The 72,089-nt window shown below is 39.4% G+C and overlaps 3 protein-coding genes across 3 annotated transcripts; 2 read left to right on the top strand and 1 right to left on the bottom strand.

The window, feature by feature from the left end:
- Positions 1-12,825: 12,825 nt before the first annotated feature.
- LOC140016176 (uncharacterized) lies at positions 12,826-13,395 on the top strand. The gene has a single exon (XM_072069612.1). The coding sequence runs from the start codon at positions 12,826-12,828 to the stop codon at positions 13,393-13,395; it is 570 nt and encodes a 189-aa protein (XP_071925713.1).
- Positions 13,396-44,907: 31,512 nt separating this feature from the next.
- LOC140016175 (putative wall-associated receptor kinase-like 16) lies at positions 44,908-45,302 on the top strand. The gene is made up of 2 exons (XM_072069611.1): positions 44,908-45,027; positions 45,093-45,302. Exons 1-2 carry the CDS (start codon positions 44,908-44,910, stop codon positions 45,300-45,302), a joined length of 330 nt encoding a protein of 109 aa, XP_071925712.1.
- Positions 45,303-61,355: 16,053 nt separating this feature from the next.
- LOC140016014 (wall-associated receptor kinase 5-like) lies at positions 61,356-64,466 on the bottom strand. Its single transcript, XM_072068868.1, has 3 exons — positions 63,432-64,466; positions 63,189-63,320; positions 61,356-62,879 (listed from the first exon to the last, which is right to left on the bottom strand). Exons 1-3 carry the CDS (start codon positions 64,321-64,323, stop codon positions 61,612-61,614), a joined length of 2,292 nt encoding a protein of 763 aa, XP_071924969.1. The 5' UTR covers positions 64,324-64,466; the 3' UTR covers positions 61,356-61,611.
- Positions 64,467-72,089: the final 7,623 nt, after the last annotated feature.

Below are 72,089 nucleotides of genomic sequence, written 5' to 3'. Positions count from 1 at the left end.
TATTGTCCCTGTTTCTTTCTTTTTTTGTCAAATGTCAACTGTATATATATGTAATAAGTTACGGTTATATCTGCACAACAGATTTACAAAAGACTAACAACTGCCAGGAAGTCATTATGGGCCTCTCTATTAAGCCACACAAGGAAGGATTGCTTCCACCTAGTTTCTTGAATCAAGTTAATAGCTAACTTAGCTAAACCATGGCTACACATGTTCATTTCTCTCCTAATGTGAAAGAAAGTGCATTTCTAACAGGACTGACTTAGCTGTCTGATGTCTTTAATTAGCATGTCCATTGAGGTTAGGCCTTGACATCCTGTATTGAGTCTATTCACAACAGCTTTGCAGTCAGAAAGAATCAATAAGGATGCCATGTTTTCCTCTATAGCCTTGCCCAAGGCTGTTCGAATGGCTATAGCCTCCATTTCTGCAGTATCTTTAGCTCCAGGGATGTGGGATGGACAATGTTACAAGAATCCTGCCATTGTTAGCTTTAGTAATAATCCCAACTCCTGCTTTAGCTTTGCCTTGGTTCATTCCAGCATCCGTGTACATTATATTGCTATGTTGTTCCATCAGTCCAACTAGCCCCCCCCATCCCCTTCGATGTTTGTTTTCTGGCTGAGAATTCTCTTCATTGGCCATCTTAACATCTCTTATAGCCTCATCATATTCCATCCATTCCTCCACAGCTTTTTTGGATACTTGGTGCCCCTCCTTCAATTCCTGGTTAAAACACCACTCATTCCTTGCCTTCCAGATTTGCCAGAGGGAAGTTAGTTGTGATTTCAATGTGTTTAATCCCATCATTCCTTGATCTAGCTTCCTGCATCTGTTCCCACCATTTCCAAAAGTTCCAATTATGATCTCTGATGTCGTCCCATGAAATAGGAAAAGCTGTCCATGCCCGCTCTCTAGCCTTGCACTTAAGCAAGGCTTGTTTAATTGTTTCTTGTTCTTCCCCACAGCACTTGCATAGTAGATCCCCCTTGCCAGTCCTTCTAAAAATTTCCTCGTTAGTTGGGAGGATGCAATGGAGACATTTCCACAAGAAGTGTTTGATTTTATGTTTGATGTTCAGTCCCCACAATTGATTCCATACCTTGGACCTTTCTTTGTTTATGCTGGAGTTTACTTGTGGTCTATTCATCTCTGTCAACTCCTTGATTTTGTCTTTAGCCCTCGCATACCCAGATTTAGTGGAGTAGAACCCATTTGCAGTTTATCTCCATTTGTATCTGTCTTTTTTTTTTTTTAAATAAGTTTTGAGGGAATAACATAATTGCCTCTGCTTCCTCCTTTGAGAACAAAGCTGTGATGAGGTCCTTGTTCCATTGATTCCCCTTGATCAAATTGCAGACCTTGGTCATATGACCTCCAACTGGTTTTGGAAAAGTGACTTTTTCCAATCTTTAAGCATTCTACCCATCTATTGTCCTAGATATCCACTGTTGCACCATCCCCCACTTGCTTCCAAACCCCACTTTCTAGCAACTCTAATGAGCTATGCAAGCTTTGCCATATCCAAGAAGCTCCCGCCTTTACTTTGGACTCAAAAATGTTAGATTTAGGAAAATATTTGCTTTTCATTACTTTGCTCACCAACAAGTTGGGACAAATGAGAAGCCTCCATGCTTGTTTGGCTAACAATGCTTCATTAAAGCAGAGTAAATCCCTAAACCCAAGTCCCCCATTCTTTTTCCTTTCCGCTATATCAGTCCATTTCTTCCAGTGCATTCTTTTTTCCCCCTGGTCATTTCCCTATCCAGAATCTAGCCATCATCCCCCTTAACTCTTGCAGAGGCTCTTTGATAGTCTAAATATTGACATAGCATAAGAGGGGAGTGCAAGAGCAACCGATTTGAGTAGCACATCTTTCCTTGTATTACTCAGTAGTTTACCTTTCCAGTTCTGAATCCTTGACATCATATTTTCTTTAATGAACCTAAACACACTATTTTTGGACCTTCCAACAACTAATGGTATGCCCAAGTATTTCCCTTGCGAAACCTGTTGGATTTCTCCTAGTTTCTGCAGCACCTCAGTCTTGCTTGTTTCGTTTCTCTCATACCCGTGTTGATTATGGTTACACATGTATTTCTTTTGAATTCATTTTAACTCTTGTTTGACTATTTATTTTCTATTTTCTACCCTTCTACGATACCGCATAGGAACTTGATTTTGATTATTATTGTGCCGAGATTGAGAGTTTTGGAATTAGGTATGGAGATTTTGAGAAAAAGGATTTGAACAAGAATTCTCGCTCTATTTGTGGTTAATAATGAATAAAGGTAGTTCGATTATTAGCATATTAGCGTAGCCTTTACGTGGTAAGATTTTCTCTCTAGTTAAGCTTGTGGTAGTACTATGAGTAAGAGAAAATCACTTGAGAGTTTGATGAAAATTCTATAGCATCAAGTTTTGTGCGAGCAAATGTTAGAATTTCGAGGACGAAATTCTTTTAAGGGGGAGAGAGTGTGAGACCCCAAAAATTTACTTGTCTTTATAATCCTTATGTAAACTCACTTACCTGCCATTCAAGGTTGCTTTAATGGTTGAATTTGAGCCAAGAGAGTGAATTTTGTTAAGAAAAGTTTCATATTCTCAAGTTGTTAGAAAATATAAAAAAATTTTCGCGGGAGGCTCTACGTAGCTTTGGGAAATTGGCTATAACTTCGTATAAGAAAGTCGGAATTGAGTTCCATTTGTTGCGTTTGAAACTAAACTCATAGAGCTTCCTACGGTGTAAAATTTAGAGTTTGATTCAATCTCTATAAATTCTAAAAATTGGCAAATTTGACTGAAAATTCTGCCCTGCACAAGTAAACATAGGAAAGTTTTAATAGCTTATGGCTCAATTTGGACCAACTTATGAGTTGAATCTCTTTAAGGTGTCTTCTAAAGATAATTAGTATTTGAAGTATAGATTTTAACAGGCTAAGTTGTATGAATTTTTGATAGTTATAACTCAAGTTATGATTTTTCTAAATGAAGGGTAGTAGTTAGGGTTTTTGTGCATATTAGGGTTTTTGGTGTGTCTTTGGTGCATTTTTGTGGTGTGATCACTTGGTGAAGTATGTGTACTAAATTTGTTGAGTAAGAGTGAGTTTTAGATAAGAAATATGTGTGATTAGAAGATAAATGGTTGAAAAATAGGTAAACACAAGGGACATGCCGCCCAAATTTTCACTAGAGATATAAACTAGCATTTGGAGTTCGAGTTCTGTAATCTGTAAATTTGGCCTAGATCCACTAAAAATTGGGTTGAATTGTACTCATGAAAGTTGTAATTCTTTGTCTTAGTTTCGAGACGCTACCTAGTACACCTTGATCGGATAACCAGATCTCTGGTTATGGTCAAAACCGTGTAACTCATTTTTATACCGTTTTCATTTCCGTGCACGCGCGCATACATTTCTTTGCCGTTTTTGCCGTCTTGGCCATTTTAGTCCTTACTTCGATTTGTGATAGTCGGTTGACTAATAGTTGAGTATAATCTTCTATCACATGTAGTGACGAACCGGACGGAGTCGGTGGACCCGTATAAAGTACCTTAATTTGCGCGCTAACTATTTTGAGTGAGTAATTAGATTGGTTTATATGATAAATTGTCGATAGGACTGTCAATGGGGTTGGGCCAGTCCAAGCTCAGCTCGTTCGGCCCGACAGAAAATCCGATGAGCCCGATCATTTAGTGAGCCGGTCTGAGTTTGAACCTAAAAATTAGGCCCGAATTAAATGTGAGCCGAGCTTGGGCCTTATTAGGCTCAAATCCGATATAGGCCCGACCCTTTAATTACATATATATATAATATTTATATTTTGATATTATGTATAATTATATATCCAAATATATTTTTACTAAATACTAAATATATATATAAATTAAAAAACACAAAAATACATCTAAAGACTTTTTCATGAGCTTTCTTGAGAGCCAATATTAGTAATGCATAACTAAATCTCTAATTTTTCTTATTGGTTGAGTAAATTTTTGTATTAGCATATTATTGGTTGATTTTTTTTTGGTCTACAAACACAAAAATCATCAAGCATATTTGGATTTAAATCACAAGATTATAAAAAAAAAGTTTCAACTTTTAAAGATGTATTGGCTTATGATCGCATGTTTTATTACTATTTTTCATGCATTTTAAATGGATTAAATATAAATATTGTTGAAAAAATTTTTGATTTATATACTTTTTAAGAACTATTATTTGTTCATGTTTAGTTTTAATATTATAGTCTTGTAAATGTTAAATTAGTTTTACAACTTAATAGTTATAGTAATTATATTAAGAAAATTAAGGAGTAATAAGTGAGATTGAGCTAAGTCCGATTAAGGCTCACAACCCAAATATTATGTGAGTTGAGTATGAGTTTCACATTTACGAACCCGAAACTCATAACCCGAAACTCGAAAATGTTTCAAATTAAATGAGCTGAACTTGAACTCATCAAATCTCGACTCATTAGGCCCGATTGACAGGCCTAATTGTCGAAGTGCCTTGTATATGTTAAATGGGTATTTAGGCGAGAGTGTACTTTATCTCACTGATCTAAACTCATCCTTTGTTCTTGATTTAATATGTGAGAATACATGCCTTGTGTTGAGTGTCACCCTTTTGCTGTGTGCTGTTGGGGTGATTACATGACTTGAGTTGAACCCCTTGTGCTGTGTACTGTTGGGGTGAGTACTTTGTTGAGGGATATCATCTATTGAGAGATTGGATATCTCAAGATTTGGTTCCAACCCGGTTCCAAGGATAGACGAACTATTCGAGTCAGTCGGGGTTTGGTCGAAATTAGTTCCACGCTAATCTTGGGATTTCGTTCTTTGTTAAAATTTTGATTAAAACTAAGTTATTTTGTTTCGTTCGAGCTGCTATGTGCTGTTGACTGGCCAGCGGGGGGTGGATAAGGTGAACGGGAAAATTTAAGTGGAGTCTATGGTCTATGGGTATTTTGGTTGACGGAGTGTCAACAGATGATCAAGTTCGGGGAATTGAACTGGTTTTGAAACCACCCGTATCCTACTATTATGGTATTACATTTCTATCTATTGATGTGAAATATCTTGGTTACATGTTTATTTGGATGTGATTTTACGGTTTTATCCCCGATTATTCACTAAGCATATAACTTACTCCATTCCATTTGTTTTCCTTAGTAGGGGCCAACGCGGGGAAAGTTCGGAAAGGTGTATAGACTTTTGGTTTATAGAATAAGTGATTTTGCCCTAGTACTTGTTATAAGTTAACTAGTAAGATATATATATTTGTTGTGATGGTTATAGTTAGTAACTTTTTTAGGGTTTACTTTTTGGTACTAGCAGTATGTGTATCTTGATGTTATAGTTTACTTAACTTTTGAAGATGTAATGGTGTATATAGAACTTTCTTTTAGCTTGAAATTTATTTTATCATTTTTGGAATCAAATCCTGACGCGAGTTAGGCAGGCGATCCGCTAAACCCTTTGATATGCCTCTGAGTACGGTGGGGTTGTCACAGTAATTGGGTGATTTGATGGGTGTAAGAAGGATTGACATAAAGGTGTTCTTAGTGCCCAAAAGTCAACAACTAATTAGTGAGCAATTAGTACTCCTAATTGAGCTTAACTCACTCACATCCAATTCCTTAATTAACTTTTTTTAGTCTACCATTAATTATTCTTAGTTCTCCAAGATTAATGTGTTCTCGGATCGAATTTGCCTCGAAAAAAGTGCATTCACTATTTCTCGCTAAACGAGCTGTAAAAAAATTAAATTCGCTAACGAAACGTTTTAAAAATATAAATGAGACATTGTTCCATGTAAATGGATTTAAAATGGATGAAATAAATTATTCGGAGTAAACGGGTGAATAAATAATTAAATAAGCCAATAAAATGAAATAAAAGTAAGTAAAATTAAAATTCGGGTCCTTACTTTACCTCGCCCAAGGGGAGATCGATCAAGATAACCTGGCTACACCGAGCAAGGAGGGGCCAGTCCTTCTACTTCTGCAGGTCCCTTTACTTCTGCCGGGCCATCTACTTTTACCCCACCGCTGCCGCCACCTCTTCCACCTCCACAGCTCTCCAACTGGCAGTGCCTCTTCAATATTCTAGACTGCCATCAGACCCAAGTCATTGAGCGACATGATAGCATCAATGCTCGCCTAGATTCTTAAAATGTTAGGATGCGACGAATAGAGGATCATTTAAGCACCGTTCCTCCGCCCCGTTCTCCTCCTGGAGACAATGGTGATGGTCACAGCTCCGCTAGTGAGGGAAGCGTTGGGCCAACACCTTGAGTTGCTGATGGGGTGCGTTTTAGTGGGTTATTTCACTAATATTCCATAGTTGTTTGGACTAAATATTGCACTATTTGGTAGATTCTACTTAGATTTTGTGCTTAGTGTTAATTGCAGAAATTGGTGAAGAAAAGGTGCTGAAAATCAATTCCACAAAACTTTCTGACAGTTAGGCGCTGGCACACCTAATTCCAGCTTTCAAGTCTGGATTCTCGGGATTTATTGCACGTGCGAGGCTTCCAAAAATATATCAAGTAGTTGGCTTCAAATTAGGAAGCTAGTGGTCCACTCCCAAGAAAAAGGAAAGTTGAGAAAGTTGACTTGTAATGGGGTTTTATTCTAAGAAGTTGATTGATATTAGAATACCAATCAATTAGGAGTCAAAATAGGAAAGAAATCGTCAGACAATCTGCTTCCATTTTTTGGGTGGCTAGAAATGTGAGGGATGGTACTTGGTCTTTATTTTTTCTCTCCTTTGGCCGACTTTTGGGGAGGACACGAGAGGACAATTGCTTTAGTCTTTATTTTTGTCTTTTACTTTTCTTTCTTGGACCGAATTTGTAAGACAACAATTGTAAGCTTCTGAAGACACTTTTTCGCATGGCCAATTCTCCAATTATGGAGAATTAATTCATAATTCTAGTCAATGGGAAATTATTTTAATTGTTTCCCTTATTTATTGGTATTTGTATGTTTTTTGTTTTTAATGGTTGTGGCTATTGTGTATGATTGAATAGATGTGCAATATTTAATTATTCACATAGTCTATTTGATAATTGGGGGTAGTTGAATCCGGAATTGTTCGATTACCTTTGTCCCAGTAGCAACTGACATAATTGGATTTATGTCAGGGAAACATACAATCTAGTTTAAGTAAACTCTCGTAGCATGTTTATTGATTAAACTAGAGTTTCTCTAGTTTCTAATGCAATTGAGGAATTATATCCTATGGTCGTACTTAGGGTTATTCCTAAATTAGGAAAATAGTCAATTGTCATTCCTTGACTATCGAAACAATAAGGAGAGATTGACTGTCAGATCGTATCGGTAGTTAAAAATCTACTTTAATGAATGTTAGGATTATATTGAATCAATGATCAGTTGCAAGAACCATTTCTAAAGTGTACCATTGGCTAGAGTTTTTCCAATTATTTCTCTCAATTAATTATTTTTCACAGTTAATTTATTTAGTTAGCAATTCGTTAGCATTTAATCCTCAAACCCCCCCGTTGGTCTTGACTTAAAAAAAGATGAACTTTTTTCCAGTCCTTGAGGAGACGACCCTACTTGCCACTGTCTACTAGTTAGTAATTTGTCAGTTCATCAATTCTGGTATATCGGATTAAGCAAATACTTCAGAGTCATGATGAATCAAGTAACCCATTGCATATCCAGAATCCCCGTTCCAGTACCTGGAATTGATTATTGACTGTTTTTTGTGGTAGTTAGGTTTTTTTATTATTATTGCACAGACTCGACACTTGTCAATCTTTGGCGCCGTTGTCGAGGACTGGTGCTTGAATTATTTGTCTCTTTTTGAGTTCATTTTATTTATGATATTTTTGCTAGTTTATGTCTCGTTCTTTTCGCACAGGTGAATTGATATACGACCTTGAGGTTGAGAAGACAGCATGTGGGCGAAAACAAGAGACCAAGAGACGCAAAGAGGGACAGTCATTTACTGTATACGATTCTGAAGAAGACGAAATTAGCATGGCCAACAACCAAACACTAAGGGAGCTGGTTGCCTCGGAGTTGACCCACCAGCCTTTGTGCATTACATTCCCAACTCTGGCTGAGAATACTTCCTTTGAGTTAAAATCAGGATTAATTCACCTCTTACCCTCGTTCCATGGTCTCTCTAGTGACGAACCCCATAAACACATCCAAGAGTTCGAAATGGTATATTCTAGCATGAACTCTCTTGGGATTATTGAAGAGCAAATTAAACTTAAAGCATTCCCTTTCTCTTTGAAGGATGCAGCGAAAGATTGGCTATATTACCTACCCGTAGATAGTATCACAACATGGGCATAGTTGAAAGAGAAATTTTCAGAAAAATTCTTCTCTGTATCTCGGGCAGCAAGTCTGAGGAAAGAGATATGCAGCATCAAACAGTACCCCGGGGAGTCTTTATATGACTATTGGGAAAGATTCAATAAGTTGTGCACTAGATGTTCTCAACATTAAATTAGTGAATAACTATTGATCCTGTACTTCTATGAGGGGATGCAATCATCTGACAGAAGTATTATTAATACTGCGAGTGGAGAAGCACTAGTGAATAAAACACCAAGAGAAGCATGGGAACTTATTGAAGTAATGGCAGAGAATTCTTAGCAATTTGGCTTCTGTGAAAGTAACCGTACCCGCAGGGTCAACAAGGTAGAGACGTCATCTATTCAGCAGCAACTGTCAGAGTTGATGTCTTTTGTCAGGCAACTAGCTGTGGGGAATGCGCAGCGAGCGAAAGCCTGTGGAATTTGTACAAACGTGGGCCACTCCACAGATGCATGTCCCATTTTGCAAGAAGATGGAGCTGAATAAGTAAATATGGCTAGAGGCATGCCCGCGCCTCGTAGGCAATATGACCTGTATTCAAACATGTACAATCTTGATTGAAGAGCCCATCCCAACTTCAGTTACGGGAACAAGCCGCAGAATTCATTTGTGAATCATCCTCCAGAATTTCAGCAACCATGACAAGCAAAGTCTCAACTTTCATTTGCAGATTCAGGAGACTCTTTGGAAGACATTGTCAAGAATCTGGCCACAAGTACTGCTCAATTTCAAATGAAAACTAAAGCGGGCATGTTGAAAACTAGATCGGGCATGAAAAATTTGGAGATTCAAATAAGTCACAGGGCAACTGCAATTAATCGCCTGGAATCTCATATTTTTTAAAAATTGCCATCGCAACCCGAGGCAAATCCCAAGAATATAAGTGCCATGACATTGAGAAATGGCAAGGAAGTGGAGAGGCTTAAGTTAACGAATCCAAAAAGCAAAAACGAGGAGGAGATAGAAAAGGAGATTAAAGAAGAAGGGCGCATTCGTAAAGGCCCTAAGTTAACATTTACTCCTCTAATTCCTATTAAACCTAATCTAGCTCATTTTCCTTGCAAGTTGGAAAAAACAAAGAAGGCAGAGAAGGAAAAAGAAATCCTGGACGTGTTCCGTAAAGTGCAAGTAAACATCCCTCTATTGGACGCGATTAAACAGGTGTCCAAGTATGCAAAGTTCTTGAAGGACTTGTGTGTTAACAAAAGGAAGCTGAGGGCAGATAAATGAGTTGTGGTAGGGGAGAACATGTCGGCCGTACTGCAAAGGTAGCTACTGCCAAAATGTGGGGATCTAGGTATGTTTACTATCCCCTATAAGATTGGATATTCTAAGATTAAAAATGCCATGCTAGATTTAGGGGTTTCTATTAATGTGATGTCTAAATCAATTTATGATTTTCTAAATTTAGGACATTTGAAAGAAACAGGGATAATGAAACTGGAAATTGGTGGGCATCTTTATTTATGCTAGTACTAGCGATAAAATCAGGAAAAATTAGTGGGATATTTTATGTAGTAGGAACAAAATCTGGGGTAATAATAAAGTTGTAATTGGGAACTTTAATGACATTACTTCTAACAAAGTGAAATGGGGATGTAGAACTCCGCCCAACTGGACTTTCACTGATTTCAAAAATTTCATCAACAAAAATAAGCTGCTGGATATTGGTTTTGAAGGCCTCCCGTGGACTTGGAGTAACCTATGTGAAGAGGAGGGCGAGATAAAACAGAGATTGGACAGAGTTTCTGCAAGTGTAGAATGGTGTGAAAAGTTCAAAGACGCTAGGGTGATACATATTGAGAATGAAGCGTCTGATCACAATGTCATCCCAAAGGCATGGGGTAAATATCAAGTGGGGTCTAGAGGCTTTAGAATCAGTAGGAAGATTAATCAATGTAGAATGGCCCTTTCGGCTTGGGGCAAAACGTTGAATCTGAACAGCTAGAATGAAATTAAAAGGATCAAAGAGGAGATGCAAGCAGCAAGGACTAGGGATGGGGCTAATAGGAAAGAATCCCTCAATTAACTCAGGAAGCAACTGTTTGATGCCTATAAGCAAGAGGAACTTTTTTAGAGCCAAAGAGCAAGAAACAAATGGCTTCAAAGTGGTGGCAAGAATAGGGCATATTTCCATGCTTGTGTGGGTAACAGAAGGAAAAGGAACAGAATATCCAGACTTGAGAAGGATCAGGGAGGGTGTTGTACAACCAATGATGAAATAGGGGTGAAAATTACTCAATTCTACGACCAACTCTTCACATTTTCACAGCCTTCAAATTTTGAGGAGATTCTAAATGGTATTCCTAGGACTATCACCGAGCAGATGAATTTACAGCTTACCAGACCTGTAACCGAGAAGGAAGTCAAAATTATAGTTTTCTCCATGCATCCAAACAAATCTCCCAACCTAGACGGTATGTCCCCTATTTTCTTCCAAAGGTTCTAGAATATCATTAAAATAGATGTAATGGACACTATTCAAAGCTTCTTTTATACTGGATTTCTTTCAAAAGCTATTAATGAGACCCTGGTTACCCTCATTCCTAAAATAGACAACCCCCTGAACCTTGCTCATTTTAGGCCCATCAGGTTATGTAATATTTTATACAAAATCATTTCCAAGATTCTTGTGAATAGGCTCAAACCCCTCCTTAGCTCCTGCATTAGTTATTCCCAAACAGCTTTTGTTCATAATAGGCAAATTCTAGACAATGTTATGGTTGCTCATGAGTACATGCATTGGCTGAAATCAAAAAGAGAGGGGAGGGATGGGTACATGGCTATAAAACTTGATTTGTCTAAAGTCTATGATAGAGTCGAATGAAAATTTCTTTATGCTATCCTCTGTAAAATGGGATTTGCCCCCTCTATGGATTAGATGGATTCATGGCTATCTTTCCTCTGTGTCTTATTCCTTCAATGTTAATGGTGTTAAACGTGGATATGTAAGACCATCTAGAAGGATTAGACAAGAGGATCCCCTTTCCCCTTACCTTCTGTTCTGTGCTGAAGGCCTTTCTAACCTCCTAAATAATGCTATCAGAAACAATCAAATTACAGGAGTTAAAATTTCATGGCAGGGCCCCTATGTTTCTCATTTATTCTTTGTTGATGGTTCTCTAATCTTCTGTAAAGCTAATAGTAATGAAGCAGGACACAAAGAAAACAAGTTATGGAAAAGCTTCTGGACAACAAGTTAACATCAACAAATCAGCTGTCTTCTTCAGCAAAAATTCAAGTGAGAGAGAAAAGACTGAGGTGCTGCAGAAACTAGGAGAAATCCAACAGGTTTCGCAAGGGAAATACTTGGGCATACCATTAGTTGTTGGAAGGTCCAAAAATAGTGTGTTTAGGTTCATTAAAGAAAATATGATGTCAAGGATTCAGAACTGGAAAGGTAAACTACTGAGTAATACAAGGAAAGATGTGCTACTCAAATCGGTTGCTCTTGCACTCCCCTCTTATGCTATGTCAATATTTAGACTATCAAAGAGCCTCTGCAAAGAGTTAAGGGGATGATGGCTAGATTCTGGTAGGGAAATGACCAGGGGGAAAAAAGAATGCACTGGAAGAAATGGACTGATATAGCGGAAAGGAAAAAGAATGGGGGACTTGGGTTTAGGGATTTACTCTGCTTTAATGAAGCATTGTTAGCCAAACAAGCATGGAGGCTTCTCATTTGTCCCAACTTGTTGGTGAGCAAAGTAATGAAAAGCAAATATTTTCCTAAATCTAACATTTTTGAGTCCAAAGTAAAGGCGGGAGCTTCTTGGATATGGCAAAGCTTGCATAGCTCATTAGAGTTGCTAGAAAGTGGGGTTTGGAAGCAAGTGGGGGATGGTGCAACAGTGGATATCTAGGACAATAGATGGGTAGAATGCTTAAAGATTGGAAAAGTCACTTTTCCAAAACCAGTTGGAGGTCATATGACCAAGGTCTGCAATTTGATCAAGGGGAATCAATGGAACAAGGACCTCATCACAGCTTTGTTCTCAAAGGAGGAAGCAGAGGCAATTATGTTATTCCCTCAAAACTTATTTAAAAAAAAAAAAAGACAGATACAAATGGAGATAAACTGCAAATGGGTTCTACTCCACTAAATCTGGGTATGCGAGGGCTAAAGACAAAATCAAGGAGTTGACAGAGATGAATAGACCACAAGTAAACTCCAGCATAAACAAAGAAAGGTCCAAGGTATGGAATCAATTGTGGGGACTGAACATCAAACATAAAATCAAACACTTCTTGTGGAAATGTCTCCATTGCATCCTCCCAACTAACGAGGAAATTTTTAGAAGGACTGGCAAGGGGGATCTACTATGCAAGTGCTGTGGGGAAGAACAAGAAACAATTAAACAAGCCTTGCTTAAGTGCAAGGCTAGAGAGCGGGCATGGACAGCTTTTCCTATTTCATGGGACGACATCAGAGATCATAATTGGAACTTTTGGAAATGGTGGGAACAGATGCAGGAAGCTAGATCAAGGAATGATGGGATTAAACACATTGAAATCACAACTAACTTCCTCTGGCAAATCTGGAAGGCAAGGAATGAGTGGTGTTTTAACCAGGAATTGAAGGAGGGGCACCAAGTATCCAAAAAAGCTGTGGAGGAATGGATGGAATATGATGAGGCTATAAGAGATGTTAAGATGGCCAATGAAGAGAATTCTCAGCCAGAAAACAAACATCGAATGCTAGTTGGACTGATGGAACAACATAGCAATATAATGTACACGGATGCTGGAATGAACCAAGGCAAAGCTAAAGCAGGAGTTGGGATTATTACTAAAGCTAACAATGGCAGGATTCTTGTAACATTGTCCATCCCACATCCTGGAGCTAAAGATACTGCAGAAATGGAGGCTATAGCCATTCGAACAGCCTTGGGCAAGGCTATAGAGGAAAACATGGCATCCTTATTGATTCTTTCTGACTGCAAAGCTGTTGTGAATAGACTCAATACAGGATGTCAAGGCCTAACCTCAATGGACATGCTAATTAAAGACATCAGACAGCTAAGTCAGTCCTGTTAGAAATGCACTTTCTTTCACATTAGGAGAGAAATGAACATGTGTAGCCATGGTTTAGCTAAGTTAGCTATTAACTTGATTCAAGAAACTAGGTGGAAGCAATCCTTCCTTGTGTGGCTTAATAGAGAGGCCCATAATGACTTCCTGGCAGTTGTTAGTCTTTTGTAAATCTGTTGTGCAGATATAACCGTAACTTATTACATATATATACAGTTGACATTTGACAAAAAAAGAAAGAAACAGGGACAATAATTCAATTGGCTGATCGTACATTTGGTTATCCAAATGGAGTAGTTGAGGATGTTTAGTGTAAGCAAATGGATTAATTTTTCCTGTTGATTTTTATGTGCTTTGCATGGATGATAGAAGTGCTCCAAATCCATCACCCATTATATTAGGAAGGCCATTCTTGAGTACTGCCCAAACTAAGATTGATGTTAGTAAGGGTGCTCTCACAATGGAATTGACGGAGAAATAGTCCATTTTAATATTTTTGATACAATGAAACATTCTGTTAACTCTCATTTTGTGTTTGCTATTCATGCTACTAATTTCTCTATGCAAGAATTTTCTGAGTTTGATTGTAGGAGCAAATTCAAAATTGTTGCGAACAAGTATCATGGAATGAAAACAACTTATGAGATGAAAATGAGTAGAAAATTAAGAAAGATGGTTGCACTCAATGGCTATCTAGACCCCGGAGGAATACCACCAATTGCAAGAAAATTTGAATTATATCCAGATTAAGGAGTGGTATTTAACGTCTAGCCAAAGACATTAAAGAAAGGCACTGTTTGGAAGGCAATCCAAGACTCTTTGTTTTAGTTTTCTTATATTTCTGGAGTTTTTGTTAAGTGTTAGTTGCATTTAGTGGTTTGTTATTGTTGTGGTAGGGAGCTGACAGTTAGACGTGCCCACACCAAGTGGTTACGCCTAAGAAAGAAAGTTTTAATTTGACGGACAAAAGACTACCCAGTAGTTAGGCGTGCCCACACTAAGTGGTCACATTTAAGGAAGGGCAATTCACGTCTGCGGGCAAAAACTCTACATTAGTTAGGCGTATCCACGCCGGGTGGTTACGCTTAAGGAACTCAATTTTTAAATATTGGTCAGAAGACTCTCTAGTAGTTAGGTGTGCCCACGCCAGGTGGTCGCACTTAAGGATCTTAATTTCGAACGGTTGGTCAGAAAATTCGAAAGCAGTTAGGCGTGCTCATGCCTAACACGGGGGTTCAAAAAAAAAGAAAAAGGGTGAAAGGACAAAATTGCCCTCTCTTATTTTAAAAAAAAAGTTGCCATACTTTTTCTTCTTCCTTCTTTTTTCTTTCTTCTTCTTTCTTTTCTCCCTTTTCCCTGCTGCTGCCTTCACCTGCGTCGTACGCCGTCAGCCTTCACACGCATGCCGATCGAGCCCCTCATCGCAATCCCGAGTGCGCCGTTGTCGCACGTCGACCACCGCTCACGTCCATCCTGCTGCACCGCCCAACATTGCCACACATCCACACGCCGACGCCACCTTTGCCGCTGCCGCTGCTATTTCTTCGCCACTCTTTCCTCCCGAGCTTTAGTCCATTTTTACCTTCTTCCGTGTTCAGGGAAGTGTCGTTGCCCCATTACTTCTATTCTTATTCTTTATTGCTTACATTGGAGACAATGTAAGGTTTCGATGTAGGGAAGGGTTAGCTATGTTTTTAGTTGTTCATTTTACATTTTCTTTTCTTTAGTAGTTCTTTGTCTTAAACAATGATGAATGCAATTGAGATACGAGTATGATTAGTAAGTTCATGCCATGGGGTTTTCTACTTTTCTTGATGATGAATTAATTGATGAATATGCTGAACTTGATATAATTTTGACCACTTGTGAGATTTGTGGGCTTATTTTTTTCGTTTGTTTAGTAGTTATTGCACATGGTTTGTCATTCTAGAACTTGTTTGGTTATGCATGTCAAGACCACATTTTAATGAATTTGATGCATTAAAATGATGAGGACACCTAGGATTGAAGCATTTTTTGACTTGCTTAAAAACCTACCTTTATTTTATCTACCTTTAGTGAGTCAAGGTGAGCCTTTAACCCTCTTTCTTCGTTTGATACCCTAATTGTTAGCCGAAAAACCTTCTTTTTAGACTTTCTCTTTGTACCTTGAGTTAAAAAAATGTTTCGATTTCATTGCATGGGAGTTTGGGATATTATTTGACAGTGTTGAAGATATGTAATTATAGAAAGATTTGATATTGTAAATATTAGGAAAGATTAGATTTGATTTGTTTTATTATAGTATCAAATATTAATTAGATAATAGATTGATTTAGACTAGCATGATTTTAGGATCTAAATTAAGTTACACTTGTGTATATATATATTTGTACATTGTGTAGTCCAAAAATATGAATAAGAGTATTTTCTCTCACTTTTTTTAGTTTTCATGGTATCAGAGCTTTAGACTATGTTAATCAGTTTGTCTTTTGACGTGACCCTATTAAGTCACTTTTAGTTCTTTCTTGTGTAAATTATAATGGTAGATATGAAAGGTAGTAGTAAAGAGATGAAAACAGTAATTTTTGATGTTATTCCTACAACATCAAAAATTACTGAACATAAACTGAGTGGAAAATTTTTTTTGTTAAAATGAAATAAATTGTTTCTAATCATTGTAACATTACCTAAACAAGTTGTAACTCCTTATTAATTACTTGTCCAAATTCACAATATAAGTGTGATAAATTTAGTAGCTATATCTACTGATACAAATAGTTGACATTATCTTACAATCAGTTCAGACAATGTTACATTCATTCCTTGTCCACTTTCTACAATTTGCAAATTCAATCAATATGAATATGAATAATATTTAATAATTTGTAACAATTTTATAATTCTCTCTAAATTCTATACAGTTGATTTACCGATGCCTCAAACAACAACTTTGGCCAACATGTACATAGTGGCCGAACTCCATTCTCATCAGATTGTTATTGATGAGTCAATTTCTAGTTCATCATGCTGACTCATGGTTGTATATTATGCATATTTTCTACTACTGTAAATATGGTTAGACTCAGCATTTCTTAAATTTTGTTGGAAGATGAGGACTGGTAGCCATCTTTGATGGGGATCTTGGACACCAACAGTTGTCAGTAACAACCATTCTAAACGATATAATATTTTTTGAACAAGGTATAACTTAATGTAAACTACTTGTAAAACTTAACAACAGAGACACAATTATTACATATGAGACTCATATGAATAGTAACAAAATATCACATCTCTGTTATAAAGATGTACAAGTAGTTAAGGAGGAGTTACAATTTGTGCAGAGAGAGTTATGCCGTTCAGGGACGGTTGATTTGACAACTATCCCTACCCCAAATCTCTTTAGAGGGTGTTCTAGTTTTGTAATAGGTATTAACTCAATTTCAACTGCTTGTATGTTTAAGTGACATAGATGTTATATACAATTATTACTTGTACATCTCAATTATTATTGACTCATAGTCTCATGGCACTTTCTTATCCTTACATATCTTATGAAAATCATTACTGGCAAAGGTTGTATGCCATTGAGTACAATCATTCCTCAAAGGTGTAATGGCTTACCAATAAGTTATAAGACATAGGTAACTATTTGTAATTTCTCATAATAGTGATGCAATTACTATGTTTGTGACCCATATCAACACTGGATAGAACATCACATAGTTATTGTTTAGTTGTACATGTCATGCACTGTGTCTAACAACTTATTGAAATAGCATTATACTATCCATGACACGATTCACTAATTTAATCAAAATTCGAAAAGTAAACAGTGGGCAAGAAAGTGAATAATAGCAATATTGCCCAACATTCACATAGTTTACTCTGTAATTTGTATGGTTACAGCAAACATGCTGAATAATAATTGACCTCTGCCAATTGGGAACTATCCAATTTTTTTTATATATTATAATAATTTGTGAAATTTTTGAATACAGATATAAAAGTTGCTAAAATCAACTAAATTCTAAGAATGCAGGAAATGGTCTCAATTTTGGAATCAAATAGTACATTTGTCCGAAGAATTACAAATGCCTAGAGCATTGCCTTTAAAATTTTGAACTTAACGCCCGAACTCCATACAACTTGTTTTGTTCTCTTTCTCCCAAGATGGTACCGGCAATTGAGAGTCATCTTAGCAAAACATAGTTACGCTCCAACTTTAGCTCCAATATGTGGTAACTACATCCTTGTCTTTGTTTAAGTAGCCCTATGGAACACTAAATTTCGTGGTAAATCCATATTTATTGTAGAAATTATACGCTTTGTCTTCTATATGAAACTCCATTCCAATTTGCCAAGGCTCGTCTTCTGTCCATTTCAAGCATTCCACTACATGAATTTCATTTGTTTAGAGTGTATAAATTCATCAACATTATGTAAACATTCCATAACAGAGTGTATAATTGCATGCATATCTTGTACATGCTATCTTAGACCATGTAGAATCAAAACTCTAAAATAAGTTATAGTACATTGCAGTTAAGGACTCATGACAACTGAATCAAAACTATCAATTAAGAAATTGGACATCCAAAGAATCTAAATCCGACCAGAATCAAAAGAGATAAGCCCAAATAAACCAAAATAGGATGCAGAAGAAATGAGGACTATAATTCATTCCTCAAAAATTGCTTTACTCTAGAGCTACTAGTGTATGCTACCTCTTTCAGCCATCAAGAAGAATAAGCAAAAAAATACTATTGCTCTCTGATCAGATCTACTCTTCTCATGCCTAATTAATATGCCAAATCATGCAGGGGAAAATTCTAACAATTAGAGTTTAATTTTGTACCCACAATATTAAATATATATAATTGGAAGAATCTTACCAAAGGACAAGCAAACTTGCATAGAGGCAACTAAAAATGATTGTTATGCATTACAAAATAAACTAGCTGGCAAAGAATATCCAAACATGTGGCATATATAGGAACAACGAGATAATAGAATCACAAAAGAACTGTTGTATAATAAAATAAAAATTTTTCATAGAAAACACAAGTAAGAGAAGAGGCAACTATAATGTACAAATTATGGTGTCTCTCAATCCGATTATACAACAGAATACCCTAGTATGTACAACATAACCATTATTATAATAATTCTAACCATGTGTGTTACTCTTAAAATTATCATATAGCAACATGATGACTAAATAGTGCTCTAACAAGACATACTTGTACATATACCAAAACTCAATGTAATACTCATGAAACACATTGTGAATATTTTCTAACGTTGCGTATAGACACCACATGTATATATTTGCTATTTGTTATCTTACATCTACATATCCAGGATTTAATCCCATTAACAACACTTATATATTAACTATTATGATAGCAATGATTTTTTCACTTGTACATACAAATGAGCGCACTGTTCTTCCTGGGTAACAATGTGTACAATCAGACAGACACGCTGAAAAAACAGAGCATAACTTCTTTTTCATTTAAATATTAGTTTCTGCTAACATTGCTACCACTACAATTTCTATCCAATTCATATGATAATCAGCATCATTACCTTCATCAATCTCCGCCGCATTGTTGTAACTATTTGCTCACCCTGTTATAATGTCTATTGTCTTGGCCATTATTGTATGCTACAACTGTAATACCCTTTTCTAGTTTAAATCACTTCTTGGAAGCGATGTCAATGCAAATACTATGATTGCTTCGGTGTTTATATTTGCTTGTACCCTTGCCGTCCCAGATATGGGTGGAGGTCCAAATTATCAACATTTAAAACCCACCACAACAAGACTTTCTAACCCTAATTTGGTACACAAATCTGCATTTGCTATTTTTGCTCTCTCTTCTCTGGAGATAGATTGTTATTTCTCACCATTCTTCTCTTTCCACTATACCTTCAAAGAACTAAAATGAAAGCCTTCTTTTTTGTCAAGGTTTTCGCGGGTTCGTCTTCAAAATTAGTTTTGAATTCAAATTTTTAATTCAAATTTCATATTTTAACAATCCTGTTCCAATATAACGCCGTTTATATTGGTGTTTTTGAAATTAATATTTTTTTTGAAACTTACTAATTAGATGGTGTCGTTTTGATGCCTTCTTTCTACCTGTCGACGTGGATGCATAATAACCACTTCTTAAGTTTTGTGAGGGGACCGTTCAGGGACGGTCTTTCTGATGACTGTCCTTGCCCCAAATCCCAACGAACCACTCGAAGACGTCCGAGGCTACTGTGACAACTTCTACAGTAAACACCATAAGCAAATCAAACTCGAAATCATAGACCAACAAACAGTTTTTCATTTGTTGTGTTAGCAAAAAGAATCAAGCTTCATTAGAGGATACAGTAGAATCAAGCTTTATCATGAGCTTTTAGATTTTCTTCTAATCATGTTGTCCTATTTTTTTATTTTTAATTCACAGTCTAGTTGTGTTTGAATTTACAGTTACAATTTTTTGCAGGCCCTAATAATGTTTTCGAGATAAAGTCTTATTCTCTTGTGCATTGAGAAATGGCCTTATATGATTTTTTCCTTTTTTGCTTAACTTGTTCAAGTAGAGTTTTTCTAAAGGGTGCTCAATTGACACTCATCAACATGCTTACATTTCACCTAATTTACCATGTATAGACACGCTCTAACAATTACCACCTTTTCTTGCATATATACACTTTCTCTAATTAATCTTAATTTTTTGAAAATCTAACACATGAAATATATTTTAATGAATGCCCATTGAGCACTCGTTAAATAGAACCTTTCAAGTAAGAGGCTACTCTATATTTGTGGAAGTTAATCATCCATTGAAGGGAAGATATTTGATAAGATATACAGTAAAATGTATATTTACTGTATATAGACTTTTGAAAGTGTTCCATGGGCTAAAATCTCTAATGTATTCTATTTTCTCATTTGTGCTGGCTCTTTTTATAGGTTCAATGGTTTAAGTTTTTGGTGACTCTATGTTTTTGTGGGTGAAGTACTCATAGAAGATGTAGACAAGTATTCTTCACCCTCTTTGCTTGCTATTGGCCAGAGTCACACACAAAAACTCTCCAGCAGCTGTGGTTGACAGGCACATACAATTCTATGTTGTATCTTCACTGTAATTGTTCCAGAAAATTATCATGTACATAGCATGTAACAGTTCTTAATGGAGTTAACAGCTGTAGATGGAATTTTGTGCTGACATTTTCAATTATTGCATGAAAAATTCATATTTTTTGACTTTTATCACTACTAATAAAAGTTAATTTTCCTGATATAAATCCTATTGATTTATTGAACAAACAATAAAATCATATCATAATATTTATGTACTAGAAGAGAATTAAGAAGCTATCATCTCAAAGCCTTTGGCTGATTTCCATTATTGCTAATCCCACTCTTTTACTATCGATACTAGATGCAACAAAATGATGAAGTTGTCGTTCAAAAAAATTAAACTACTATTGGGAAATTTGCTGCTTGAAATTCTAAATAGAATAATGAACGTAGAGACAATGTCATATGCGTTTTGTTTTGGTGAATATTTTGAACACTTCTGATCTTTAGTCAACCTATCAAATTGTGCACTTGTCTTCCTTCATTTTTTCTTTGCCATAGAAGTGCTCAGGATCTAGGGTTTGGTTATGACTGAAAAGATGAATACTGTGGAATCGAAAAAAAGTGGTGATTAGGATTTCATGAAATGATTGAGTTCCAATGAAGTATATCATTAATTTTGTATTTTTTTTTCTTTCTAAAGATAGTTTGGTAATTCAAGAAGGTTTTTGTCATATACCTAAAAAGCTTGGTAACAAAATGGCAAATGCCATTAGTCCTTAGCATCCTTTTTAAAGTAGAAGCTCCAAAACATCCTCCATCTGGATAAATCATTGCAGTCCAATAGATTTGTGCATATTTTCTAACAATCATCTGATAAAAATGCTTAAAACTCAAAGAGAAATTTAGCTTTCATAGGAGATGGGAGAAATTCCAAAACTAGTACTCCCTCTGTCCCAATGAATCTGTCGTGCTTTGGGAATCCCACATTTTTTCAACAGTGCTCCGATTTCAAAAGGTAATGGGTTATGTTCCAAGAATGCCCCGGTTGAATTAGCTATGCAGCCTGACGTGTTGCTCCATTGATGGTAGGATAGAGTAGTGATATGATTGTGGGACCCATACATATGATATATTTTCAAGCCCTTTTGGAGAAAGTGCAATGCACGAATCCTGCTGGTTCTAACGTGACACTCACACACCATCACATGAAAATTCTCTATTTCACAGGTGAACTTTGGGGCCCACTAAAAATAAGAATCTTGTCGTAAGATTTAAGGGTATCAGTGGAAATCGGTGAAAGTTTTTATTACCATTATTGGTAAGTGACACTAATTTTGGGACGGACTAAAAAGGAAAGCATGACACTTCTAATGGGACGGAGGGAGTAAATAATATGAAATCTCAATCTATCTATTGAGCAAATAGATATTAATGAATATGAAAAACATTAAATCTCCAAAACATCTTCCCTGCATCCAGGTGAATCACTATAACTCAAAAGATTTGTGCATGTTTTTAAAAATAACATTTGTTAAAAAATGATTGAAGCCCAAGGAGAAATTCAGCTAACATGGTAGATGTTAAAATTTTCAAATCTAGCAAACCATATGAAATCTCAAATCTCATAGAAAAAAGAGAAAAAAAGGAAAAAATTTCTTACAAGGGAAATCCTAGGATAGAATAAAATTTTCACTAGAAAAAACTAGGAGAGAAGAAATACTTACCAAGAAATGCTAGCAAAGAAAATTCCTCGCTAGAGGGAATTTATTTTAAAAAAGCAAATAAAAGGTATAAAAAACGGTTCCCTCCTATGGAGAAAGATTAGATCTGAAGGCCATTTTCGTTAGAGGAGCCTTAAAGAGAAGAAAGAGAGAATGAATTTTAGAGAGAAATACACTAACACACAATTACTAAAATATTGGATTCCACAGATTAAATATTCGAAGATGTGCATTACAAACATATATCTTAATGACTTTCAAGACATACGTTGTATCCAAAAACACATTTGTGAATTTTTACACATATCAAGTGAAAATTATGTATGAAGTATGATTAATCATTTTTTAAAAAAAAATGAATAAATGGGAAGACTAGGGCGGACTTGGAAGTCTTTCCCTAACAGCTTCATTATGTCATAGACTCGTACCGTGAGCTGTGACAGCCCCACCTTCCCCTAAGGCGAACCAAAGGGGTTAGCGGACTGCCTGCCCAGCTCTCGCCAGGACTAACGGTACTGTTTACGTCGGTCTATTACGTTCCGGAACATAACAATGCGCGCAAACAAGTCAAAATCTCAAAATAAAAAAAAACGAAAATTCGAAACCAAAATGAACATTAAAATACACGTCAGAATCCGGCCGGAATCTGGCCGGATTTCCGGCCGGATTCTCGGCCGGATACAAGGCCGAGAGCAAACTCCAAAATTTCATTTTTTCCCCAAGCAATCCGCCCTGCAATCCGGCCAGTTTCTGGCCGGATTCCTGGCCGGATTCGGCACTGTTCATCTTCGCCAATTTTTTTCCTTTTCTGTTTGAAAGCCGTGGTGATCCGAAATCCGTCCAAACACCAACCAAACATATATATACATTGAAAACCAACATTTACAAGCCAAACGGCCTACCAAAGTATCCATTTAGTTCATACATATACAAGTAGCCATTTACACACCAAACATTGGTGGAAACAAAGCACTTAGGGTTTTCACCCTCAAGGAGCTTATACAAAATACATATACATGAGCTCAACTTGCATCCAACTATCATAACCTTTCCAAAAGTGTTCATTTTCCTGTAAGGAAAACAAATAAAACGGAATGAGCTAAAGCCCAGTGGTATACCACTACATAAGCAACCAAAGTCACATAAACATGGCCAATCACTTAAAGTTCATGATAAGCAATGAAGTACAACGGTAAAAGGATACAGTCGGCTCTCAAGAGCCCATTTCCACGCTTGCAATCTTGATCCAACCTCATTGACCCTCCGTCAATATTAAAAGAACCAAACCGTAGACCACCCTTTACTTCCACTTCCTTCCACCCAACATACCCCAACCGGGCCCGCACTCCATTTCAGTAGTTTTGGTAATACTCGAGTTTACCGAAACCAAGGGTCTCATTACCACAAGGTTCCCCAGTACAGTCCCCGTGGCAATTCAATCTTCACGACCAAGCCCTCGCCGGCTCGATCCAATTGACTACCAAACGGGGTTGAGCTCAATAATGCAGTAAGGCCGTTGAACATCGTCCAAATGACATCAATTCAGTTTCCATGAAATGGAATTCACCAACCAATATATCAAGTTCAGTAATGCAATAAAACGGTAGCCATTCAGTGACAATATCAAAAGAGGTGAGGGCGGTCAAGTACACCCTCACCTTAATCAATTTCAATATCCAAGTAAGCCATCAAGGCATCACATAACATTTAACAAAGCCACATAGTAACAATTTAGTGAGTGGTATACTCACCAAGTGAGAAAGTGGTGTTTCATACACCGTGGTCACCAAGACGTCGTGAGCTACCGTCACTCCCTAGAATCACACAACAAATGCAATGAGACTCGATAACGAGTCATATAGCAATGCTAAACACAACCCCAATAGGGTTTCATATGCATAAATGTGCATAATAGCAAACCAGAAATTAGAAAATGGCCTTAGTCTTGGCCCCCAAATAGAAAACTGTTTTACACTTATTATGCGGTAATGGCGTCAAATTCTCTACGGTTATCGGATGGGGGTGTAAGACCCACCGTTTCGAAGCTATGAAACAGGGCTACAACAATGTAGAAGGTCACTCAATCCAGTTCCTAGCTTAACTAGGTCGAAAATGCCAAATACCCTACCAGAATTACCAAAACAGGTTTGCAAATCACACAAAACTATAATTACTATAACTTAGTCTATACAAGTCCAAATACCGAAATTCCAAAGGCATAAGTTAGCTAAGTCATCCAGCTACATTTCATCAGAAGACACCAACTCCAAAATCCAAACCAATTCCAGTCAAAATAGCCAATTACTATCGCAGTTTTCGCATTCTGTCCAAAGCAGAACAGCTACAGTAATTTCATCATAACTCATTCTACATTAATGCAAATGACCTGAAATTTTACAGGCACCTCAAACACATCAATACCTAAAACTTTCATGTTTTGAGAAAAGTCTAATTCGGCCTCTAACCCAGTGATCTAAAACCGGACAGAATTGGGATTTTAAGAACCCTAACTTTTCAAATTTCCAACCAAATCCAAAATTGATTGCATTTATCCACATTTCACATCCACTAGAGCCATTATAGTCCATTGCCAATCATCACAAACAACCACACCATCATAATCCAATTAAACCAGAAAAATCATCATAAAATGGAAAACTTCACCAAATCAATTCAAACCAAGATAAAAATCAGAAATTTCAGCACTCTCATCACTAATAAGCACAACATAAGCATCATTAGGTGTAGTAGGATGTTTCAAGCTTCACTTACCAAAAACCAAGAGAGAGGAAGATGTTGTGCACCTTAGTCCTTCAAACAAAGTTCACCAAACAACTTACTAGCACTAGAAGGAAGAATTTTATGGAGTGAAAACTAAGTTAAGCAAGTGGTTTAGTTGATTTGAGCTAGAAGTTTGCTAGAATGTTGAAGAGTTTTGTCTTTCTTCTTGCTTAGAGAGGGCCGGCCATAAGGAGGAGAAAAATGGTGAATTTTGTGCAATTTTTGGATATTTAACCTTTGGTCAAAAAAGTCAAAATTGTGAATAGTAATTCTTAAAAGGCATCCAATAAGAAGGTGACACTTGTCACCTTCATAAATGCATTCTTATCTTTCTTTCCTCTCTCACATCAATCATTTCACACACACTATTTATCTCTTAACACCCGATAAATTTTACACAGTATCCGAAACTTAACCTTATTGGCCGAATTTTTCCGAACTTTTCGCACTAGTGGGTCCCACATCCAATATATATTCTTAATTTTCTAAAAATTCACCAATGCTAGAAAAATCATTTTAAAACTATAATTGCTCATAAAATCCACTAAGAAAATATTTCTAAGCCAGAAAATGCAGAAAACATGCAATTAAGGGGAAATAAACCCTAGGAAAATAATTAGGGTTTTACGGGTTCTCACACTCTCCTCCCCTTAAAAGAATTTCGTTCTCGAAATTTCTCACCTTAATTCCCGAAAAGGTTTGGGTATTTCTTTCGCATTTCCTCTTCCATCTCCCAGGTAGCTTCCTCCACTCCGTGGTTTCTCCATAGCACTTTCACTAGCGGAATTTTCTTGTTTCTGAGCTCTTTGACTTTTCGATCGAGTACTTGAACCGGTTTCTCTTCATAGGCCAGTGATTCATCTACTTCGATATCCTCCGGTTGTAAAACATGAGATGGGTCAGAATGGTACTTCTTTAGCATCGAGACGTGAAATACGTCGTAGATTCGAGAAAGACTGGACGGTAGCTCCAATCGATACGCGACCACTCCAACCCTCTGAAGGATCTTGTAGGGTCCGACGTACCGCGGTTGAAGCTTCTTTCCTTTACCAGTTGTAAGACTTCGTAAGGGTGTGATCTTAAGAAATACGTAGTCTCCAACTTCAAACTCCAAGTCTTTTCTTCGGTTATCCGCGTAGCTCTTTTGGCGACTTTGGGCAGTTTGGATTCGTTGCCGTATCAACTTGACCTTCTCGTGTGCCTCTTCCATCCATGGAATAGTTGTCGGGTCCAGTGCTTTCTTTTCGCCAACCTCATCCCAATAAATCGGTGAGCGGCACTTGCGTCCGTAGAGAGCTTCATACGGAGCCATTTGAATTGACGAATGGAAGCTATTGTTGTACGCAAATTCTACCAAGGTCATGTGCTGACCCCAATTGCCTCCAAAGTCCAGAATACAGGTTCGTAGCATGTCCTCAAGAGTCTGAATCGTCCGTTCTGACTGGCCATCCGTCCGAGGGTGATAGGTAGTGCTTAAATTGAGTTTCGTCCCTAAGGTTTCTTGGAACTTCTGCCAAAACCGAGATACGAACCGTGGATCCCGATCAGAGACAATGCTCACCGGCACGCCGTGTAACCTTACAATTTCATCCATGTACAGTCGGGTCAATTTGTCCATTGAATATTTCATGTTCACTGGCAAGAAATGGGCCGACTTGGTTAATCGATCAACGATCACCCAAACGGCATCGTGTCCTCTTTGCGTCCTTGGTAAACCTGAAACGAAGTCCATGGTGATGTTTTCCCACTTCCACTCGGGTATCTCCAAGGGTTGTAACAAACCCGATGGCTTTTGATGCTCCGCCTTCACTTGCTGGCAAATGAGACATTTCTGCACGTACTGCGCGATTTCCCTCTTCATATTGTCCCACCAATAGGTTCCTTTCAGGTCTTGATACATCTTGCTGCTACCCGGATGGATTGTATACTTGGACCTATGAGCTTCCTCCAAAATTTCTGCTTTCAACGATTCCTCCTTTGGTACCACTATTCGATCTCGATATTTCAACATACCCTCAGGACTCAAATTGAAGTCCGTTGTTTCTCCCTTTTCCACTTTCTCTCTCCACTTCCGTACCATCAAATCCTCGCCTTGCGCCTCTTTTATACGTTCCAGTAGAGTGGAGGTCACCCTTACATTGCTAAATATTACCTTATGACTCCCAAGACAGGGTTTCCACTCGCACACGGATTCTAGTAAATCCCACTCCTTAATCATTAGCCCTGCCACTTGCACTTTACGACTCAAGGCATCTGCTACCACATTTGCCTTTCCCGGATGGTAATTGATCGTACAGTCGTAATCTTCCAAGAATTCCATCCATCGCCGTTGTCTCATATTCAGTTCCTTCTGGGAGAAGAGGTACCTAAGACTCTTGTGATCCGAAAACACTTCGAAGGTCACCCCATATAGGTAATGCCTCCACTTTTTCAGTGCAAACACAACTGCAGCTAATTCTAGATCGTGAGTCGGGTAGTTCTGCTCGTGAAGCTTCAATTTCCTAGAGGCAAAAGCAATCACATTCCGGTTCTGCATCAAAACGCATCCCAATCCTTCTCGCGACGCGTCTGCATATACTGCAAACCCGTCCACTCCATTTGGCAAGACCAGTACCGGAGCCATGGTCAATCTTTTCTTTAATTCCTGAAAATTCGTTTCGCATCGGCTGTTCCAGATAAACTGGCCATGCTTATTTGTCAAGTCAGTTAGAGGTCCTGCCAGTTTGGAAAAATCCTTAATGAACCTTCGTTAGTACCCAACTAGCCCTAGAAAGCTACGAATTTCCGTGGTGGTTTCTGGTCTCTTCCAATTTATCACGGCCTCAACCTTCGCCGGGTCCACCGAAATACCTTCGTGGGAGATCAAGTGCCCTAGAAACGCTATTTTCTCCAACCAGAACTCGCATTTGCTAAACTTGGCGTACAGTTGATGTTCCCTCAATGTCTGCAACACCACTCTCAAATGCTCCTCATGCTCCTCGCGTGTCTTAGAGTAGACCAAAATGTCGTCAATGAACACAACGACAAATCGGTCTAGGTAGGGTTTGAAAACCCTATGCATTAGGTCCATGAAGGCGGCGGGAGCATTGGTCAGTCCAAAGGGCATAACGGCGAACTCGTAATGCCCGTATCTTGAATTGAAAGTAGTTTTCGGAATGTCCTCCTTTCTAATCAACAACTGGTAGTATCCCTGTCGGAGATCCAACTTCGAGAAGACCACTGCTCCTTGCAGTTGGTCAAACAACTCGTCAATGTGGGGCAGTGGATACTTATTCTTGATCGTAACGTTGTTCAGCCCCCTATAATCAATACACATCCTCAACGTTCCGTCCTTTTTCTTCACAAATAGGACCGGAGCTCCCCAAGGAGACTCACTCTCGTGAATGAATCCCCGCTCCAAAAGGTCTTGCAATTGCAACTTAAGCTCTTTAAGTTCTGCAGGCGCCATTCGGTAAGGGTTTTTCGAGATAGGTGCGGTTCCAGGTAAAAGATCTATTCGAAATTCTATCTCCCTTTCCGGAGGTAAGGCCACTAATTCATCAGGAAATACATCCGGAAATTCCCTCACTATGGCCACGTCTTCTACTTTTAACTTATCCGTAGGGGTGTTAGTTAAGAAGGCCAAAAATCCTTGCGCCCCTTTACTTATCAGTTTCCTAGCTCGAATGCCCGAAATGAGAGCAGATGAGGCTAACCTACCCCTTATATCTAACCTTAAGGTTGCCTCGCCAGGAATGCGAAATTCAACTATTTTCGTTTTACAGTCCAGTTGGGCGTTATATTTGGCTAACCAGTCCATGCCCAGAATCACGTCGTACCCCTTAATGGACAAGCTAATCAGGTCTCCTAGAAATCTCCTTTCACCTACCCATACATCGCAATCTCTATAAACCATACTAGTCACCAAACGTTGATTCCCCGTAGGTGTACTAATCTCTAAGTCATATGGTAAGCTAGCAGGTTTTATATCGATGCCACACATGAAATCAGGGTTAACAAACGAATGAGTGGCACCAGGATCAATTAAAACTTTGGCAAAGCGGTGGAAAATAGGGATCGTACCTTCCACCACCTCGGAAGACTCTGGGATCTGGTGGGGCTCTAAGGAATATACCCTAGCCGGAACTTTTGGTTTGGATCCGTCTCCCTTGGCCGATCCAGTATTGGTCCTCGACGGTAGTTGGCTCCCCTTTCCGTCTTGTTTCAGGACCGGACATGTAGCCAGCTGATGGTCCGCACTTCCACACCGCAGGCATTTCCCCTGTTTCCTCCAGCAGTTGTCTTCGGTGTGGTTCAGCTTTCCACAGTGCCCACAGGGTCCGCGAGGTGCCGAAGCCGAGCCACTTTGAGCGTTTCCCCTTTGTCCTCGCCCAGCTTGGCCACCCCTGAACGGAGTCCCTCTGCCTGACCCAGAATGACGACCACCTCCAGTTCCTCGTCCAAACTTGGAGGGAGTGCTCTTCTCACCCTGTCCAGAAGTACTCCCAGGAAAGCCATGCTTCTTGGCCTGGAAGTTTCGGACCTGTAACCGTGCACTTTCCACTCCTTGGGCTTTTTCCATTGCCTCGCTAAAAGTAGTGATTTGAGCCGCCGCGAGGTCTTTCTGAATCTCTACGTTCAAACCCTGAATAAAGCGCCTCACGCGTCATTGCTCGGTCATGATTAGTTCAGGCGCGAATTTGGACAGGCGGGTAAACTGACTCTCGTACTCCGCCACAGTCTGAGCCCCTTGCCGGAGTCGGATAAACTCGTCCTCCTTCCTCTCCTGGACTAGAGGAGGGAAAAACTTAGCATTAAATTCTCGGATGAAGTTCCCGCAAGTTCTCGGTGTCTGTTCCCGTTCCCATTTCTGCCTAATCACGTTCCACCAGGAACGGGCAGCTCCCTCGAGTTGAAACACGGCAAATGTCACATGCCGTTCCTCTGGGTAGTGTAAAGCTGCAAATATGTCTACCATCTTCTCCAGCCATTTCTCAGCAACGTCAGGGTCGGGTCCCCCAATAAACTTTGGCGGAGAAAACTTTTGGAAACGTTCTAGCGCCCTATCTTCGCTCTCGATATGATGGCCAGGGTTTCCGGGGTTAGGATTTGGGTTTTGGCCCTGTTGTTGCACTACTTGTGCGAGTAGGTTGGTCATTTGCTGCATAGCAGCAGCTATTTGAACGTTGGGGTCTATCTGGGGTTCAGGATTTGGTCCAGTAGAGGCTTCCCCCGTTTCCCTAACCGATGTGGGTTGCCTACCGCGACCTCGTCCCCGACCACTTCGTGTTCCTTCCATAAGTTCACTCGGTCTAGGCAAAAGTACCAAACCAAAGCAGTAATAAAGCAGGTAAGTAACACATAAACTTTCACATAACACCTATTGATACATTTCACACAGGGTCACAAGCACACATATATACAAGCCAAACATATATATACAAGCAGTCAGTCAAGTACGGCCAAGGCACGTACGTACACAAAAGATCCACCTGAGGATAGGCCTATCAAAAGAAATTTACACGTAGCTAACTCTACATCCAAAACGGTTAGCTAAGGCTCTATCCCTATCCCTATGTACATTCACAACCACCACTATCCAAAAGATAACCTAATAATCATGGCCTAGTCAGTCGCTGAAGTCTGGGACCCAGGCGACGGGGTAGACTCCTCTCCAGCCTCGGCCCCAGCATACGAGGCCTCATCACTAGACTCCTCGAGTCCGTCGTCGCATAGGTTAAGGATCGCCTCAGCACGACCCCTGACCTTGCGAGCTCGCTTAACCTCACGCTCGCGGGCATCTCTCAGTTGGTCGCAGAGATCATCAACTCTGCCCTCGACCTCGAGTACGTCATATTCTAGCTCTTTAATACGCGAGGCTTGCTTCTCATTGGTCGCCCTAACCTGGGCCACCTCGGCCTCCAACTTGGCAACCCCAGCTTCCAGCTTAGTATTCTCCTTAGCGAACTCCTCACGTTCCTTTGCCACCGACAAAACTAGTGCATTTGGGTAGGCATAGTTGCTACGGCACTCGCACTGTCGAACGCGGCTGGCCGGGCTCCAACGCACCACGGCCCCTTTCTGCCTAAGTTGATACTTAATTGGCGGCAGAGCGCTACGAGAACGATCTCCTGCCAGGCGGTCACTCGGGTCACCACTCGCATCCATCCTATAGCAAAGGAAGAAATAACATGAATAACCTTAATAGGTATAAACAAAAGCATCCTCAAGTCAAGCACTTCTATTACACCCAGGCTAATTCAAACCTAGGCTCTGATACCACCTGTGACAGCCCCACCTTCCCCTAAGGCGAACCAAAGGGGTTAGCGGACTGCCTGCCCAGCTCTCGCCAGGACTAACGGTACTGTTTACGTCGGTCTATTACGTTCCGGAACATAATAATGCGCGCAAACAAGTCAAAATCTCAAAATAAAAAAAAACGAAAATTCGAAACCAAAATGAACAGTAAAATACACGTCAGAATCCGGCCGGATTCTCGGCCGGATACAAGGCCGAGAGCAAACTCCAAAATTTCATTTTTTCCCCAGGCAATCCGGCCTGCAATCCGGCCAGTTTCTGGCCAGATTCCTGGCCGGATTCGGCACTGTTCATCTTCGCCAATTTTTTTCCTTTTCTGTTTGAAAGCCGTGGTGATCCGAAATCCGTCCAAACACCAACCAAACATATATATACATTGAAAACCAACATTTACAAGCCAAACGGCCTACCAAAGTATCCATTTAGTTCATACATATACAAGTAGCCATTTACACACCAAACATTGGTGGAAACAAAGCACTTAGGGTTTTCACCCTCAAGGAGCTTATACAAAATACATATACATGAGCTCAACTTGAATCCAACTATCATAACCTTTCCAAAAGTGTTCATTTTCCTGTAAGGAAAACAAATAACACGGAATGAGCTAAAGCCCAGTGGTATACCACTACATAAGCAACCAAAGTCACATAAACATGGCCAATCACTTAAAGTTCATGATAAGCAATGAAGTGCAACGGTAAAAGGATACAGTCGGCACTCAAGAGCCCATTTCCACGCTTGCAATCTTGATCCAACCTCATTGACCCTCCATCAATGTTAAAAGAACCAAACCGTAGACCACCCTTTACTTCCACTTCCTTCCACCCAACATACCCCAACCGGGCCCGCACTCCATTTCAGTAGTTTTGGTAATACTCGAGTTTACCGGAACCAAGGGTCTCATTACCACAAGGTTCCCCAGTACAGTCCCCGTGGCAATTCAATCTTCACGACCAAGCCCTCGCCGGCTCGATCCAATTGACTACCAAACGGGGTTGAGCTCAGTAATGCAGTAAGGCCGTTGAACATCGTCCAAACGACATCAATTCAGTTTCCATGAAATGGAATTTACCAACCAATATATCAAGTTCAGTAATGCAATAAAACGGTAGCCATTCAGTGACAATATCAAAAGAGGTGAGGGCGGTCAAGTACACCCTCACCTTAATCAATTTCAATATCCAAGTAAGCCATCAAGGCATCACATAACATTTAACAAAGCCACATAGTAACAATTTAGTGAGTGGTATACTCACCAAGTGAGAAAGTGGTGTTTCATACACCGTGGTCACCAAGACGTCGTGAGCTACCGTCACGCCCTAGAATCACGCAACAAATGCAATGAGACTCGATAACGAGTCATATAGCAATGCTAAACACAACCCCAATAGGGTTTCATATGCATAAATGTGCATAATAGCAAACCAGAAATTAGAAAATGGCCTTAGTCTTGGCCCCCAAATAGAAAACTGTTTTACACTTATTATGCGGTAATGGCGTCAAATTCTCTACGGTTATCGGATGGGGGTGTAAGACCCACCGTTTCGAAGCTATGAAACAGGGTTACAACAATGTAGAAGGTCACTCAATCCAGTTCCTAGCTTAACTAGGTCGAAAATGCCAAATACCCTACCAGAATTACCAAAACAGGTTTGCAAATCACACAAAACTGTAATTACTATAACTTAGTCTATACAAGTCCAAATACCGATATTCCAAAGGCATAAGTTAGCTAAGTCATCCAGCTACATTTCATCAGAAGACACCAACTCCAAAATCCAAACCAATTCCAGTCAAAATAGCCAATTACTATCGCAGTTTTCGCATTCTGTCCAAAGCAGAACAGCTACAGTAATTTCATCATAACTCATTCTACATTAATGCAAATGACCTGAAATTTTACAGGCACCTCAAACACATCAATACCTACAACTTTCATGTTTTGAGCAAAGTCTAATTCGGCCTCTAACCCAGTGATCTAAAACCGGACAGAATTGGGATTTTAAGAACCCTAGCTTTTCAAATTTCCAACCAAATCCAAAATTGATTGCATTTATCCACATTTCACATCCACTAGAGCCATTATAGTCCATTGCCAATCATCACAAACAACCACACCATCATAATCCAATTAAACCAGAAAAATCATCATAAAATGGAAAACTTCACCAAATCAATTCAAACCAAGATAAAAATCAGAAATTTCAGCACTCTTATCACTAATAAGCACAACATAAGCATCATTAGGTGTAGTAGGATGTTTCAAGCTTCACTTACCAAAAACCAAGAGAGAGGAAGATGTTGTGCACCTTAGTCCTTCAAACAAAGTTCACCAAACAACTTACTAGCACTAGAAGGAAGAATTTTATGGAGTGAAAACTAAGTTAAGCAAGTGGTTTAGTTGATTTGAGCTAGAAGTTTGCTAGAATGTTGAAGAGTTTTGTCTTTCTTCTTGCTTAGAGAGGGCCGGCCATAAGGAGGAGAAAAATGGTGAATTTTGTGCAATTTTTGGATATTTAACCTTTGGTCAAAAAAGTCAAAATTGTGAATAGTAATTCTTAAAAGGCATCCAATAAGAAGGTGACACTTGTCACCTTCATAAATGCATTCTTATCTTTCTTTCCTCTCTCACATCAATCATTTCACACACACTACTTATCTCTTAACACCCGATAAATTTTACACAGTATCCGAAACTTAACCTTATTGGCCGAATTTTTTCGAACTTTTCGCACTAGTGGGTCCCACATCCAATATATATTCTTAATTTTCTAAAAATTCACCAATGCTAGAAAAATCATCTTAAAACTATAATTGCTCATAAAATCCACTAAGAAAATATTTCTAAGCCAGAAAATGCAGAAAACATGCAATTAAGGGGAAATAAACCCTAGGAAAATAATTAGGGTTTTACGGGTTCTCACATGAGCAACCCCTTGAAGACGTCCGAGGCTACTGTGACAACTTCTACAGTAAACACCATACGCAAATCATGCTCGAAATCATAGACCAACAAACAGTTCTTCATTTCTTGTGTTAGCAAAAAGAATCAATTTTCATCAGAGGATACAGTAGCAATCATGTATTAGCCAATAGTTCAATTTCAGTTGTATCAATTGGTTAGGTTTCTTGTTATAGCAGTTAGTTAGATCCTACTAATGGAAGAGAGTATACTAGCCTATAAATAGCCATTGTATGAGGAAGTTGTAATCAGCAACGGAGTGAATGAATGCCCCAATCCTTTTGCATTGAATATTCTTCCATCTCTGTTTCTTTCTTTCATCTTCTTCTTCCTTTCTTCATTCCCTATTATTCTTGCTTCTTGCTTCTTGCTTCTATCTCTTCCTTTCATTCTTTCTACAGTCTATCTAATTATTCTCAATAATGCCCATAGAGATAACTAAAATCCAATTGAAATCTTGACAACTGTGTTCAATTGCATGTCAACCATCCTAAGTATTTAGAGTGCTTCACATGCCCTCAGCTAATGCATGTGCAGGCAACATTTATGCACAAGGTTAGCAGTCTTTATGAGACTAGAATGTCCAAGAACACTAGTTTATTCACGATTGCATCAACTAATTAAGATGTGGTGAACCAACTTAGGGTTATTTCATACTGATAGGAAAAGCCCGATGGCTTTTGATGCTCCGCCTTCACTTGCTGGCAAATGAGACATTTCTGCACGTACTGCGCGATTTCCCTCTTCATATTGTCCCACCAATAGGTTCCTTTCAGGTCTTGATACATCTTGCTGCTACCCGGATGGATTGTATACTTGGACCTATGAGCTTCCTCCAAAATTTCTGCTTTCAACGATTCCTCCTTTGGTACCACTATTCGATCTCGATATTTCAACATACCCTCAGGACTCAAATTGAAGTCCGTTGTTTCTCCCTTTTCCACTTTCTCTCTCCACTTCCGTACCATCAAATCCTCGCCTTGCGCCTCTTTTATACGTTCCAGTAGAGTGGAGGTCACCCTTACATTGCTAAATATTACCTTATGACTCCCAAGACAGGGTTTCCACTCGCACACGGATTCTAGTAAATCCCACTCCTTAATCATTAGCCCTGCCACTTGCACTTTACGACTCAAGGCATCTGCTACCACATTTGCCTTTCCCGGATGGTAATTGATCGTACAGTCGTAATCTTCCAAGAATTCCATCCATCGCCGTTGTCTCATATTCAGTTCCTTCTGGGAGAAGAGGTACCTAAGACTCTTGTGATCCGAAAACACTTCGAAGGTCACCCCATATAGGTAATGCCTCCACTTTTTCAGTGCAAACACAACTGCAGCTAATTCTAGATCGTGAGTCGGGTAGTTCTGCTCGTGAAGCTTCAATTTCCTAGAGGCAAAAGCAATCACATTCCGGTTCTGCATCAAAACGCATCCCAATCCTTCTCGCGACGCGTCTGCATATACTGCAAACCCGTCCACTCCATTTGGCAAGACCAGTACCGGAGCCATGGTCAATCTTTTCTTTAATTCCTGAAAATTCGTTTCGCATCGGCTGTTCCAGATAAACTGGCCATGCTTATTTGTCAAGTCAGTTAGAGGTCCTGCCAGTTTGGAAAAATCCTTAATGAACCTTCGTTAGTACCCAACTAGCCCTAGAAAGCTACGAATTTCCGTGGTGGTTTCTGGTCTCTTCCAATTTATCACGGCCTCAACCTTCGCCGGGTCCACCGAAATACCTTCGTGGGAGATCAAGTGCCCTAGAAACGCTATTTTCTCCAACCAGAACTCGCATTTGCTAAACTTGGCGTACAGTTGATGTTCCCTCAATGTCTGCAACACCACTCTCAAATGCTCCTCATGCTCCTCGCGTGTCTTAGAGTAGACCAAAATGTCGTCAATGAACACAACGACAAATCGGTCTAGGTAGGGTTTGAAAACCCTATGCATTAGGTCCATGAAGGCGGCGGGAGCATTGGTCAGTCCAAAGGGCATAACGGCGAACTCGTAATGCCCGTATCTTGAATTGAAAGTAGTTTTCGGAATGTCCTCCTTTCTAATCAACAACTGGTAGTATCCCTGTCGGAGATCCAACTTCGAGAAGACCACTGCTCCTTGCAGTTGGTCAAACAACTCGTCAATGTGGGGCAGTGGATACTTATTCTTGATCGTAACGTTGTTCAGCCCCCTATAATCAATACACATCCTCAACGTTCCGTCCTTTTTCTTCACAAATAGGACCGGAGCTCCCCAAGGAGACTCACTCTCGTGAATGAATCCCCGCTCCAAAAGGTCTTGCAATTGCAACTTAAGCTCTTTAAGTTCTGCAGGCGCCATTCGGTAAGGGTTTTTCGAGATAGGTGCGGTTCCAGGTAAAAGATCTATTCGAAATTCTATCTCCCTTTCCGGAGGTAAGGCCACTAATTCATCAGGAAATACATCCGGAAATTCCCTCACTATGGCCACGTCTTCTACTTTTAACTTATCCGTAGGGGTGTTAGTTAAGAAGGCCAAAAATCCTTGCGCCCCTTTACTTATCAGTTTCCTAGCTCGAATGCCCGAAATGAGAGCAGATGAGGCTAACCTACCCCTTATATCTAACCTTAAGGTTGCCTCGCCAGGAATGCGAAATTCAACTATTTTCGTTTTACAGTCCAGTTGGGCGTTATATTTGGCTAACCAGTCCATGCCCAGAATCACGTCGTACCCCTTAATGGACAAGCTAATCAGGTCTCCTAGAAATCTCCTTTCACCTACCCATACATCGCAATCTCTATAAACCATACTAGTCACCAAACGTTGATTCCCCGTAGGTGTACTAATCTCTAAGTCATATGGTAAGCTAGCAGGTTTTATATCGATGCCACACATGAAATCAGGGTTAACAAACGAATGAGTGGCACCAGGATCAATTAAAACTTTGGCAAAGCGGTGGAAAATAGGGATCGTACCTTCCACCACCTCGGAAGACTCTGGGATCTGGTGGGGCTCTAAGGAATATACCCTAGCCGGAACTTTTGGTTTGGATCCGTCTCCCTTGGCCGATCCAGTATTGGTCCTCGACGGTAGTTGGCTCCCCTTTCCGTCTTGTTTCAGGACCGGACATGTAGCCAGCTGATGGTCCGCACTTCCACACCGCAGGCATTTCCCCTGTTTCCTCCAGCAGTTGTCTTCGGTGTGGTTCAGCTTTCCACAGTGCCCACAGGGTCCGCGAGGTGCCGAAGCCGAGCCACTTTGAGCGTTTCCCTTTGTCCTCGCCCAGCTTGGCCACCCCTGAACGGAGTCCCTCTGCCTGACCCAGAATGACGACCACCTCCAGTTCCTCGTCCAAACTTGGAGGGAGTGCTCTTCTCACCCTGTCCAGAAGTACTCCCAGGAAAGCCATGCTTCTTGGCCTGGAAGTTTCGGACCTGTAACCGTGCACTTTCCACTCCTTGGGCTTTTTCCATTGCCTCGCTAAAAGTAGTGATTTGAGCCGCCGCGAGGTCTTTCTGAATCTCTACGTTCAAACCCTGAATAAAGCGCCTCACGCGTCATTGCTCGGTCATGATTAGTTCAGGCGCGAATTTGGACAGGCGGGTAAACTGACTCTCGTACTCCGCCACAGTCTGAGCCCCTTGCCGGAGTCGGATAAACTCGTCCTCCTTCCTCTCCTGGACTAGAGGAGGGAAAAACTTAGCATTAAATTCTCGGATGAAGTTCCCGCAAGTTCTCGGTGTCTGTTCCCGTTCCCATTTCTGCCTAATCACGTTCCACCAGGAACGGGCAGCTCCCTCGAGTTGAAACACGGCAAATGTCACATGCCGTTCCTCTGGGTAGTGTAAAGCTGCAAATATGTCTACCATCTTCTCCAGCCATTTCTCAGCAACGTCAGGGTCGGGTCCCCCAATAAACTTTGGCGGAGAAAACTTTTGGAAACGTTCTAGCGCCCTATCTTCGCTCTCGATATGATGGCCAGGGTTTCCGGGGTTAGGATTTGGGTTTTGGCCCTGTTGTTGCACTACTTGTGCGAGTAGGTTGGTCATTTGCTGCATAGCAGCAGCTATTTGAACGTTGGGGTCTATCTGGGGTTCAGGATTTGGTCCAGTAGAGGCTTCCCCCGTTTCCCTAACCGATGTGGGTTGCCTACCGCGACCTCGTCCCCCGACCACTTCGTGTTCCTTCCATAAGTTCACTCGGTCTAGGCAAAAGTACCAAACCAAAGCAGTAATAAAGCAGGTAAGTAACACATAAACTTTCACATAACACCTATTGATACATTTCACACAGGGTCACAAGCACACATATATACAAGCCAAACATATATATACAAGCAGTCAGTCAAGTACGGCCAAGGCACGTACGTACACAAAAGATCCACACTGAGGATAGGCCTATCAAAAGAAATTTACACGTAGCTAACTCTACATCCAAAACGGTTAGCTAAGGCTCTATCCCTATCCCTATGTACATTCACAACCACCACTATCCAAAAGATAACCTAATAATCATGGCCTAGTCAGTCGCTGAAGTCTGGGACCCAGGCGACGGGGTAGACTCCTCTCCAGCCTCGGCCCCAGCATACGAGGCCTCATCACTAGACTCCTCGAGTCCGTCGTCGCATAGGTTAAGGATCGCCTCAGCACGACCCCTGACCTTGCGAGCTCGCTTAACCTCACGCTCGCGGGCATCTCTCAGTTGGTCGCAGAGATCATCAACTCTGCCCTCGACCTCGAGTACGTCATATTCTAGCTCTTTAATACGCGAGGCTTGCTTCTCATTGGTCGCCCTAACCTGGGCCACCTCGGCCTCCAACTTGGCAACCCCAGCTTCCAGCTTAGTATTCTCCTTAGCGAACTCCTCACGTTCCTTTGCCACCGACAAAACTAGTGCATTTGGGTAGGCATAGTTGCTACGGCACTCGCACTGTCGAACGCGGCTGGCCGGGCTCCAACGCACCACGGCCCCTTTCTGCCTAAGTTGATACTTAATTGGCGGCAGAGCGCTACGAGAACGATCTCCTGCCAGGCGGTCACTCGGGTCACCACTCGCATCCATCCTATAGCAAAGGAAGAAATAACATGAATAACCTTAATAGGTATAAACAAAAGCATCCTCAAGTCAAGCACTTCTATTACACCCAGGCTAATTCAAACCTAGGCTCTGATACCACCTGTGACAGCCCCACCTTCCCCTAAGGCGAACCAAAGGGGTTAGCGGACTGCCTGCCCAGCTCTCGCCAGGACTAACGGTACTGTTTACGTCGGTCTATTACGTTCCGGAACATAATAATGCGCGCAAACAAGTCAAAATCTCAAAATAAAAAAAAACGAAAATTCGAAACCAAAATGAACAGTAAAATACACGTCAGAATCCGGCCGGATTCTCGGCCGGATACAAGGCCGAGAGCAAACTCCAAAATTTCATTTTTTCCCCAGGCAATCCGGCCTGCAATCCGGCCAGTTTCTGGCCAGATTCCTGGCCGGATTCGGCACTGTTCATCTTCGCCAATTTTTTTCCTTTTCTGTTTGAAAGCCGTGGTGATCCGAAATCCGTCCAAACACCAACCAAACATATATATACATTGAAAACCAACATTTACAAGCCAAACGGCCTACCAAAGTATCCATTTAGTTCATACATATACAAGTAGCCATTTACACACCAAACATTGGTGGAAACAAAGCACTTAGGGTTTTCACCCTCAAGGAGCTTATACAAAATACATATACATGAGCTCAACTTGAATCCAACTATCATAACCTTTCCAAAAGTGTTCATTTTCCTGTAAGGAAAACAAATAACACGGAATGAGCTAAAGCCCAGTGGTATACCACTACATAAGCAACCAAAGTCACATAAACATGGCCAATCACTTAAAGTTCATGATAAGCAATGAAGTGCAACGGTAAAAGGATACAGTCGGCACTCAAGAGCCCATTTCCACGCTTGCAATCTTGATCCAACCTCATTGACCCTCCATCAATGTTAAAAGAACCAAACCGTAGACCACCCTTTACTTCCACTTCCTTCCACCCAACATACCCCAACCGGGCCCGCACTCCATTTCAGTAGTTTTGGTAATACTCGAGTTTACCGGAACCAAGGGTCTCATTACCACAAGGTTCCCCAGTACAGTCCCCGTGGCAATTCAATCTTCACGACCAAGCCCTCGCCGGCTCGATCCAATTGACTACCAAACGGGGTTGAGCTCAGTAATGCAGTAAGGCCGTTGAACATCGTCCAAAACGACATCAATTCAGTTTCCATGAAATGGAATTTACCAACCAATATATCAAGTTCAGTAATGCAATAAAACGGTAGCCATTCAGTGACAATATCAAAAGAGGTGAGGGCGGTCAAGTACACCCTCACCTTAATCAATTTCAATATCCAAGTAAGCCATCAAGGCATCACATAACATTTAACAAAGCCACATAGTAACAATTTAGTGAGTGGTATACTCACCAAGTGAGAAAGTGGTGTTTCATACACCGTGGTCACCAAGACGTCGTGAGCTACCGTCACGCCCTAGAATCACGCAACAAATGCAATGAGACTCGATAACGAGTCATATAGCAATGCTAAACACAACCCCAATAGGGTTTCATATGCATAAATGTGCATAATAGCAAACCAGAAATTAGAAAATGGCCTTAGTCTTGGCCCCCCAAATAGAAAACTGTTTTACTTCTTGGGTGCAAATACACAGCTGAATATGACGTTATGATCGCTATAACTGACTCCATTGAGTTCGCCGCCGTAGAATTCAACAGTTACACCTCCTTGTTCAACACTATACTTTGATTCTGCCCTTCTAAAAGGAACATCCACTCTAACAATTCCGTCATAAAAATGGAATCTATGTTCTCCAAGTTCATAATAATAGAATCAAATTTATCAAGATGTGAAGTATAAATGTAATTTTAGTCATGTGAAGCATATACAGATTTTGCTTTAAATAAAACCTATTCTCAATCGTTTTCTTCATGTAAAAGGCCTTAACTTTATCCCACATGGCTTTTGCTAAATTCTCAGTGGCTACCTCCTGCAAAATCTCATCAAAGAGATTTAAAATAATACTAGACCGAGTCTTCTTATCCATCTCAGCAAAATTTGCATCTGTCAAATTCTCTGACTTTTTCTCAATTCCCTGTGTCGCTAAATCAACTCCGTCTTAAACCAAAATGGCTTCCATCTTGAACTGCCACATCCTGAAGTTGATATTTTTATCGAATTTTTCGACAATAGTCTTTGTTATTGTCATTGTTGTCACAAAATTCAAAACCTCCGAAGAATCTCTAATACCAATTTGTTGGATATGGCCCCAGAAAATTGACGAAAAGGATTTTTGGTAACCTCAAAAGAAAAATAAAAAAAAATAAATAAAATAGGAACACAAGAATTTATGTGGTTCACTTAAATTGACCTACATCTATGGGTAGAGAAAGAGCAATATTTTATTATGAAGAAGAGAGTACAAAAATGTTTTAGAAAAGTGTTCCTAGACTCAAAACATCTAATACTTAAAATACAAGAGAGCCCAAAAATATTTTACTAAACAAAAGGTTTGATGATCCAAAGGCTCAAACAAACAACTAAATCTCTCTTGATTTGGTGCACTTATAAGGCAATGTGGGACAAAGCCACTTTAACAAAAGCCATTGCCGAAATCAAGTGCAAGGGGAACAGGACAGCAATTATTACTGGTAAGTCATCCATCCCTTTTGTAATTTCATTCATAGTACACGAAAAGTAGTCAGAAATGGTCTTCCATGGAATTAGTGTTTAATGTTATCTTTTATAGTGATGGTGTTGCAGATGATGATAAGGTGTCTGTTATGTGTGTCTTGATTGTGATATTTAGTATTAACCTAATCGAGAATTTACATAGATACTACTGTACGAGCTAGCATGTTGATTCTTTTGATCACAACTTTTTTGTTTGTACAACATGGTGAAGAAGATACACGAAAATAAGCGCAATGAGAAGCTTTTTAGAAAAATGTTGAAAGTGCTAAAACAGCAGTAACCTGCTGAGGATATTGAAAATGCAAAGCTTACACTGCTAAGGAATTGAGCAACGCCTGTAGAAAAAAATTTAACCAAACATTATTATATTAGTGTAGCCACGTGTCATTAATTAATTGGTTAGTGGAGTTGGAGTTGTATGGGATTATTCCTTTACTACTGGTGTTAGAGGTCTAGTAGTGTACTAGTTAAAAAGCCAATAGGGCTTATAGTGCCACAGCTTTGTGTCGTTTTCTTTTCATATGAAACAAAAAGGCCGCAGCCTCATTAGATGAATGGCTGAAGAATTTCCTTTGCCTCTATATTATTTTTCTTGATTCTTTCTGTGGGTTTAAGTGTGTTTATTTGTTTGAATCCATCAGAGTGGCATTAGAGATATAGTAAATTATGGCAAACTCTAATTGCAATATTGTTTGTTCTGTCTAAAAACTCAAAATAAAGGTGAAGTTCAATTTTTGACAGAAACAAATAATAGTTCATCTCAAGACATGTAAATTATCAAAGATTGTAGCCTGACCACCCAAAAATGGCTTCACTAATTCAACTTGTATGACTATTCGTTAAGATACTTGTGCTGAGTAAGTCAAAAATTTTAAACTAGTTGATTAAATCATCTCCAAACTTGAATATCAATTAGTGAAATCTCTATCAAAAGCCAAAATACAGTCGGGCAAAATTTTTGTCAAAAGCTGAAATAAGGCAGTGACTAGTCAGGGTATTTTGATTATTTTTCATCTTACAGATATCCAAATGAGTTGATTTTTGATGCATCGGAAAACTAATTCAAAGAACTACAACTTTCATGTTTGGTGTAAGAGTTAATTCAGCTTACATCATCAAGAAAATTGCCGTTGAAATTAGTCCAAAAATAAAATAAAATTGAATTTTGAACAGAAAGTGCAAAACTGCAAAAGAGGAAGAGCCGCGAGGCAGATCTACGAGGTATCGTAGATCCACCTTGCAAATCCCTGACTATGTGCTACAAGTTGATTCTACAACTTGCACTTATTTTACACTACTTTTTGAACCATTTTTTCTCATAAAATCCGGCTAGATCCAGCAAACTTGAGTTGAAAAAATGAAGAACAATTCTATGACAACATTATGAGTACATTTTCTTTTTCAAAAACATCTATAGATACCTCTTATATCTCATTGATTTGAAGTATCTTGTGGCATCTTCTAAGGATGAATTAGTATAAAGAAGTAGAGTAGAAGTAGAAGTACAAATTAGTTTTAACTCTAGTTTCATATTGTGAGTTTCAAAATTAGTTTAAGAGTTTTGCAAGGGAAGTAAGAGCATTTTTGTACCAAACTTATTTGTGAGATTAACTTATGAAGGTATTCAATGATTCAACTTTCAAAACATTGAATAAGAATTCTTCTTCCTAAACTTTGTTCTTGTTCTTATTTGTCTTGTTTAGTTACAAGTTTGTTTCATATTTAGATGCTTTTAATTGATAGATGTCGAGATTGTATAATTAAAAATGCCTATTTGAAAAAAAATATGAATTTTGTAAATAGTGGTGAGCAGGGTAGAATCCATAGAGATTGGAGAGAATTAGTTTTTTCTAGAATTCAAGGTATGGGGGATTTTTATAAAATGAAAATAATAACAATAAAAAAAACTAAAATAACAATGTGCTAAAATTGAATCAAAATAACTTCAAAAATAGTTCACTTAATTGGTCATCGATGCAATGATAATTTGGTCTTTTAACTAATAAATAAGTTATAACTGTCAAACAAGCGATAACAGTCAATTTCTTCTTACTGTATTGGTGATTAAAGTACGGCCATTAACCACTATCCTAATGAAGAAATAACCCTAAGTACGATCTTAGAATTCAATTTCCTAATTGCCTTAAGAATTAGAGAAATCCTGTTCTAACCAAATAACGCGCTATGAGGGTTATTTTAAATTAATCCATATATTCTCCTGACACAAATTCAATCATACCAGTTACCACTAATTTAAAGCAATCAAATAATTATGAATTTAACTGCTTTAATTGATTTTAGGTTATTAGATCAATTTAATATCGGACCAAAATATTCAAATAATATAAAAATCATAAAAAATTAAATCAGAAAACATACGAATACAAGTAAATAATTAATTTGATCTCACAATTTTAGATAAACCAAATCTTCTATTGTTTTTTGACTAGAAAGGGAAGTTTAGTTCATCGTCATGGAAAAAAACCACGCGCAAAATATTTGAGTTTATTCCTACAGCCATTCTCCAAAAATGCGATGAAAAAGAAAAGGAAAGATGCATGTTTGTTTCTTGTGAAAAGAAGAAAAACTACCTACTATTAGGCTCGTTCCGAGAAAAAAGAAAAGATAAAGCAAACGATAATGCCTTTCTGCTCTTGTTTCCTATTACTACTAAACTACTTCTTCCAATTTCTAGTTTATGAATTCATCAACAATGGAACACTTTTTGATCATGTGCAAAACAAAGCCAAGGCCTCAGTTCTATGCTGGGATACTCGTTTGAGGATAGCCATAGAAACTGCAGGGGCACTTTCATATTTGCATTCTGTTGCTTCTCCTCCTATTGTTGATCTAGACATGAAGTCGGTCAACATACTCCTAGATGATAAATACACAGCGAAAGTGTCAGACTTTGGAACATCAAGATTGGTACCCATGATTTAATGTGAGATACCAATGATGGTGCAAGGAACAATTGGCTACTTAGACCCTGAGTACCTGCAGACTAGTCAATTAACTGAGAAGAGTGATGTCTATAGCTTTGAGGTTGTTCTTGTGGAGCTATTGACAGGAGAGAAGGTACTGTGCTTTGATAGATCTGCAAGAGAGAGAAGTCTGGCAAGTTATTTCTTTCTTCAATAAAGGATAACCATTTGTTTGAAGTTCTGGATGATAATATCGACACTGAAAGAAATGCTGAGCAACTGAAAGAAGTTGCTATGCTAGCTAAAAGATGCTTAAATGTCAAGGGGGAAGATAGGCCAACCATGAAAGAAGTAGCATTGGAATTAGAAGAAATGAGTCTATCAACGAGGCATTCGAGGGTTCTGTTGAATTCAAAACCTAAATTGTAGACTTTTTCAAGTCACAATTGTTGAATTTGTGGCATCAATTTCTATTCCACATCGGTAGAGTTGAGAGCTTGGGTAAGGGCTTGAGAGTTATAGCAAATCAATTCAATTACACCAAACACCAACAAAAGAATTACACCAAAAAGGATTTTGTAATTCTTTTGTAATTCTTTCTTCTCCCAAATTTATAAAAGCGGGTAGCTTGAGTGGTGCTCGGAGATTAGGCAAAATTTGCCGAACTCCGTTATCAATTTTTCGGATGCGTTCTTTCCTTATCTCTTTTATTTATTCCCCACTTATTTAGTAGTTTCTTTTCTATTGAAATATAGTATTCAATATATTTGTCTATATTTGTCGGGTATATTTGTAGTGTTTTATACGATTCATTTGGGTGTATTTTCTTATTCGTGTGTATGTAATAGTTATGTATACACGAGTGTTATTCTTGATTTTGATGATCACAAAGCACTTTGAAATGTTTATCTAATTCTCTTCAAATATAAGTGTTTTGCTTTTAAGAGAATCAGGTACAAAAGTTGTCAAGGAAAGAAAATCAACCAAAAGAAGAAGCAAAAACAGGGCACTCATGTCGGACGTCCTAAAGGAAGCTGTCGGACGTCCGAAAGAATGAAGAACATCAAGAAGGAAACTCTGTCGGACGCTCGTAAGGAAGCATCGGACGTCCGGGAGGATCGGACGCACGCTTCGGACGCACATCGATCGCATCGGACGTCCGAGAAATTCTGCAAAGTTTTGATGACTCTCTGACGACGTTCGGAAGCAGATGCTGTCGGACGATAATATCCCATCGGACGTCCGAACGACAACTTGGCTGATTTTCGGACGATGGGATCGGGCGGTGATTCATCTGTCGGACGTCCGACGGCCCCAACGGCTAGCTGACTCTTCATCTGCCTACTATCCGTTGGAAGCATTATTGAAGCCCATTTTTGGTTCCCTTTAAATACAAACGATTCTGAACCAGTGAGTGACTTTTGCACACTTTGTTTACAAGATCTCAAGAGATATTTTAGCTAGAAAATAGTCTCCAAAACTAGATTTGTTCTCCAAGTGGTGTGAATTTCTTGTGAGCATTTCTCTTGTGGTTGAAAGTTTCATTAGTGTAGCTTTGTTGAGGGTTATCTGAGTGATTGTAAAACTTTTTAGCTTGACTAAGTGAGACTTAGGGCAAGGAGGAAGTGCTCCCTCCATTGTACATCTAGTTGATCATCTTTCATCAAAGAGAAGTTGCTCAATCTAGTGATTGGTCTTCAAGTTTGAGGAAAGCTTGGTAGACAATCGGTTTGATATTCTATCTTATTTTTTTTGTTTAATAAAATTTTCATTGCTTATCTATACTTGTTTTTCTAATCAACATTGCTCTCTTCTTCTGATCTACTTGGTTGATCATTACTAGAAAAGAAGGTAAATTTTTATTAAAGAAAAAGTGCATAAATTTGATTAAGATTTTAATCAACCTAATTCACCCCCCTCTTAGCTTGTTTTTGGGCCTTACAATTGGTATCAGAACTTGGTCTCCTAGAGATTAAGCTCAAGCGGCTTGGAGTAAAGATGACAACCAATCATGCCATGTTTGTTGAGGGACAATCGGTCACTAGGCCTCCCATGTTTACTGGTTCCAATTATATTAGCTGGAAAGAAAGGATGATTATCTTTTTGCAATCTATTGATATTAAGCTATGGTTTATTGTGAGTGAAGGACCGCATGAAGCTAACTTTCTTGATGCAGATACAGGTTTGCTTCGGCCAAAAACGAAAGCTGAAATGAATGCTCAAGATAGGACTAATCTCACATTGAATGCCAAAGCCATGAATGTTCTTTATAGTGCCCTAGATTCAAATGAATCAATTAGAGTAAAAGGCTGTAAATCGGCCAAAGAAATGTGGGATAAGCTAAGAGAAATCCATGAGGATGGTGATAGCGTGAGAGAACAGAAAAAGGCTATCTTAGTCACAAAGTATGAATCATTTAAAATTGAAACTCTTGAGGATATTGACAAAATGTATTGCAGGTTCAATGACTTGATCAAAGATCTCGAGGTGTTGGGCAAAGAGTACACCTTGGGAGAGAAGAACAGGAAAATTCTCAATGCATTAGGGGACAAAATTGAACTGCCAATTATGCATATCACTATATATATATTTTTTTTTTTTTTTGTCTAAAACGGCAACAATTCATTCATCCAAAAACAGGTTACACATTCTGAAGCAACTGCTCCTCTACGTCTGCTTGAGCGCAGTCAAGCAACCAAACTGGAAAGTTAGCTTTCCAATCAACAGTAGCATCTAGCTTAAGAGCAAACTTAGCTAAAGAGTGACTAACAAAGTTGAAGTCCCTTCTAACAAAGGAAAACCAACATTCTTCAAAGTTATATTGTAGCAGTTTAATGTCCTGCAAGACAGTAGACGTAACAACATCTTCCATTCCCTTCTCAATCTTATCGATCACCACCTTACAGTCAGATTCTATAATAATTTTCTCCCAGCCTTCCATAGTAGCTTTTACCATTGCAGCTCTTATCGCCAATGCCTCTTCAAGTACAGGTACAGAGCAAGTGAATGAAGGACATGCCCAAGTAGCAATCAGTTTTCCTTCCCAGTCCCTAGCCACGATTCCCCAACCAGCTTTTCTGTTCTGCCGGTTCAATGCAGCATCAGTGTTTAGCTTGATCCACCCTTTGTCAGGGGCAGTCCATCTTCCTTTCTCCTTATTTAGTTGTTGTGGTTCCTTCTCTTCCTCACTTCCCTCCCCTACACTCTCTTGATACTCCAGCCACTCCGTTACAGCTTTATTTACCACCACCCCTGGACCTCTACCCTTCCCATTGAAATTTATCTCGTTCCTATCTTTCCAAATTTGCCATAGTAGGTTGACTGTGAATATAACATGCTCCTCACCCTTCTCCCTAGATGTAGCCTCCACTAACTCAGACCACCACAACTAGAACTTTCCCTTTAGATTCTCCAACCCATCCCATTGAATTGGTGCCACCTTCCAAATCCCCTCTGCATGGCTACAAAAGAACAACATATGTTCAATCGACTCTGAGTATATACCACAGCATTTACACACTGGAATGCCTTGCTGACATCTGTCCTTGATGCTTGCATTGACTGGCAGAATTCCCTTCAAACATTTCCAGACAAAATGCTTCAACTTATGCTTCATACTAAGCTGCCATAAGACTTTCCATCCTTTTGCATTTGCCTCATTCCTACTTCCTGAATCCTCCTGAACAGACCTCCTCCTCCTGCCAACCATCCTTCCTTGAGCAGACTTGTATCCAGACTTGACAGTATACTCCCCAGAAGCCGAATGTGCCCAGAACAGCCGATCCTTAGAGTCCTGGAGACTCAAGGGAATCTGCAAAATATTCTCCCTATCCTCCTTATCAAATACCCTTCCCAGTAACTCCTCATTCCATCTTCCATTCTTGATCAGTTCACTCACTGTGCACAAACCCAATGTTGTATCCTGTTCTGAACTCACCTTCCCTCCTGTCAACCCAGGAACCCATCTATCCTTCCAGATGTCTATAGTTTTCCCATCTCCCACTCTGATCCTCATTTCTTCCTCCAGCAAATCCCTCGCACTCAGTAAGCTTCTCCAGCACCAAGAGTCAGTATTTTTCCTTTTCAGCTTCCAGATAGAGGTTCCTCTGAAATATTTAGCTTTAAGGACTTTACTCACAAGCAGATTTGGCCTAGTAAGAACTCTCCATAACTGCTTAGCCAGAAGAGCCACATTGAAGTTTTCTAAGTTTCTAAAACCCAAACCCCCATTTTGCTTAACATCAGATAACTTTCCCCAACCTAACCAATGCAACTTCCTCTCCTCTCCCTTACCTCCCCACCAAAACTTAGCCATTTCCCTCTCCATACCCCTGCATAACTCCTTAGTGAGCTTACAACATGACATCACATAAGCTGGAAGGGCCATAACCACTGATTTCAGTAACACTTCCTTCCCTGCCAAACTGAGTAGCTTTTCTTTCCAACCTGATATCCTACTAATCACCCTATCCTTTACAAAGTTAAACACTTGTGTTTTTGATCTACCAATTACCAGAGGTAACCCCAAGTACCTGCTCTGCTTAACCTCCTTCATCCATCTCAAATTCTCCAGCACCTTCAGTGTGACCCCCACTAGAACATTCTTGCTAAAGAACACTGAGGATTTCTCAGTATTGATTAGCTGTCCTGAAGCACCACCGTATAGCCTTAGAACCTCCATCAGCTGCCTTGCCTCCTCTTCTTTTGCCTTACAAAATATTAATGAGTCATCTGCAAAAAAGAGGTGAGACAATCTAGGACCCCCAGAAGACAGTTGAAGGTCTGTTAGTTTTCCTTGTCTGATTGCCTGGTTAAGCAGTACTGAGAAACCTTCTGCACAGATCAAAAATAAGAAAGGAGACAATGGGTCCCCCTGCCTTAACCCCCTAGATGGCTTGATGAATCCTTTCTTCTCCCCATTGACATTAACTGAGTAAGAAACACTGGAGACACACTCCATAATCCACCCCACCCACTGCTGGCAGAAGCCCATTCTCAACATTAACTTTTCTAAAAAAAACCATTCTACCCTATCATATGCTTTGGACATATCTAATTTAATAGCCATAAACCCTTCCCTGCCAGTTCTTTTGTTATTCAGAAAATGAATACATTCATGTGCCACAAGGATATTATCAAGAATTTGTCTACCAGGGACAAAAGCAGATTGAGTAGAACTAATGCAGCAATGGATAACATTTCTCAACCTACTAACCAAAATTTTGGAGATAACTTTGTATAAGACATTACACAGACTAATAGGCCTAAACTGAGTCATATCAACAGGGGAGTCAACTTTGGGAATTAGACAGATTAGTGTTTCATTGACAGCTCTAAGCAGATTGCCAGAATGAAAAAAACTCTGGACAGCATTAATCAGATCCAACTTTATATCAGGCCAGAATTTTTGAAAAAAAAGAGGGGTCATACCGTCAGGACCAGGTGACTTGTTTGGATGCATAGAAAAGACCGCTCTGTGAACCTCCTGCTCAGTCACTGGAAGAATGAGCTGCTTGTTCATCTGATTAGTTATAGACTGTGGTACCTCACTAAGAATTGCATCAACTCCCTGAGGTGACTCAGCAGCAAAAATCTCCTTGAAGTACTGGATTATTTCTGCACCAGTCTCCTCCTCATCCTTACACCACACCCCATCTCTCCTCCTGATAAGGCCAATCTTGTTCCTTTTCCTCCTTCCAGCCACACAGGCATGAAAATAGTTGGTATTCTTATCTCCCTCCACTAGCCATTTCTGTCTTGCCTTTTGACTCCAATAGACCTCTTCCTCTTTATAGGCTTCAGCCAACCTTCTCTTCAGAGCTACTAGCTTCACCCCTTTCCCACTAACATTACTTTCTTTTAACTCCTTGATCTCTTTTTTGGTTTGTGAAATAACTCTTCCAGAGTTTCTCCCCTTCTGCTTATGCCATCTCAATAATTCCACTCTGCACTGTTTAATTTTAAACTGAAATCTAAAACAACGAGAGCCTATGCACTTAGTGTTCCATACTGACTTCACTAAACTGCCCACCTCCTTATGTTGAATCCAATTTTTATTAAACACAAATCTTTTCTTCCACCTCCTCCCTGTTGCAGGTTTAGTATCCACCAGCAACATACAATGGTCAGAAGCCTCTGTCTCCAGATGCCTGCAACTTGCATTCCTGTAATGGTTGCACCAACTCCCAGATCCTAACACTCTATCCAAGCATTCCCTGATTTCCCCCTCATTATCCCATCTATTACACCATGTCCAAGGTTTCCCTTCATAGCCAATATCCACCAGCTCATTATTATTTATGAAAGCTCTAAAAGTATTAAAACTATTATCTGCTCTATCCCTACCACCCCATTTCTCTCCCTGAGATACTATGTCATTCATATCCCCCATTACGACCCAAGCCTCCCCCCATATCTGCCTCCTTCTATTAATCACCTCCCATTGAGCTTTCCTGATACTAGCATCTGGACTAGCATAGATACACACACACCACCACTCCAAACTTGTATCACTATCAACAATCAGCAGTTCTATTGTGAAAGTAGTAAATAAGACCTGTTTAACCTTCACCTCTTCCTTCCACAACACTGCCAAACCACCAGCTAAACCCACTGGATCCACCACAAAAAGATTATCAAATTTAATTTTTTGCTTAACACTGTTCAGAACACTTTTTTTATTTTTTGTTTCAGAAAGGAAAACTAAAGAAGGGAAGTGGAGTAGCACAGCCTCCTTGAGCTGGGGAACTGTCAAGGGGCTTCCAACACCTCGACAGTTCCACACCAGAGCTCTCATTGAGACTTGGGAGCCCCATTAAGGGAGGGCTCCACCACCTCAGAAACATCCATGTAACACACCTCCTGGTCAGCTCTTTTATTCCTTTTCCAAGAGAACCCCGACTCAGGTACACCATCCTTCCCTAAGTCCTCCTCAGAACCTTTCCTCTTTCCTGACTCAACCTTTAGCTTCCCATTAGACAAATCTCTCAGAGGTTCCCGTCTCCCTACAGCTTGCACCACCCTCTTCCATCCTTTACAGTTCTTTCCCTTCCCCTTCTCTGCAGTTAACTGACTAGCACTTAACTTCCCCCTACTCAGCTCCCCTTTACCTGATACCTCAGTGTTCACCTCCTTCACTTCCACTGCTATGAGCTGATCCAATCCCTTGTTAACATCACAGTCCATCCAACCCTGCTCAAGCACCACCCCCTCTGAAGTCTGATCTAATCCTACCTCTTCAGACCTTCCCTCTTCTCTACTTTGAACCTCACCTGTTGCAGTAGTTTCCCTCTTGACCTGCTCCCCACTCCTTCCCTCTGCACTACCTTGCCTTGCCATCATCCTCAACCCCTTTACGCTCTCCTCTACCTGCTGGATCTCTATACCCTCAAACCTCTCCTTAACCCCCCCACTCCCTTTTCCTTTTCCTATCTGAACCCCTCCCTCTTCATGAGCTTCCTCAGTATAAGTCAGGAGCAATTTTGGAGGTCCCCTATGGTAAGAATTAGCCTCTTTCTGGTTGCTACTACCTGACTTGCGCTCGTCCTCACTATTATTCCTCCTGTTAGGACTCCTTGGAAAACTAGCCCGCATCCAATTACCATACTGTTGTTCTCCTTTGACATCAGAACCTTTCAAACCGCAATTCTTCTCATTATGACCAATGATCCCACAACAGAAGCAAAAATCCGGACATTTTTCATACCTAAATTCTACCCATCTCATTGAGCCATTAAATTTAACCATGGTTCCCCTAGGAAGAGATTTAGTAAGGTCAAACTCCACAAGTAATTTCAAGTGTTTACCCTCTTTACCTCCCCCCGGAGGAATGATTAGCTCCACTACTTCACTGAAAACTCCCCCAATTTTCCTCCCAACGTCTCTGGTAATCCAATGAAGTGGCAGATTCCACACCTGTACCCATATTCTCCCTCTGTCAAATGCTTCCAGATGATCCTCAATACCCTCCTTCCATTTTAGCAGTATTAATGGCTGACCATCATAGATCCATGGTCTCCCATTCAATACTCTCTCCAAATCTACCTTCTGAGAAAACGAAAATTGAAACAAATTAGTCTGAATCTCCGTTACCTTCAGATTCTTTGGATGCAGCCATATGTTCTCCGCAAAACTCCTAACTCCATTCGTATTAGCTTTCTTCTCCCCCCAAACTTTCCCCACCAAGCTTAGGCTACACTCTTCTACTCCTGTTTTGAACTCCTCTTCCTCCAGCCACACACCTTCCTGCTCCGTGTTCGAGAGGTTAAATCTCCGCATCACCTCTTCCAATTTATCCATCCTTCGCAGAACCATAGTCCTCTGCTGCTCCAAACGCCTCGATCTTACCACTGCTGAGCAGGATGAGCAAGCCTTCCTATACTTCCACGCCAAGTACCTACACCACAACCAACCAAAGGAAACTAAAAGGATCAAAACATTCACCTCAAAAAAGAGGAATAAACCGGAACAAACTGGACCCTCTGAACGCCTTAATTCCTGCAAAATATTAGATCTAGCTCAGAATTCAACCCATGTTCCCCAAAATAGAAATCCCAGATTTGATTTGAAATTGGCGCCAAACCATAAAAGGAAATGAATGAAAAGTATCTAACTACGTAAAGTATGGAGGATGAAGGAATGTATCTGTTTGAATGAATAGTAGCTGGTTGAATGAATCGAAATGTATGAAGGATGAAAATTAGTTATTTTGAAAAGAGTGAAAAGGGGAAAACACCCACTACGGGGGATAGAACTCTCTTAGAGAGAGAAAGGCCTCCCAAAACGAGAGACTTAGTCTAAGACTACATATCACTATATTTACATGACACAATGACTTAAAAGCATGATTTGTGAGTAGTGAGCTTCACTAAACTTCCAAGATACTACTAATTTTAGTACTTAAGCGTCTTTTGTAAATGAAATTGCCATAGGATTCAGAAAGTTTGGATTGCACTTTCTGGAGAAAATTTTTTTTATCCTTAATGAATATTTTTTTTATACATTTTCTAATCACTTTTGTTTACTTCATATTATATTCCATTTTAAAAAGTGCTCGAAAAATTCTTCAAAAACTGTAATGCCAAAAAACCTCTTACTCTCATATGGCCGACATTTCTGCATGGTAAAAACTTGGATAAACTGGATCTATAGTCCCACGTGTAGACCAAGAGGCTTACAGTTTGCCACGTCCTCCCATTAAATCGTTCACTGCTTTCACCGTATTAAGAACTCCAAATCTACCCGCCAACAGGTCTCATCTCCACCTCCTCTCCTGAGTTCCTCTGCCACCGTTATCAACACCACCCCACCCCACATTTGTAGACTCATGAACTTAAACACATCAACTCCTACCAATGAAAACATCCTCCTCCCCCACGAAGTCTTTCTAGTAGATCCAGAAATCAGAGGAAAGGTAGGAGTGATGAATTTTCTTGCTCTCTTCTTCTCACAAGGCTTTCTACCCAAATGCGCCCCCCCCCAACCACAAAAACACCCTTTCGTCTCCTTTCTCTCTTTAAAAATTCAATGGATGAAAATATGATTTTGTTCCTGAAATTTGGGTCTTTAAGAATGAATTCCAAATTTCAAACGCGTTCAGAAGGCAGAATCGGTTGATAGTAACAAGGGGAAAAAAAGAGAGAGAGAGAATTTGAATCTCTGAATATTTACTATATTAACTACACTGTAGTTGGGATGTTCAAAAGGAAGGCCACAGGGACACAAGAAGCCTTGAAAAGGGAGCTTCTTGATTGTGTTATTGTTTTAAGGCATCAAGTCAGGATCCCTTCATAGTAGGACCGTACCTATCGTAGGTAGGGACGCAAAGAACGACACGTGTTGTAGTGTAATGTGCTAGTAACAGATACGTTATGTTGTGGCCAATGCGCGTGGAGATGAAACAAAATAGAACGTGTTCGAATGCAACAAGTATCAAGGAATAGCGTATGCTGGCGACTGCTTAGGATAGTAGAGGAAGGGATAATTGTAGGATTGAATCAGAAGTGCATAGCATTTGCAAATTTTCCCGCAAGGAATGGAAAAATGCGACAACTCCCTTTAAATGTTATTGTGTGTAGAGAAAGTATCGAAATTAAAATAGATAATAATTATAAATTTGACACGTGCGGGGAGAAGAAATTGGAAGAACAAAAATTGGAGGTAAATGTACTAGTTGTGCGTCAACTTAAAATAGAAAAGGATTCACACACACATATATAATATATATATTTAGTACCCAAATATTCAGCCCAAGCATCCGATTGAGCTTTGAATTGTTCATTCTTTTTTCTCAATTTTTTAATTGATTTGAAACGATCAAAATATCATTAATGTCTTTTTATTTGCATTGGAACTAAATATATGCTTTTATTCATTAAGTATAGTCTGCAAAAGCATACACTTGCAAATGTGGCATTTGAAAAATAGGAAAGAAATGTTATTTGACTATAATTAACAATCAAAAATTGTATTGGTTAGTAACGTTACCGAAATTAAAATCAACAATTAAATTTTATAAACTGGTGTTAAGGAAACCTCCCTCAATTCATTTATTGTTTTACGAATCTTACCAAAAGCAAGCATGACAATCTAAGAACTGTAATACGAAACTAAGGAAATATATTTGCAATTGGTTGTTTTCACTAAAAATGCCCATGAACCATTTAATGATTTAATGATACCAACCTTGTGTGAAGTAAAATATGTATCCTCTCGCCATGTGGACGTATTTAAAATTTGTTATCTTTTATTATGTCTATATTTTTTTTTATTTAAAATAAATCCCCTCATTTTCACGCGCTTCCCAAATCCATGGTTCATCATTTATATTCAATTTGATCAACTTTACTGATGACCTACCTCATATAAATTTGTATTAATTGTGTGTTCTATATTTGTTGTCCATGAAATTGTATGTATTGTTGTGTAATGAAATCGATAACAGTCCTTGAATAGTAGTACTGGTTTGGTTTTTTATGTCTATTACTAAAATATGTGACGTTAATGCCGAGGTATTGGCATTTTTTTCCACTCTTTCATCTTTAGAAGAGTGATATAAATCCATGCATATAGACACAGACATAAATGTATTGTGCGTGTGTTTGAAGACAACATTTGCATCCTAAGCAGCCATTGAGCTTTTGTGTCTCCATTATTGTTTCTGAAGTTTTTAAATTTTTGGAAATTTTTAAAATGTCATTATTAGTTTTGTGCTTGGATTGAACCCAAAAATATGGTTGTATTAGTTAAGTTTAGTTGGTAAAGTCAAAATCTTCCAAACATACCATAGCAAGAAGTAGGAACCATTGGCAATGATTTTGCAATATAATTTCAATTTCAATTACTTACAAAAATAAAATATCATCATGCTTGATATTGGTTAAGTTTACCAAAATAAGAATGAACAATTAAATGCTTCAACTTAATAATAACGAAACCTTCCCCAATTGATTTAGTCTTTGTATTAGACTTAACAAAAAATTAGTTTGACGTATTTAATTCCTATAAAACAAAGTTAGGGAAATATCATTGCAATTGGTTAATTATATTAAAATTAAAAACAGACATATTAATGGGCGAATGGTGAGTGTGTTTGGACAGCCAATTATTTGGCCAAATATATTTGCTGATATCACCATTACAATTTCCAATACACCTTTTTATCTTTCCAATTATCTTTTTATCTCACATACATCACATCACAAAAAGTGCTACAGTAAAAATATTTCAAATAACTTACAATCCAAACACACTCGGTATTTCTTGGCATTTGGTTGCATCCGGACACGTTCCATTTTGTTTCATCTCCACGCGACGTTCTGTACAAATCCAATATTGCAATGATTGCAAATTTTTAGAGTCGAGACTGTTGTTGTACAAGCACGGTGCATATTACAGTTAACATACACTGAAAGATTGATTTCAAACGAGTTGCCAGTTGAAGTTCTTGTGGGTGGTGGCTTTGGCCGGGAGATAAAGTAAATGACACCTGTGCATTTTTGGTCTGAGAAAGAGGAAAAAGGTTTACATGCCTAAGTTTTCTACGTATTAATGTGCCTTTCCTATGTGTGGCTGTAGTTCTTTATGTCCTCGGTAAAATTCTTTGCAAGTTGCTGGTTGGATGTTTGTGGAATTGGAAGGCTATTTGGAGGCTGGTCGGTATTACATTGAAGTGGTAATTATTTGAAGAATAGTATTACAGGAAGTGAATGGCGATTTGCAAAATATAGGAGAAGTACCTAGAAGCAAATCGTAGAGTAGTCAATGTCGTTTGACCTTGTGTTTTGTAGGTAATCAATCTAAACAAGTTTCAATTTAATAAAATCGACATAGATGAAGGGCACCTTCTACAGAATGTATAGAGAATGGCTAGAACTCAAAGAAGTTGAAGCTGAATCATCGCAGCGTCAGAGCTTTTGGTGAAACAATTGAGACTAAAACAAGAAGCAATGGGACCTCCAGCAGCAAATATTATTAAATTTAAATCATAACTGATCAGCTACTTCCTAAACGGATGATAGCCAGGAACTCGACAGGAAGAATCATCAAAGCTTGGACATTACAGGAACAGAGAAACAAGATTAATTATATTTCATCTGTATATATATTAACTGATCTGTACCACCACCAAGCTGTTCAAGCCAACAGGGAACTGGGTGACAGTTAGTGAAATTGTTGATTACATTTCTTAACAAGATTTAAGCTTGAGTTTGTTCCTGAGTTTATTGTTTCGGCAATAATAGAATGTTTCTCTATATGTGATGCTTTTAACTGATAGCCAATAATGTGAGAAAATGTCTACCCTAGATTTTTTATTTTATTTTATTTTTTGGGGAGAAAACCTCTACCCTAGAATTTTTCTTTTCCTTTTTCACTTTAATAGAGACTTCAAACCATACAATAAGAGAGCGAAAAAAGAAAAGATTTGAATTAGAATTAAAAAGATAACGGCACTTGATTAATGTGGCTAATCATCGAATTATAAATTGAAACAATATATAGGCAATGCTTGTGTCGATCGTATGTGTATGTGTGTTTATAAACAAAATGCAAATTAAGCTGATCTGAGAACGGTAATTTGCTTTTTGACCAAGCTTGGTCTTTGTGCCTATCTGTATAATACTTGGGAACTTCGGTAACAAAAAGAACAAACTATTACCTGCCACAAGTGCTTGATAACTTTTCTTAGGTTTAGGGATGCAACTTCCACTCCCTCTTCCATCATCTTTCTTAAGGTACCCCTTCGGGCAAGAGCAATTGTAGCCTCCTTCGACGTTTATGCAAAGTTCTCCGAATTTGCAATCATTGGTCTCTTCTTTTTGACATTCATCAATATCTGCATAATGTTACCCCCAGAAAAAATCATGTTGGATCTATCACGGATTTGTTTTCCTTCTTCTTTTAATATTTTCTTTAAAAAGTAAAGCTCATTTTTCAAAAGTACATCGGACCATGTTTGTTTGGATTGAAAGTTCATTGGAAAATTTTTTTTTGTATTATTTAGTATAATTTTTTTTAATATGATGTACATGATATAAAAAGTTGGTTAGAGAATTTGTTTTGTGAACAATATTTTTTTTTCCAAATAACCCTAACCAAATTCTTTTTTCCATGGCACAAAGTAAAAAAGTAAAAGGGTTATCTTAATTTTATAAAAAGGAAAAAAATCAAATAATCTTTTTTAATGTGTGCAAATATTGATGTAATTTTCCCGGGAAAAAGTAGGTGGTGTGTGTGTGTGTTTGTGGTTGTTGGGTGGGTGGGTGGGTGGTAGTGGTTTTGGGGGGGGGGGGGATGTAAAGGTTAACTAACTCAGAAGTAAAATGGACAATGAATGATGCGCCAAAATGATTGTCCAAAGTGAAGTAGCAATCATGATATGCTCCAAAAAAAAAATGGTAGCAATGAAGTGCGTACCTCGGCAACCAATATTTGGCAAGTAAGGATTACCTTCATAACCCTCATTGCAGAAACAACGGTATCCCTTGTAATTGCCTGATCCATTTACGCAATAGGTATTATGCTGACAAGCATAAGTAGACGAGTCCTTTCTTGCTGTTTCACACGTCTGGGTTTCATCTCCAATCCCCCAATCAAGTACCACAGGAAGTTTGTCTACCCCCCGTAAATTGGTAAGGTTGTCGAAAGTAAAGTTGAACTTACCTTCTTCAACCACAAAGGCAAAGCTACAAGGACTGAACTCTTTAACATATCTATGATTGTAATAACTTTCCGCTTTCAACTCGAAATTTGTCATTCCTTGCGGGATTGATGTCTGGCAGCATCCACGGCCGGACGAGGAACCATTAACCACGGCAGACGGGTTGAAACACATGGTGATGCACCCGATAGTTTGATCTACAGTAGTCCCCTTGACAGAGTGGAAGCTTTGGAGAAAACCATAGGTGTCGCAGCCAACTGCTGTGAATTTGTTAACGGTACTATTGATTGTGAATTCGGGAAATCGGAAAGAGGGTTCATCATCAGATTCCGGATGATCAGGACATTTGCGAGCTACAAACTTGAGAATGTTCAATTGACCTTCAAGGGATATTTTTGTGACGTTAACGTTTGAGTCTTGTAGAAATAATTTGGGAGGATTATAAGAATGGTTACAAGTGACTGAAAAGTTGGACTCCAGATAACAATCTTCTGTCATGCCAAATGGGTACGGGATCGTTATATTTCCGCAGGTATCACTGCAGCCATGCTTCGCTATGCGTAAAGGAGGGTATGATGCCGCCGGGGTGATAGCTGGCTTTAAGGACACCATCAATATGAAAAGTATAACCTGACCAAATTTCATAGCTGGGGAAGCTTTGGACTGGGATGGCTGCTTAGTTTTGGGATAATGAGGTTTTAACTTGTATGTGGTGTTCTTTGGAGGAGGCCATGTTTTAATTTATAGAAATATCAATCCACTCTAGCTTTGGAGGCCAAACAAGTCTTCATATAGGCCGTTCTAGTGCATGGAATGCTTTTTTTTCTTCTTTTGGATGACAATATGATATGTTAAAAAACCTAAAAACCAATAATTGACAGCAAGGAATTATAATTTGTACAAAACTCTTATCTAAATTTCATTAAGAATCTCACTGACAAAATTATTATTATTTATCAATTAAAAAGGGAAAGGAAAGCAAATTCATGAGTAATTAGACTACAACAAGAAAAAAATAACTATGAAACAACCAAAAAAATTATTAGGTAAAAGAAAAATTAAACGCGGAAAGCCTTTGAAGGGGTCGGAATTTAGGAACGGTTTCCTCCTTCCTGGAAAAAATTCTTGTGGAACGTAGTAGTTGCAATTATAATCAATATTATTCATCAAACACAATTCGATGGGAAGAAATAATACATAAAGTTCGGATGAAATTGCTGAGTCTTATGGGCCACACATAATCATCCAGTTTTTCCAAGATGCGATGGTTTCCAGGAGTAGCAGAAAGTTCGAATGACCACAAAGATATGACCACGACTTTGTCTTTCCAGTGGAATCTTTGGCCTTGTAATATGGAATTGAATCGTCTCTTAGTACTGTACAACCTCGCAGCTGGTTAAAAGTCTTTAAGTCTTTGCAACAAAGTCTGGACACGAAAATGCATCTTTTTGGTTACCCTCGTACTACTCTGCATCCATTGCCATCACTATATAGATAGTCAAATTGATATGGTGGCCACTTCCCAATGTTTTACACGACGCGGACTAAATTAATAAAGGCCCAGGGCAAGAGGAAACCCGTAATAGAAAAATATTTTCACAGTTCAAGACTTTCTGCTTGATTACTCTGGGCTAGTATTTTGGATGGATGCAGCATACCCCCTAGCACAATGTTTTGCTACGGTGCTCCTGAGAATATGATATTATGAAACGTCTCAATTCATTGCCACGAATCGCCACCTTCCCTGCATCCCGCTGCCCATCTTCCTCGTACCAGTAGTTCTATTTTTTGTCCCCTGCCCGTCCTTTGCCTCCCGTAACTAGCCCCAGCATCTACCCTCTTATTTTTCTTCTACTTCAAAAGTTCGCAATTTCCTCATCTTTTCCCTCCAGACGTCCTTCACTGGGTTGGGCACTATCTCTTGCAATTGGGTTTTTTTTTTTTTTGTTCTCAATTTCCACTACTCATTCAATATAAATCAGTTTTAATTTAGTTAAGAGCTTTCTGGATATTTTTAATAGCTTTCAATAAATAAACTTCAAGGAGAAAGCTGTCATATCAGTACAGTGGGAATGGAGGTTTAGGCTAATAGTGAGAAGGTGCAGCATCCAACAGGTTGCTGGTGCTTTTTATTCTCCTTATCTCAATAGTACCACTTTTTATTTGTTTAATCAGTCATGTAAAAATAATTATCATTATCTGCTGAAGTGGTGCCCTCAAGTTGAGGTCTCTGTAGTTAGGTTCAGTTGATTAATTCTTATAACTTCCAGTGTAAACTCATATGGTTTTGATTTAATCGTGATTTTTACGCCAACTCAGTCGAATGTTATGCTTAGACCAAATTTATACCATTTTACACTAAATATTGTAAGAGTTACATAACCCAGCAGAACTGAACTACAATTCAACTTGAGAGGCCTTGGATCAAATAATCTACTCACACACAATCAAAATTAATTGCGAGAAAACTGCTGAAAATTCAACTCCATTTGACATTTCTAGGAGGAGCTCGTAATAATAAATGAAGAAGTGCACCAGAACTGGAAAGTCGAAAATTGCAGCTCCAGAACACCCTATCATTCATCTCCCACCAGCAATTGGTACCATCATATGCTCCATTATGCTATGACTCTCAGTATGTATGCAGTTAGAATCACCACCGTCGACATGTGCATTTGTTGATTGCATACCAAGCAAGGAGGCCTCAGTGTCGGTGAAATCAATCTTAGAAACTTGAATTGGAGATTGCTTTGCTCTTATTTCCAATACCTCAAGTTCTCTTGCTATATTCTTCATAGACGGTCTATCTTCACCTTTTACACTCAAGCAAGATTTAACAATCATTGCAACTTCTTTCAAAAGCTCAATACTTACATCGCACATAATGTTGCGATCAAGAACCTGGATCAAGTGACCACTTTTCAGTGAAGAAATGAAATAATTCGCAAGAAACTTCTCTTCCTCCACTCTATCCAATGATAATGCCTTCTTACTTGTCAGTAGCTCTATAAGAACTACCCCAAAGCTGTAAACATCACTTTTCTCTGTCAACAAACCTGTTAGCATGTACTCGGGGTCCAAGTAGCCAAATGTTCCTTGCACCATTGTAGATACTTGATTTTCATCTAAAGGAGCCAATTTTGATATTCCAAAGTCTGTGACTTTTGCAGTGTAGTTTTGATCTAGAAGTATGTTTGCCGATTTGATATCTCTATGGATAATCGGTGGTGAAGCTACTGAGTGCAAATATGAGAGAACTCCGGCAATTTCTGATGCTATTCTTAATCGGATATTCCAAGAAAGATGATGTGATTTTGTTGTGCTGCTTAAATGCTCGGAGAGAGTACCATTGTCGATGAACTCATAAACAAGTAATGGCACTTCCGTCTCTAAGCAACATCCTAGAAGTTTAACGACATTTCTACTATTAACTTGGGAAAGCATAATCACCTCATTAATAAATTGATCAAGTTGATTTTCGTTAACTTCTCTGGACCTCTTAATGGCAACAGTACAAGAATTATGGTCTACTAAGATTCCTTTGAAAACTGTGCCGTATCCTCCACGACCAATAATTCGAGTTTCCTCGAAATTATTGGTTGCCTTTCGTAGTTCTTCAAGAGTGAAAATTCTAGCAACATTTGTGTTTCTTCCTTCTTGAGCCAGTCGTTGCTGTAGCATTAATCCACCATTTTTCCGGAAAAACTCCTCCTTCAATCTGTTTTCCCTTCTTTTCCTCAATTCCAAACACAAATAAAAGCAGCAGAAAAGTAGAATTGCTGTGCCTATGCCAACACCTGTTGACAAATTTGACTGAAAAATTAGCAAATGATGAGATCTATCGGATACTTTGCAGCTAAAGACTCTAATTTTGCAAGTGATTATCAACTTTCATGTTCTCTCACTACCTGGTAAAGAAAAGAATTAGGTTTCTTTCTCTCTTATACTATGATTAGTTGCCATCTTAAACCAAATGGAACGGGTTTCAAGAAATCTTCATTTTATCTTAATTTAATACTCTCATGATACAGCACATATTTATCACACCACTTAAGAGATGGTTCAATCCATAGTGATAAATTCTCCTTTGCTTCTCCAATCATTTCAAAGTGTAGACTAACCTGAAACAATCATAGACCAATTTATATGGTCAGGACTGCAGCCATCTCCACCTCTCCCATCACCATGATACCCTTTGAGACAAGGACATGTGTAGTTGCCCAATGTGTTGTGACAAACACTATTCTTCGTACAATTGTAAAGAGTTGGATCTTGGCATTCATTAATATCTGTAGAATTCAATAAAAAATAGAAAGCAGAAGCATAATTTGAAATGTGAATTGAAACACACATATACATACTGGTTTATTAGACGAGTTTAACAAAATTTTCGCACATGCCTTGGCAACCATCAGGAAGATATGGGTTGCCTTCGTATCCTTGATTGCAAGAACAACGGTATCCCAACCCCTTGAAAGGTTCGTAACAGTGACTGTTTTTACCAGAGCATGCATAAGAGGTCGTGTTTCTTTGGGCAACGTCACATGACACCTCCTCAATGGTCCAATCGGCCACGACGGGAAGACTTAAATCATCGCTTAAGTTGGTGAGGCTATCTGCAGAAAAATTGAAAGCCTTCTCTTCGACCACAAAAGCGTAGCTGCAAGGATTGAAACCCCACACCTTGGTGTGGTTATTAACACTGGCCAAGCTCACATTAATATTCCATGCCCCTGGTGGGATATCTGTCTGGCAGCAACCGATGCCGGAACAAGAGCCATCAATTACATCTTCCTTATAATCACAGAAAGAGACACATCCAGTTGTGTAGCTCCGGTTTTGACCAAAACCATAAACTATAGCCACGGCATCACAGCCAACGGCAATAAATTTATTAGCTGTACTGCTGAAGGTAAAACGGTCGGATAATTCTATCCATGGTGACTTCTTGTTCAATAAACTTCCGTTTTTATTATAGCAATCAGATGCTATATCCTGCATAAGGTGCACCTGACCTTCCAGAGATATTTCTGTGACATTGATTGTACTGTTATGCAGAACTGGTTGAGGGACAGAGGTTGAAGAGTTGGTGCAGTTGATAAAGAATTGTTCGTTAAGGTAACAACCTTCTGTAATACCGAATGGAAATGGAATGCTTACATTTCCACAATGATCTTGGCAGCCGGGCATCGCTATAGAAAATGTTGGGGATGTCAAAGTTGAAGCGGAAGACAGCATCAAGGCAATTACCAAATGCAAGAGCATCGGTAAAATCAAACGATTGAAGCCCATTGGAATTGTTTTTCAAAGAAGCAAGTTTCCTTATACGGAAGAGAGTTGCAATTGTTAATTGTGCACTTCTAAGGACTTTAAACTTACGATAGGGAAGACTTAGTTAGTAAACCCACAGAAGGCCTACGCATTTTACGATTGAAGCTTCTTCTGTAGACCCCAAATAGGGACGTTTTATAGGCATTCCAAGTAAAGGGAAGACTTAGCCAGTAAACGCACAAAAGGCCTACGCATTTTACCATTGAAACTTCTTCTGTAGACCCCAAATAGGACGGTTAACTTCAAATGAATGCAGTCAAGATATAAAGGAGCATTTGTTCACACTAGTCTCTGTCGACGATGGGGTCCACGTCTTCACGGGGTTGCTTATGCTAACGACATAAAGACTCAGTAAGGGAAGACATTCAAGTCCACCCTACTCTTTCCATTTATTTACGTGAAAAACAATAAGGGAACCGATAAATTTTTTCCACTTGATATGAGAAAAAAAATCATAAATGTGTTTTTGGATGTAATGTATGTCATGAAAGTAATTACGATATATGCATCGGCCGATGAGGTTTTAGTCTGCTTAGAGTGTATTTGATAAAATTGAAATTTGAAAACTAAAATATTAAATTTAAAATCTGAAGGCGAAATTCATTAAATTATTAAATTGTTAAATATCATATTTGATGCATTTGAGTGTATATCATATTAACTGATATGTGGTTAGTTTATTAATTATTTTTTAGAGTAAATTTTGTCTAGAATATTTGGTTCCACTCAATTAATTCAAAAGTTCTAATTTTTGTTATCAAATGCATTTGAATATGTTATGTTGAATCTAGTTATCAAACGGAGGCCTAAGATTGAGATTCCAAGATTTAGAGGGCTTGGGTTCAAATCTCTCCTCTCTTCCCCCGCTTTTTAAATTTCATTCCTCTTCTACTAGAAAAAAATTTTAAAAATAAAAAAAATATATGCTTAGAATGGAAGGATTAAAGAGTTGTTACAATTGACTGAAAATCTCGACTCAAGATAACAATCTTCTGTCATGCCAAATGGGCATGGGATCTTTACTTTTCCAGAGGTATCAATGCAGCCATCCTTGGCTATAGGAGGGTATGTTGCTGCTGGTGTGATAGCTGGCTTTAAGGACACCGTCAACACGAAAAGTATCATTTGAACAAGCTTCATCACTCGGGAAACTTTGGACTGTGATGGCTATTTAATTGTGGAGTCAAGAAGAGATCAGATGATTGACTTTTCCCTCTATCACCTCGCTAGATAATAGAAAAATCGCCAGTAGAAAACATGGTTTTTTTTGTCCCATTAGTTTCCCAGCATGTACCCTACTACCACCACTACCAAACAAATGAACGAAGAATTGCAATTATAGTAGATGAACAAAATAACCTTAAGATTTACCACGTCTTGGCTGTTGCAATTGTGAATGAACTTATGTTCCTTGGCTGATCGGGATCAGCCGTGTGGAGCACTCTAGGAACATACGATGACTTGTTCTGTCGATCCCAAGTATTCCCATAAGTCTAGTCAGTCTCTTTCAGGGACTTCTACCAACTTTTTTGTTTTGAAGATGAATAAATCCGAAGAGAAAAATTGATTGACTTTTTCATCTATCACCTGTCGAGAAAATAAGAAAATTTCCAATGGAAGAGTTGTTTTTTCCCACAGAAGAAATATAATAGTTTTGGTCCTAAATGTTTAGCACCTGTCATTTTCACTCTCTCTTCCAACCCCACTCCCCCTTAAGCAAAAGATTCCCTACAGGTTTTTGTATGTATATAATTTCACAAATTTCTTTATTTTATTTCCATTTTTGCGGTTAATTAATTAGTCATGTGTCATCACATAAGTTAATATTCTTATTGTCTAAAGTCAGGTGCTTTTTTATTCTCTTTTTTTAATTCAATCTAGTGAACATGTGACTGCAAATAACATGATTTCGTTAGTAATTAGGGAAAATCCGTCAATTACACTAAATTTGCTTCAATTGGAAATATTAGGAACCATATTTATTTTTGCTGAAAGTTAGGAACCAAAATTACACTGGTGCCAAACATTGGAGAGGACTAGATTCACAAAAGTACGAAACACTAGGGACTAAAACTTTATTTTTTTTCCTTTTCCTATCAGTATGAAATAACCCTAAGTTGGTTCACCACATCTTAATTAGTTGATGCAATCGTGAATAAACTAGTGTTCTTGGACATTCTAGTCTCATAAAGACTGCTAACCTTGTGCATAAATGTTGCCTGCACATGCATTAGCTGAGGGCATGTGAAGCACTCTAAATACTTAGGATGGTTGACATGCAATTGAACACAGTTGTCAAGATTTCAATTGGATTTTAGTTATCTCTATGGGCATTATTGAGAATAATTAGATAGACTGTAGAAAGAATGAAAGGAAGAGATAGAAGCAAGAAGCAAGAAGCAAGAATAATAGGGAATGAAGAAAGGAAGAAGAAGATGAAAGAAAGAAACAGAGATGGAAGAATATTCAATGCAAAAGGATTGGGGCATTCATTCACTCCGTTGCTGATTACAACTTCCTCATACAATGGCTATTTATAGGCTAGTATACTCTCTTCCATTAGTAGGATCTAACTAACTGCTATAACAAGAAACCTAACCAATTGATACAACTGAAATTGAACTATTGGCTAATACATGATTGCTACTGTATCCTCTGATGAAAATTGATTCTTTTTGCTAACACAAGAAATGAAGAACTGTTTGTTGGTCTATGATTTCGAGCATGATTTGCGTATGGTGTTTACTGTAGAAGTTGTCACAGTAGCCTCGGACGTCTTCAAGGGGTTGCTCATGTGAGAACCCGTAAAACCCTAATTATTTTCCTAGGGTTTATTTCCCCTTAATTGCATGTTTTCTGCATTTTCTGGCTTAGAAATATTTTCTTAGTGGATTTTATGAGCAATTATAGTTTTAAGATGATTTTTCTAGCATTGGTGAATTTTTAGAAAATTAAGAATATATATTGGATGTGGGACCCACTAGTGCGAAAAGTTCGAAAAAATTCGGCCAATAAGGTTAAGTTTCGGATACTGTGTAAAATTTATCGGGTGTTAAGAGATAAGTAGTGTGTGTGAAATGATTGATGTGAGAGAGGAAAGAAAGATAAGAATGCATTTATGAAGGTGACAAGTGTCACCTTCTTATTGGATGCCTTTTAAGAATTACTATTCACAATTTTGACTTTTTTGACCAAAGGTTAAATATCCAAAAATTGCACAAAATTCACCATTTTTCTCCTCCTTATGGCCGGCCCTCTCTAAGCAAGAAGAAAGACAAAACTCTTCAACATTCTAGCAAACTTCTAGCTCAAATCAACTAAACCACTTGCTTAACTTAGTTTTCACTCCATAAAATTCTTCCTTCTAGTGCTAGTAAGTTGTTTGGTGAACTTTGTTTGAAGGACTAAGGTGCACAACATCTTCCTCTCTCTTGGTTTTTGGTAAGTGAAGCTTGAAACATCCTACTACACCTAATGATGCTTATGTTGTGCTTATTAGTGATAAGAGTGCTGAAATTTCTGATTTTTATCTTGGTTTGAATTGATTTGGTGAAGTTTTCCATTTTATGATGATTTTTCTGGTTTAATTGGATTATGATGGTGTGGTTGTTTGTGATGATTGGCAATGGACTATAATGGCTCTAGTGGATGTGAAATGTGGATAAATGCAATCAATTTTGGATTTGGTTGGAAATTTGAAAAGCTAGGGTTCTTAAAATCCCAATTCTGTCCGGTTTTAGATCACTGGGTTAGAGGCCGAATTAGACTTTGCTCAAAACATGAAAGTTGTAGGTATTGATGTGTTTGAGGTGCCTGTAAAATTTCAGGTCATTTGCATTAATGTAGAATGAGTTATGATGAAATTACTGTAGCTGTTCTGCTTTGGACAGAATGCGAAAACTGCGATAGTAATTGGCTATTTTGACTGGAATTGGTTTGGATTTTGGAGTTGGTGTCTTCTGATGAAATGTAGCTGGATGACTTAGCTAACTTATGCCTTTGGAATATCGGTATTTGGACTTGTATAGACTAAGTTATAGTAATTACAGTTTTGTGTGATTTGCAAACCTGTTTTGGTAATTCTGGTAGGGTATTTGGCATTTTCGACCTAGTTAAGCTAGGAACTGGATTGAGTGACCTTCTACATTGTTGTAACCCTGTTTCATAGCTTCGAAACGGTGGGTCTTACACCCCCATCCGATAACCGTAGAGAATTTGACGCCATTACCGCATAATAAGTGTAAAACAGTTTTCTATTTGGGGGCCAAGACTAAGGCCATTTTCTAATTTCTGGTTTGCTATTATGCACATTTATGCATATGAAACCCTATTGGGGTTGTGTTTAGCATTGCTATATGACTCGTTATCGAGTCTCATTGCATTTGTTGCGTGATTCTAGGGCGTGACGGTAGCTCACGACGTCTTGGTGACCACGGTGTATGAAACACCACTTTCTCACTTGGTGAGTATACCACTCACTAAATTGTTACTATGTGGCTTTGTTAAATGTTATGTGATGCCTTGATGGCTTACTTGGATATTGAAATTGATTAAGGTGAGGGTGTACTTGACCGCCCTCACCTCTTTTGATATTGTCACTGAATGGCTACCGTTTTATTGCATTACTGAACTTGATATATTGGTTGGTAAATTCCATTTCATGGAAACTGAATTGATGTCGTTTGGACGATGTTCAACGGCCTTACTGCATTACTGAGCTCAACCCCGTTTGGTAGTCAATTGGATCGAGCCGGCGAGGGCTTGGTCGTGAAGATTGAATTGCCACGGGGACTGTACTGGGGAACCTTGTGGTAATGAGACCCTTGGTTCCGGTAAACTCGAGTATTACCAAAACTACTGAAATGGAGTGCGGGCCCGGTTGGGGTATGTTGGGTGGAAGGAAGTGGAAGTAAAGGGTGGTCTACGGTTTGGTTCTTTTAACATTGATGGAGGGTCAATGAGGTTGGATCAAGATTGCAAGCGTGGAAATGGGCTCTTGAGTGCCGACTGTATCCTTTTACCGTTGCACTTCATTGCTTATCATGAACTTTAAGTGATTGGCCATGTTTATGTGACTTTGGTTGCTTATGTAGTGGTATACCACTGGGCTTTAGCTCATTCCGTGTTATTTGTTTTCCTTACAGGAAAATGAACACTTTTGGAAAGGTTATGATAGTTGGATTCAAGTTGAGCTCATGTATATGTATTTTGTATAAGCTCCTTGAGGGTGAAAACCCTAAGTGCTTTGTTTCCACCAATGTTTGGTGTGTAAATGGCTACTTGTATATGTATGAACTAAATGGATACTTTGGTAGGCCGTTTGGCTTGTAAATGTTGGTTTTCAATGTATATATATGTTTGGTTGGTGTTTGGACGGATTTCGGATCACCACGGCTTTCAAACAGAAAAGGAAAAAAATTGGCGAAGATGAACAGTGCCGAATCCGGCCAGGAATCTGGCCAGAAACTGGCCGGATTGCAGGCCGGATTGCCTGGGGAAAAAATGAAATTTTGGAGTTTGCTCTCGGCCTTGTATCCGGCCGAGAATCCGGCCGGATTCTGACGTGTATTTTACTGTTCATTTTGGTTTCGAATTTTCGTTTTTTTTTATTTTGAGATTTTGACTTGTTTGCGCGCATTATTATGTTCCGGAACGTAATAGACCGACGTAAACAGTACCGTTAGTCCTGGCGAGAGCTGGGCAGGCAGTCCGCTAACCCCTTTGGTTCGCCTTAGGGGAAGGTGGGGCTGTCACAGGTGGTATCAGAGCCTAGGTTTGAATTAGCCTGGGTGTAATAGAAGTGCTTGACTTGAGGATGCTTTTGTTTATACCTATTAAGGTTATTCATGTTATTTCTTCCTTTGCTATAGGATGGATGCGAGTGGTGACCCGAGTGACCGCCTGGCAGGAGATCGTTCTCGTAGCGCTCTGCCGCCAATTAAGTATCAACTTAGGCAGAAAGGGGCCGTGGTGCGTTGGAGCCCGGCCAGCCGCGTTCGACAGTGCGAGTGCCGTAGCAACTATGCCTACCCAAATGCACTAGTTTTGTCGGTGGCAAAGGAACGTGAGGAGTTCGCTAAGGAGAATACTAAGCTGGAAGCTGGGGTTGCCAAGTTGGAGGCCGAGGTGGCCCAGGTTAGGGCGACCAATGAGAAGCAAGCCTCGCGTATTAAAGAGCTAGAATATGACGTACTCGAGGTCGAGGGCAGAGTTGATGATCTCTGCGACCAACTGAGAGATGCCCGCGAGCGTGAGGTTAAGCGAGCTCGCAAGGTCAGGGGTCGTGCTGAGGCGATCCTTAACCTATGCGACGACGGACTCGAGGAGTCTAGTGATGAGGCCTCGTATGCTGGGGCCGAGGCTGGAGAGGAGTCTACCCCGTCGCCTGGGTCCCAGACTTCAGCGACTGACTAGGCCATGATTATTAGGTTATCTTTTGGATAGTGGTGGTTGTGAATGTACATAGGGATAGGGATAGAGCCTTAGCTAACCGTTTTGGATGTAGAGTTAGCTACGTGTAAATTTCTTTTGATAGGCCTATCCTCAGGTGGATCTTTTGTGTACGTACGTGCCTTGGCCGTACTTGACTGACTGCTTGTATATATATGTTTGGCTTGTATATATGTGTGCTTGTGACCCTGTGTGAAATGTATCAATAGGTGTTATGTGAAAGTTTATGTGTTACTTACCTGCTTTATTACTGCTTTGGTTTGGTACTTTTGCCTAGACCGAGTGAACTTATGGAAGGAACACGAAGTGGTCGGGGACGAGGTCGCGGTAGGCAACCCACATCGGTTAGGGAAACGGGGGAAGCCTCTACTGGACCAAATCCTGAACCCCAGATAGACCCCAACGTTCAAATAGCTGCTGCTATGCAGCAAATGACCAACCTACTCGCACAAGTAGTGCAACAACAGGGCCAAAACCCAAATCCTAACCCCGGAAACCCTGGCCATCATATCGAGAGCGAAGATAGGGCGCTAGAACGTTTCCAAAAGTTTTCTCCGCCAAAGTTTATTGGGGGACCCGACCCTGACGTTGCTGAGAAATGGCTGGAGAAGATGGTAGACATATTTGCAGCTTTACACTACCCAGAGGAACGGCATGTGACATTTGCCGTGTTTCAACTCGAGGGAGCTGCCCGTTCCTGGTGGAACGTGATTAGGCAGAAATGGGAACGGGAACAGACACCGAGAACTTGCGGGAACTTCATCCGAGAATTTAATGCTAAGTTTTTCCCTCCTCTAGTCCAGGAGAGGAAGGAGGACGAGTTTATCCGACTCCGGCAAGGGGCTCAGACTGTGGCGGAGTACGAGAGTCAGTTTACCCGCCTGTCCAAATTCGCGCCTGAACTAATCATGACCGAGCAATGACGCGTGAGGCGCTTTATTCAGGGTTTGAACGTAGAGATTCAGAAAGACCTCGCGGCGGCTCAAATCACTACTTTTAGCGAGGCAATGGAAAAAGCCCAAGGAGTGGAAAGTGCACGGTTACAGGTCCGAAACTTCCAGGCCAAGAAGCATGGCTTTCCTGGGAGTACTTCTGGACAGGGTGAGAAGAGCACTCCCTCCAAGTTTGGACGAGGAACTGGAGGTGGTCGTCATTCTGGGTCAGGCAGAGGGACTCCGTTCAGGGGTGGCCAAGCTGGGCGAGGACAAAGGGGAAACGCTCAAAGTGGCTCGGCTTCGGCACCTCGCGGACCCTGTGGGCACTGTGGAAAGCTGAAC

Source organism: Coffea arabica, chromosome 10c (assembly GCF_036785885.1).
Source record: "Coffea arabica cultivar ET-39 chromosome 10c, Coffea Arabica ET-39 HiFi, whole genome shotgun sequence".
Classification (NCBI taxonomy): Eukaryota; Viridiplantae; Streptophyta; class Magnoliopsida; order Gentianales; family Rubiaceae; genus Coffea; species Coffea arabica.
Note: the sequence above shows the minus strand (reverse complement) of the source record. Positions and strands in the feature narration are given on the sequence as shown.

What these genes read in the sequence shown, in the direction of transcription:
- LOC140016176 (XM_072069612.1), top strand. Translation starts at nt 12,826, where the DNA reads ATGCAGGAAGCTAGATCAAGGAATGATGGGATTAAACACATTGAAATC.
- LOC140016175 (XM_072069611.1), top strand. Translation starts at nt 44,908, where the DNA reads ATGGTGCAAGGAACAATTGGCTACTTAGACCCTGAGTACCTGCAGACT. An exon ending in AGCTATTGACAGGAGAGAAG is followed by an intron (nt 45,028 to 45,092) that starts GTACTGTGCTTT and finishes TCTTCAATAAAG; the next exon opens with GATAACCATTTGTTTGAAGT.
- LOC140016014 (XM_072068868.1), bottom strand. Translation starts at nt 64,323, where the DNA reads ATGGGCTTCAATCGTTTGATTTTACCGATGCTCTTGCATTTGGTAATT. An exon ending in TCTTCCTGATGGTTGCCAAG is followed by an intron (nt 63,321 to 63,431) that starts GCATGTGCGAAA and finishes TGAATTCTACAG; the next exon opens with ATATTAATGAATGCCAAGAT. An exon ending in GAGAGGTGGAGATGGCTGCA is followed by an intron (nt 62,880 to 63,188) that starts GTCCTGACCATA and finishes TTAGCTGCAAAG; the next exon opens with TATCCGATAGATCTCATCAT.